The sequence below is a fragment of the Corylus avellana genome, chromosome 7 (assembly GCF_965113065.1).
Source record: "Corylus avellana chromosome 7, dhCorAvel1.hap1.2, whole genome shotgun sequence".
Lineage (NCBI taxonomy): Eukaryota > Viridiplantae > Streptophyta > Magnoliopsida > Fagales > Betulaceae > Corylus > Corylus avellana.
In genome coordinates, this window is record NC_142496.1 from 6705503 (window position 1) to 6777591 (window position 72089).

Genomic DNA, 72089 nt, shown 5'->3' on the forward strand with positions numbered 1-72089 from the left:
TTTTGAGACTACTTGTGTTGTTTAAGTTTTATAAGTATTTAAGAGATCTTTGATATTTGTTTGACAATATTATTGGTGTTGGACTTGTTGGTGGAGTAATTTATTCGTGTTGATGGAGTATATATATGATGCAAAAACTTACCAAAATTGTTTTTAAATTATTGAGTAATTTATTTGATGTTGGTGCAGTAATTTGTGCTTGCTACAAGATTGTTGATTTTGCTGTATATTGTTGGGTTCGATTTGGAAACATATATATTCACTGCAAACTAGTCTCTATTATTTATTTTAGATAAATTTGAAATATGATGTATGTTCTTTATACATGGCATGTTTAATGGTTTAGATGGCCTAGGAATATTACCTTAAAACCTATTATAGGTTACACCATTGCAGTATGATGTATGTTCATTATTTAATAAGTTTTTACGTCATTAAAAAAAATTGAGACTAAGAGGTTTTAGCCTCAATGGACCTAAACGTAGCAAATGTGGTGGGCTAATCTATTGTCAAATTTAAATAAATAAAATGTCCAATAAAAATAGTCTTGGCCTATTGAGGCATAAAAAAGAACCAATTTTGAGCTCATTTTGCCCATAAAAATAATCTTGGCCCAATATAAAAAGCCCACAATTAACCAACTACGTATTTAATTGAGAAAGTCTAAATTTGGTGTTGTTTGTATGAACAACTTTGGTGGTTTGATAGGCAAAAATGCACGTACCATCATCAATTTAATCAATACCAAGCCCTGATCACATCAACATGTAATGATCTTTCTTGATCATATGAAGTAGAGACTTTGAGTTCATATGTTGGTACGAAAGTATAGAGATGCAATGCACTAAACGGGCCATGTAAGTCGTCATTCATTATTAAGACTATTATAAGAATGATATACACTCACAAACTATTAATAACACTTACTCTAAATCTTGAAAAGATTTTAAACTCAGATGTAAAGTGTAAGTCACTTTGATGCATTTAGAAGTGAAACCTTTACTGTGGTCAAAATCTCGATGTGTTGGGTGATTGCATGAAGTATTGTGGGAACACCATTTTTTAAGATGGAATCCAAGATAAGGTTTTATGATAGGAGCACACGATGATTGGAATAAAATGGATTGATAATAAACTCCAATTAGGGTTGGAGATAGTCTATAAGACAAGTTTACTAATTACATTTCTCAATGCCTCTTCCTCTCGTCTAACCTTCTTTAATACTACTCTTGGCTACTAAATGATAACTATGCTTACTCATACGGCAACTATTACGAAGTTAGTGATAAAAATAGATAAATAGAGGTCTCTAGTGAAGATTAAAACACACAACATAAAACCGAGAAGGAAATACTAAAGTCTTTCAATTATTAACGCTTGATAACACATTATTCTTAGAGTTTAAGCTTTTGTTTTTCTCAAGAAATTGAGAAGTGCTTTTTGAGAGCCCATTATCTTGGTCATTTTTAGTCAAAAGGTTCTTCACCCTTCAGCCCAATTGTGTTTTTTATTACCATGGAAGGAGAAGAAAATTAAAATTGCCCAATAAGTTAAGGAGTGGCTGAATATCCATGTATGTGCACTATTTTTGTGTTTTACTTTTGTTTATACGTGTTCTAACTTAATTCTCTTGAACTATAAGATCATATGATTATTTTCTGTTGTGCAATGTTTTTATGTACATTATCACTACAAACTCATCTTCTGGTGTGAGGTTTGACATTTGAACCCCGTTACCAATATTGACTAAGAGAGTTCAAAGAAGTCGCACTTTTGTTTCCATGTTGGGGAATTGGAGGCGTGACACCCCTTTGATGAAAGTATGCAGTTGCTACTCATGCAAAAACTTAACTTGAAATGCTCAAATTATCTTTGCCTCAAAACAAAACTAAAAACAATAAGAAGATAAAGGTGATAGACGAATAATTTAAATATTTTAAATAAAAAAATTCTCCCATATGAATAATATTCAAACCATTTAATCAACTTAAATTCAAATTTAACAGACTATGTAAATTGCAATTAAATACTATTTTGAAGGAACTAAGTGTCACAAATGATAATTTAGTCTTTTTGCGAAAAAAAAAAAGAAAAAAAAAGTGTCAGTTTTAGTTGATTAAGTATCATTTTCTGAAGAAAAAAAAAAAGAAACAAAAAACTAATAATGAACCTTCTATTGCCATCCTAAGAATGTATATATATAATTTAAAGCGTTCTACTACAACATAAGAGAAAATTTATTCATATATATTGTGGAACAATATCTTCTTCATAAGTGTGTGCATTCTTATCCGTGAAAAGAAAGCTAGAGAAATAGTTAGGTACCTTTTACCAGACATAGAGCTTAATGATCTTCAATACAAACATTTAATCATTCTTAACAAGCTTATCATAGCAATCTAGTAAACATGGAATTACATAAAAGCCACGATATTTTGACTTCTTAATATAAAAGGTTACGCACACTTTCTTAATAGCTACAAGTTTGCTATGAGTATCTTTAAAGTGAGTTGAGTTTATAAAAAGGCAGTCAAAAAGGTATTGAGCAATACACATGTGCATAGGATCTTTTCCTTCACATTTTTCAAGTGTGCTTTCAATGCAGAGATGTATATAAGCCTTCATCTCACGATCAACTTCAAAGCGATGACGGCTAGTTGGTAGTGGAGTGAAAGCAAAAGAGAAAGAGGTAGGATCATTAGTATGCACTTTGAGTATCATGAGAATAATCAATTCCATCATCACCAACATAAGTTTTATCAGACCTTTACTGAACATCATATTTGTCACACTTTAGAAACTCTTAGTAAGACATCAATACATAATTTATTTATTGAGATTAAATCCTTGAAACATTATAACAACTAAATAGGTTGAGACCCTTGAGGAAAAAAAAAAAAAAAACTCCTTATTCAAAAATGGAGGTTATTTTTTATAAGAATTGTGGTTCTTTGAAATATGAAAATATTCTAGTAAAATAACTCTGGGTTCAAGTAATGTCTTTGGCTAGGATGATAAGGTTTTACAAGAGTTTTTTATACAATTAATATGTAACTCTTGGTAAAAGTCAACTATATTAAAAAAATTACGTAAAATAACATGTGAAGAGGTATTATTGTTTCTTTATTTTTTTGACATTGTGAAGAGGTATTATCATCCAAGCTGAGAAATTAAAAAATTAAAAATTAAAATAAGAGGTGTCATCCAATATTCACAACACATTAGGTCAAAGATTCCAGTTAAAAAGCATTTTGAAAGAAATGGTTGGTTTAAAAGAAGTGGCAATTATGTAATATTGGAATGCGTAGAGTAATCATACTATTCATTTATGCAAAGCAATTATAAATAGTGAATATTACAAATTGTAGTGACTTGTAAAAATGTCGCATCTATAATAAATGAGAACTAATAAAACAACAAACAAATTAATAATTACAATTATGAAGAGACATTTGGAAGGGATGAATGCCACTTGGTAGTGGAGTGGGAGTAGAAGAGAGAGTGGTAGGACTTCGAGTATCATGAGGATAATCAACTCCATCATCACCAACATAAGTTTATCATACTTTTGTCCACAAGGAGTAGCTCAATCGGCTAGGGACCACACCTCATAAAGTGAAAGTTACTAGTTCGAATCTCATTCCCTTCTTTTCCTTCCTCTTGTGCAAATATGTAAAAAAAAAAAAAATCCACTTTACCCCCTGAAGTTTTAGGAGTTTTTCAATTTGAACCCCAAAGTTTAAAATTTGGCAATGTATCTCCCTAATGTTTCAAAGATTTTCAATTTAAACCTTCCGTTACTAATTTCCGTCAAATTGGATGAAAATCTATGAAATTACGTAATTACCCTCAGGCTTTTTTATTTTTATTTTTTTAATTTTCGTCCAATTTAACGGAAATTAGTAACGGAAGGTTTAAATTGAAAATTTTTGAAACATTAGGGGAGTATATTGCCAATTTTTAAACTTTGGGGTTCAAATTGAAAAACCCCTAAAACTTCAGGGGGTAAAGTGAATTTTTCCAAAAAAAAAAAAAAAAAGAATTAAGGAGAAAATGCACTTTAGCCCCCCTGAAGTTTAAGGTCTTTTTCAATTTGAACTCTAATGTTTAAAAATTTGTAATGTACCCCACTAATATTTCAAAAATTTGCAATTAACACCCTCCATTACTAATTGCCGTCTAAGTAGACGGAAAAGACATCACGTGCATCTGACGTGAGATTTTTATGCTGAGCCCCATTTTGCACCCAACCCACTGTGTGAAATTACCACAGTGCCCCTCATTAAACCCAACGCTTGTTTTTATGTTTTTCTCGTCAATTCTATTGTTTTTCAAACCCACCCACACGAAAGCACTCTCGTTCTCCTTTTGCAGAACTTGTCTCATCCATGACCTTTTTCGTGAGATAATCATTTGGAAGTCAAGAGACCAAAATTTTGTAACCATAGCTCGAGGACAGAACACGATGTGGTCGGAAAAAGTTTGTCACTTGTTGATACATAAAACCACGCAGGATGTGCGAGAAACCAAGAGCACCTCTCGGCTTCGTTCTTTGCTCATGTTTCGAAGGGTAGAATCATCACTGTCTGAGTCTTCAAACTCCCTTTTGCTTCTTCTTGATTTTAGGTTACTTAATTTGTTAGATTTGCAAGGTGCACCTCTAGAGATATTTCCAAATGAGATCACCAAGCTGTTCCATTTGAAATATCTAAGCTTGAGAGGGACGAAGATAGAAATTATTCTAAGCTCAATTGGGAATCTGTAGAACCTGGAGACGTTTGATCTTAAACACACATGGGTGACTGCATTGCCTGCTGAGATCTCGTGGCTTCAGAAACTTCGTCACTTATTGGTGTATCGGTATGAGATTCACTCCTATGCACACTTCAATTCCAAATATGGTTTGACATGGTGCCACAAATCGAACATCTCTGATTCTTACAAAAGCTCGACGTCATTGAGGGCGATGATCTAGGTGGCGATGATATAATGAAAGAGCTTGGAAGGCTGAATCAACTGCGGAGGCTTGTTATTGTAAAGCTCAGAAGAGAAAATGGGGCTTCTCTGTTCTCCTCCATTAACATGCTAACAAACCTTTGCGCTTTGTCGATAGCATCAATGGAAGAGAACGAGATCATCGAGCTTGAAAGCCTATCTTTCCCTCCTCCATTTCTGTAGCGGCTTGACAGAATGTTTAGAGAAGTTACCACACTGGATATCTTCTCTCCATAGTTTGGCAAATGTATCTTTGAAGTGGAGTCAATTGAGGGTGATTTGCTTAAGTCACTCCAAGGTCTGCCAAATCTTGTACATCTTGAATTTCTGCAGGTTTATGAGGGAGAGATATTGCAGTTTAAGGCTAGAGGATTTCAGAGGCTGAAGGTTTTAGGCCTTGATAAGTTGGATGCACTGAAGACAATTATAGTAGAAATGGGAGCAATGCCTTTCCTTGAAAAGCTAATCCTGTAGCGCTATAAATCCTTGCACAAGCTGCCATCAGGTATCAAACACCTTAGCAAGCTTAAACTAGTTGAATTTTTTGACATGCCTGATGAGTTGATCATGACAATACGCCTAGACATCGAAGGTGGAGATTATTGGAAGGTTACACATGTCCCTAAAATCAACTCTACCTACTGGAAAGATGGTGCTTGGGATGTCTACTCCTTAAATAGATCAAGCGAGAGAGAGGGATCATCTCCCACCAAGAGCCATGAACTTCCTCCATATTGGAAATAGTATTGATAAAGATTGCTTCCCAAAAGGAGCACGAGAGTGCTATCGGGTTTGTTTGGCAAATGACAGCACACATCCCCATACCCACGGCACTGTAGCTTGACTGAAGGAGTTTGACTAATGCTTCTGTTGCACACCTGCAGCATGAATTTATGGGAGAACCCATTTGAGGGTAAAAGACAAGTATGCCCAGCAGAGAAGGGACAAAATTGTTTTGAATTGTTTTTGTGTGGGTCTTTTGAAGGGACAAAATAAGAATTGTCTACCAGCAAAAATGGGAATTGATGACAATATTAAGTTGAAACCCCACCTTGTCAGCCAGCAGCAGAGATCTTTTTATCAGATTGTCTTCGGCATACTTTCCAAGCTACAGTGTCGTGGGCTGGTGAACAGTATTGAGGGGTTTGCCAAACACCCTCATCGTGTGGGTGGGTTTGAAAAATAAAAGAGTTGACAAGAAAAACATAAAAACAAGCGTTGGGTTTATGAGGGGCACTGTGGTAATTTCACACAGTGGGTGTAGTGACCCAAATAATCAATTAGGCTTAAGACAGCTTAATTAGAGGATTAATTGGGCTTTGGGTCATTAGGGAGACTTGGAGGGGCATTTTTGAAATTTTGGATCTCAGAGCTACCGTAGACGAACGCTCGTGTGGGGAACTAGGTCAAATGCTCGTTGCCCTTTTGTTGATCGTTGGTTTTTATCTGTGCGTGTCACCTGCCACCTGACCCCTCTGAGCAACAGTATACGAGCGCTCGCTCCCTATTGTACCACGAACGCTCGCCCCTTTCTTGTTATTTACCATTTTGCCATCAGCCTCTTCCGCTATAAATAGAACCCAACCCAATTCGATTTTTCCCACCCTAGAAGCTTAGAGAAACTCTGTCATTTTGGTTTTGTGAGAGTGGTGAGATTTTGTGAGCGTTTGGAGGAGTTTACTTGGAGGACTTACTTGGTCGAGGTAATCATTTTCATTTTCCTTGAGTTTTTTTCTAATACCTTAATTGTTGTAAGCTTTAATATTGGTTAGCGTTTCCTCTTGCGTAGATTTAATCATACAGTTTAGAGACATTGTTATGCTTAGAATAGTGTTAGAAAACCTTTTGATAGCATAAGAGACCATTAGAAAGCTCAGGAAACAAGTGGGTCAAATGAGGTTCCCACCTGAACCTCGCTGGACGAATGCTCGTCCCTAGGTCGAGCGCTCACCCAGGGCCGGTTCAGGGAATGGCCTTTTGGCCGAGCATCCAACGACCCCTATTTTCGAGCCTAGGGCTTATTTTAGTGGACTTAGGAGTAATAGATGGTTTTCCACAAATTTGGAAAGCTCGGAACCCTTGGAAGTGTACTTAAAGAATCTAATCGATCTAGGTGAGTTTTAACTCACATAATGCTTGCCATTATTTTTTCACATTTGCACGTCTATTTTGTGTATCAAAACATGCATATTTGCAACTCTCATGGAGATATATTTTCTGCTGCACATGAACTCTAACTCTTGTGAAAAACGTTGTACTTAACATGTTAACGAAAGTGAGACTTGTAAAAGCATGCATTGAAAATACGGACAAGATAAATTACATCGTATGATATAGTACACCGGTACGTGCGGGATAGCGGCCATGAACTTACTATATATTTTAACTTTATGGTCAAATGTGTGTATGTTATATGGGCCTTCTATCCAATGGTTGTTTTGTGACCAACTCAGCCTTAACAAGCGGTAAAAACAGGATGTACATCATTAGTGGTGTGAGCTGCCCAAGGTCGGACTTGATCGTGCCACTAGTGTTATGGATATTAGCGTATAATATTTAGGGCACCGGTGTTGTATTACAGGTCCTTCGGGACAGCGCCAACCCTGCTGAGAAAGAAAAATATCTCGGGTATACCATACTGTTGAATTATCACTGTTACTCATGATTATAAGCATGTATCATATATCTATATCATGCCTATGGAAAATTGTCATGGTTAAACTGTTGCATACTTTATCAAATAGAATCCATCACTAAACTGGCATGGGTAATATGTGCATTAATATTTACTAAGTCTTTAGACTTACCCCTTTGTTTTATGTTTTCCCTCTTCATTTACAAATAATTGCACGGTTTAGCTAGCTTAGACGAGGATGCCTTTGGATCTGACATGGGTGATTCTGCAGGACCTAATCTGAGCAATTTTTGAGGATATGGACTCTGAATGGTTGAAGTCCATGTGGGATGATGAAGTAACCACCTGAGCAGATATGATCGAGATTATTATCTATTTAGCCTTGATTAAGCTTAGGATTTGATCTATTGATCTTTTGTAAGACAATTATGTTATGTGGTATAATCTTTTATTCTGATGATGGTCTGATGACCGATATATTTGGTGACTATCTTTATATTATGAGGTATTATGTTTACTCTAATGTATGAATGTGTGGATGTTTTGTTACTACTCTCTGTTCCTATAATTTGAAGTCTTCTGTTGAGGTCTCTCGTTTAGGAGAGATTATGATCCCGGAGTCTTTTTCTGTGAGGGATAGGGCTGGGAGACAAATCATGAGATCAATTACTAGTTAATTGATTTGCCCATCAGGGTAGTTACAGTGGGTTGGGTGTAAAATAGGAAGACTCAGCATAAAAATCTCACATGAGACGCACGTGATGTCCTTTTCGTCTACTTAGATGGCAATTAGTAACGGAGGGTGTTAATTACAAATTTTTGAAACATTAAGGAGTACATTGTTAATTTTTAAACATTGGGGTTTAAATTGAAAAAGACCTCAAACTTCAAGGGGGTAAATTGTATTTTTCCCAAAAGTTTATCATACTTTTACTAGACATCACATTTCTCACTTTATAAATTCTCCTAATAGAACGTTAATATGAAAGCACTTTATTGAGATTAAATTCTTGAAACATTATAAAAATAAAATAGACCTTTGATGATTTTACATGTGTTAAGAAATGATGTAGAAGATTGCATGGTCATGAATCTAAAAGGATTGACAGCTTTTATGTATGCATCATGATAGTGAAATAAGATTAATGTACTAGGACAAGTCGTCGATGTCTTTAACCCAATGATGATAGGTGAGACAAGTCTCCCAGAATGATGATTGAGCAAGCTCTCAATGCTGAAGGGACAAGTCCCTGGAGAAAAGCATGAATGTTAAGCGAAGTTTGTGGTTATGTAAATGTTTAACAATGTAGATGTATATTTTGTCATCTTTGTGTGTTATGTGAAGTTTTTGGTTTAGAAGTTGAACAAAAATATGTGATGTTTTTGCTGTGAGATTCATGATCTCTAATATTATGTATGTTGAGGATATTGTAATAACTTGTATTCTTGCTTTTGTAATGTCAGGGCAGTTGCAGGTCATCACAAATGTGGTTTTACAGAGAAATGCATTTAACCCAACCACTTTCATGGTGAAATTTTTTTTTCACTTAGCCTTTATACTCACTACTTTTTGTTTTGTTTTCAAGTTATAAGTGTGAATTCATAGGAGGTCAGGATGAGACATAGGAGTTTTAAAACTATTTATGACCAAGCATTTTTGCTTTAAATGACATTTCTCAAATGATGTTATTTTCTTATAATGCATTTATTTTCGCATTTAGTTAATTGTGCTTGTTAATACAATTGACTACACCATTGGAACTCATCCTAGGGTACCAACAAGGACAACAAGAATAGACACGAATGACTCGCCGAAGGAAGTTGGCAGTAAAATCTTTGATACCTAAGTGAGTAAGACGATTTTGTGAAGGGTAATAGGTTAAGAGAGAGAATGATGAATTGTAAACATACCTTAAACTTAGGGTTTCGATCTTCTTTTATAGAACTACCATAAATAAGACAAGTCATATGTGAAAAGTATTGGAGCTCAATGGGTCCAATATAGAAGGTGGTGGGTCATCATGACGATCTTCCCTTCTAGGTTCCCCTTGTTGATCTTGTAACACCATAGGAAAATCAATTAACTAGTAATTTACCCCATGATTTGCCTCTCAACCTTGTTCTTCTAGGAACAAGATTCAAGGATCTCATCATCTTTAAAGATAAACTGTAGAGGGAAGACTTTAGCTAAGGGACAAAGATAACAATAATTTAAACCACAATCATAATAATAAGAGTGAAACTCAAAGCATCATAACATAGATAGATCTTCGTATGTATCGGTTACAGACCGGTCATCGAAATAATAATACAGACTATTAATGATTGTTCTGGAATAGCATCAACGCATAACCTTAACCAAAGATAACAAAAATACAATCTCGATCAATTCCTAACGAGTGGTTCCTCCAACATTCCACATAGATCTGGGCTATACCGAGTCCAACCCCTCAAAAATGTCTTGAATCAAGTCCTTCACCACCACTAGTTGGCTCCCCGAATCCATCTTCTGTTAAACTAGCTAACATCACATATCACATATATTCATAATGGAGGGAAAAATAATATAAGGGTAAGTCCGACGAATTAGTGAGTAAAAATATACACGATGTACATGTCATTTGAATGATGAACTCAATTGTTAATAAATCATATACAGTATTGTGATATGACAATTATTCATTGATGCAATATAGATATAATATATGTTGTAATTGTAAGAATCAAGTGATAGTTCAAACTGTGTGGTCTATCCAAGATATTACCCATTCTCAGTAGGGTTGGCATTGTCCCGAGGGACCTATAATACAATGTCGGTGTCCCGACCATTATATGCTACCGTTTATAGCACTAGCAGCCCGACTGAGTCCGACCTCTAGTGGCCCATGCTACTAATGATATACAAGAGTAGTGACCCGCCCATCAAGCATGGTTGCGCCGGTCATGATACAACTATTGGATCCAAGACCCATATAACACACACACTTTTGACTATAGAGTTAACATGTATAGTAAGCCTATGACCGTTGTCCCGCACATAACGGTGTACCATGCCATACGATACTATTAGTCTTATCCGTCTTTTACATGCATACTCTTACAAATCTCACAATGTTCATTATCTTGTTTAAGCAACATATGTTTTCACTAAATAAAGTTTATAGTAGATCAAAAATGTATTTCATGAAAGTTGTAAAGATACATGTTTGGTACACATAAAATAGTCATGCAATGCGAAAAAATAATGACAAGTATTCATGTGAGTTTGTACTCACTCGGGTTGTATTGTTCCTCCAAATATTCTTTCAAGTGTTCCACACTCGCCAAATCTGTGGAAAAGACCTCATTAGTCTTAAATCTAAGCTACAACGAATAGTCTTAAAATAACCAAAACAGAGGTTTTGCTTGGCCAGTGAACGTTCTATCAAACTGGGCGAACGTTTGGGCTCGAGGCCGAAAGTTCAGCCAAAAAGGTGTGAACATTCTTTGCTGGGCATAACACTCTTCTCGAACCAAACAAGCTTCTAATAATTTCTAAACAAGTTCTAAGACTACAAAAAGGATTCCTAACATACTCTTAGTCCAAAATAACATCTCCATGCAGAACAAAACACGTAAATAAATATCGAAATGCTAACTCATGCTTAACCGAGATTAAAATCTAAAATGATAACATAAGTCCAAAACTACAACCAAGCTATGGAAAGAATGTTTAACCAGAGTAAAAATTAAGTAAAACACAAGATAAATCAAGAAAGTTAGAGCAAAAACCTCCATGAAAGCCTTCCTTCTTCTCTCACAACTCACCAAACACTCAAGTAGAGTTTCTTTAGGGCTTAGAGGGTAGAATGAGACTTAGAAGGGCATGGTAGGGGGTATTTATAGGATTAGAAAGGTTGATGGCGCTATTGTGACCATCATGCAAAGCATCGAACATTCAGTGTACTGTTCGCACAGTGTTTCAAAGTTGCAGGTGTATGTTTGGTCATTACTCAGTAGGTCAAAATTGGTCAATGAACGTTCGGTGTGGTCCTCTATCAAACGTTCAGTGTACTCTTTTACCCAACGGTTTCTTGGTTTAGGGCCGAACGTTCCGTGGTCTTTCTGCCAAAGGTCAGGTCAGAATCGAAATACCCCAAAAACTCCTCCCAGCGACTCTTAATGAATCAAGAAATCGTGCTAACCTTCCGACTAAGCTATGCACAACCTAGTAATTACCTAGGCACTACCGATCTCCTTCCTTATAGGGTTGATCTTCCGTCCGAAGATCTCGGGTCTAGAATAGGCAAAGTTATTAAAATGGAATAATGTCTTTTCTTATATAGCAGAATCTCCTTACTTGTACTCAGTTGGTTATGAAACTCCTCGATTGGAGGGCCTTTGGGTAAGCCCTCGATTACCTGGGGGGGGGGGGGAGGGGGGGAAGGGTGGTGGGAAATCCCATTAGCCATCTGAGGGGATACGTTCCCCGTCGATTGGCCATCGGCATAAGACCATTGGCACATCGAATCCTTAAGGGCCCTTCATCCATCAAAACCCCAAGGTCCATCGATCCAACAGATCACTCGGAGGCCCCTCATTCATATTCTAGTTCTTAGTAAATGAGTGGGACTTGATGGGCCCTTAATGGGCCTAGGGTCAAAGCCTCGACGAGCCCCTTGTGGGCCCTCAAAGTGGAGGGTATTTCACACCACCAGCTCTAGTAGACCTTGTATTGCTTTGCACTTCTAGAAGACTAAGATGATGAACCTAGCCCTAATAGGTCGGGGTGTTACACCAAACATTATTTTAGTTTTTTTAAAAAGAAATATGAGAATCACATATTATAAGTATAAATGTCATTTTAATAAATTGAATTGAATGATTTTTTTTTTTAATTCAATTTGGAGAGATTTTTAATTTAATTAATTTATTTACAAGTAATCGAGATATTATTAATTTATCCTATTTATATTTTATCTTCAAAATAATTTAAAAAATTGGATGGATCAAATTATTACGATCATAACAAGTATGATTACAAACGGCCAACAAGTAGAGTGTCTTCTGCAGATAATTTAAGAGGTTGAAGATGAAAAATTAACGCAGTAGAAGTTGAATCCTTCGAAGTGCCCATTATCTTCCTCACGCATGTAGAAAGTAGAAACACAAACGAATAAACGAGGTAGTTGGGAACAGTTGTTTTTTTTGGGGAGGGGGGGTAACCATCGATAAACTTTGTCTGTTCATTTATCTTCGGAAAGAAAAGGGTTAGGTTCGGTCCCAAAATTCATTAAGGTTTAGCACACCCAACCCCTTTTCCTTCTCAAGCTTCCTTTCTCCGGAATCTAAACCCTCGAGATAAGAGGCTCCCTGTAGGCTCGTACTCTCTCTCTCTCTCACTCTCTGGTGTATTTAGTTGTAGTATAGGCGGGTTTTCCCAAGACTGCTTATCATTCCAAACGAGAAACCGCTTTGTTCATTCTATCATCTTTCCCTTTGAGCCAAAAATTCTTTATCATCTCCTCTTTTTACCTTGTAACCATCTTTTCCCTCCATAAGGAAAATTGTGTTCTATTTGTTTTCTTCTGTTGTATAGAATCCAAATGGGTTCCCAAAAGGCCAAGGCATAGCAATGGATATTTGTGTTTCATAGCAGCAAAATGCTTTCTTTAAGGTCAGTTTTTACTCTTATGTTGCATATTTTCTTCTGGGTATCTGTCAAATTGCTCTATTATTGCTTTAGTATTCTCTTTTCTTCTGCTAGGTTCTGTATTTGTCATTTTTATAGTTGAATTACGAATATTTGCTTACTTTCTTTTTGTTTCAATCAGCTGTATATTCATCAAGTTTCTTTGCATTTGTTAATTTTATATATGGGTTCTGTAAGAAATGAATTTTTGTGTGCTTCTAAGCTTGCTTTTTTTTTGGGGTATGATTGGGTTTGTCAGAAATAACTGTATCTGTGCTCCAATTGCTTGTCACTGATTTTGGTACGTGCTTGTGAAAATAGGGATTTTTGGAGAAGGCACAGGAGGAAGCTTTTTGTTACAGTTGGAGTTTTAGGAAGTGGGTATCTTCTATATAAGCTTTATGATGCTAACAGGCGTAGGGACGCTGATCTGGAGAGATATCTTGCTGAGCGGGAAAAATTCATTAAGGCCCAGTTAATAGAAATCCGAATCTCATGTTTTTGTTTCTTGAGTATCATGAATGTTGTTTTTCAGAAGTATGCATCTTTTGGGTTCTAATATTGCTGTGTCCTTTGTCGATATTAACAGAATGCAAGCCCATTTTGAAAATATTCAGAAAATAGCTGATACGACAACCTTGCCTCATGCGATGAATTATTTAAGTAGTCAAATTGCAGAAGAATTGGACCATTCTCAGCTTACAGAGAGGCTCCAGAAAGCGAAGGGTCAACCAAACAGTTTGACACCTTCAGAGAAACTTGAATTATGGGATAGACTCAAAATTCTAAGTATGAATCTATTATCGTTTTGTGTTGATGCTTTTTTTGTGCTTGCAATATGCGAGCTTATAGTAGGTTTTATTTTATCTCTCTGTAACAAAGATATTAAAATTGACCTAGCTTGTACTGGGATTGTGTTTTCTTAGGTTTCACAAGAATGGTGTTGTCGCTATGGGCGATGACAATGCTGAGCTTATACATTAGAGTTCAGGTCAACATATTGGGGAGATATTTATATATTGATACTGCACATATTCTTGGAAGCTCTTATGCACTTGTAAGGGCCTGCTGCCTTTTCTCTTTTTATGTTAAAATATTGTCTAAACTCATATTTTGTTCATCAGAGCTTCTTGGATTAATAATTTTGTGTACTATGATTCCAGCCATACACATTTTACAAATGCTGACAGCATTATTCTCATCTTAAGTAGGCTAATGGAGCTGATTTCTTTGCTTGTGGAGAAATGGAGTTTTCTCATATTGAATTTTATCATTCTTTCTACTTTGTTATTAAGTTAGAAGAAATGTTTTTAGATTATCATGTTGGTCAGGCAGTTAATTAAGATACAATTAATAGGTGGATTATGGACTTGAACTTTCACAAATATACTACTGCCAGTAGCAGGGTCCATGGAGGCTGCACATATGTATTGAAAATAGTGTCACTTTTTGCAGGCTTATAGGTAAACTTCTCTTGATACCCATCCATCATACACTTAAGGACTTGTCTATTCAGTATAAACCTATGAGGATTAACTTAAATTGGTAAAGTTGGCAGAAGTGCTAGACAATTTATGGAATATGCTAGATTATTCACTAAAAGTTGAATGCAGTACAACTTATCCCAAAAAAAAAAAAGGTTGAAAATAGTACAAGTTTTTGCTTTTCTTTAAAAAGGTAATGCTGTTGAATGTGTTCTGGTTGAAGATATGAAATGCAGATCAGCATTGAGGCAATTCTTTTGCCAGGTGAAGGAGTACATTATCACCCGATGGATAGAAGCCAAAATGTCCTCCTGAAGGAAAAAGTGTTTTAGGATTCTGTAACTGTGCCTCATAACTAAACTTTATGAGGAAAGCTTTTGATATTTTACTTGGAAAAAGAGGCAATGAGGAGAACAGTTTTACGTGGAAATAAGGGTGCCCTAAAACTGATTGTTAAAGAGGCGGGGGGTTAGCTAGTGGGAAATGGGTGTTGCTTTGAAAATATATTACTACAATGTGTGGAGGCAGCTTGATGCTGGCAGCAAAAAGCTCATGAAGTAAGATAAATGATTAATATTCTTCAAGAATACGATCTAATTTTGATGTGTGGCCCAACAGGCATCCTTTGTATGCTACATTAATATCTCTTCAGTTTTATCTTCATGTTTCTTTACATGAGAAAATTGTTGATTTAGTTTATTTCAGTTCTATTTAATTTAAGGAGTCTAAGGAATTTTATAATTTTTAAATTTCTAAATGGGTTGTAGTTCTGGTATATTGGGTCTTATGGGCCTTGTTATGTTAGTAGGCCTTATCTGAGGGTCTTCTTTTTTTTTTTGATAAGTAAAAATGATATATATAAAAAGCGCAGAGGGGCGCAACCCATATACATGGGAAGTATAAATAGAGAGCGTCTAAGAGGGAAAAAAATGAAAAAGGAAGTCAGAAAAACTAATTACTAAAGGAGCTAGCCAAGCGGCCGTCCAAGAGTAAAGAGTAAAGAAGAAAAGATGAGTCAGTTCCTCTATAGTCCTAGTAGAGTCCTCAAAACATCTAGCATTTCTTTCAATCCATATACACCACATAAGACATAGAGGGATCATCTCAAAACATCTAGCATTTCTTTCAATCCTTATCTGAGGGTCTTAGTAGTAACTAGTGTGGGTTTAGTAGTCAAAGCTCATGAAGTTCAAGGAGCTAGCCAAGCGGCCGTCCAAGAGTAAAGAGTAAAGAAGAAAAGATGAGTCAGTTCCTCTATAGTCCTAGTAGAGTCCTCAAAACATCTAGCATTTCTTTCAATCCATATACACCACATAAGACATAGAGGGATCATCTCAAAACATCTAGCATTTCTTTCAATCCTTATCTGAGGGTCTTAGTAGTAACTAGTGTGGGTTTAGTAGTCAAAGCTCATGAAGTTCAAGGAGCTAGCCAAGCGGCCGTCCAAGAGTAAAGAGTAAAGAAGAAAAGATGAGTCAGTTCCTCTATAGTCCTAGTAGAGTCCTCAAAACATCTAGCATTTCTTTCAATCCATATACACCACATAAGACATAGAGGGATCATCTCAAAACATCTAGCATTTCTTTCAATCCTTATCTGAGGGTCTTAGTAGTAACTAGTGTGGGTTTAGTAGTCAAAGCTCATGAAGTTCAAGTTTTATTAGAGTTATGCTTTATTTTTTGAATAAATAATGATGTAATGCTTTAACTCAATAGAGTATAATTTGATGAGAATTTTATAGTAATTATGCTCTTAAAGTTGTGTAATGTCCTCCTCCGAGGTGTGATCAGTGATGCTGAGAAAATGTTAGTTGAGATGGTTAGATAAAACTAGGTGTGATGCCTAGATCCATCTTCTTTTTCTTATTATTTATCTTTTAATTTTCACCAAGTTAATGTAATTTTAGGAAACCCAGATATGAAGTGTGTTCCCATCTTTCTGTAAAAATCCAAAACCACCCATTTTGATCTCCGAAACCTGTGAAGAAACGAAAGGCCTACCTCTGATTTGTCTTACATCACCCCTTATTGGAGTCTTACCATTGTTCAATTTTACATCGGTTGGGAAATGAGTGAATTTTAGAGTCTTAAGAAAAGTTGTATTGGGGTGCATTTTGCTTGATTTGATGATGGTGATAGAATTCTAGAGACCTACACATTTTGGTGAAGTACTGGTGTGCCTTCATGATGAGGGCAGTTTTGACAATGTGTCCCATTTTCATTTTGTATAGTCCCTGTTTACATGGGTTATGCTCCCTTTGTAGTGCTATCTAATATTATTTTTCTTACTAACTGGAAGAAAAAAGTGTAGCCATGTCAAGGCAGACTTGGAGTTTAATCCTAAAAAGAAATTTGTCATTGTGTCCCTTGACTAATTGGACCCCATTGATCACCTTCGTATTTATAGATTTTTACCACAAAGTGTTCGCAAGTACCCTTTCTCTTTGTTGTGTTTGGCCTTGCCTACTTTTCTCACGGGCCTTCTCTTGAGGTTTTTTTTTTTCTTCTAATTTTTATTTTTATTTTCAAGGTGGGTAGGCAAAATCTTTTTGAGAGGAAACAACTTCTCTGGATTTTCTGATGCTTGAAAAGGAATAGGAGGTTTTCTAGTAAAACATCTAGTGAGTAGATTGAAATATATAGAGCAACCCCAAAGCTAGGGCTGATTAGAATCAAGTATAACTAGGTCAGGGGTTGGATTTTAAGAACTTATGGAGTGGAAGGTGGAAACAGTATATGTGCAAGGATCATGTTGGCTATGGTTTTAGGTTATATCTAAGGGCTGAATTCAAGGGGAAAATCTTGCCTTATTTTGATCTCTCAAAGATAGGGCAGTATGTAAAAGTAGCATTAGGTTTATGTTCAAAGGAGCAGGCTTTAGCGCTGAAATTGGGTTCAAGAGAGGCTGTTGTTGGTTAAGGGTGTGCACGGAAGTTTGAAAAAAATAGAAGGAGAAGAAAGATAATATAAAGAGAAAACCGTAAGGGTTCAATATAATCTTTAAGAGTTTACCTAGAACGTTTGCCGTTAATCTTTGAGGAGTCTCATTTAGAAGATTCATTTTGGACTTAACAAAAAAGAAAAAACAGAAGATTCATTTTCGTTTCACCACCAATTTAGAATCCATATTTTTCATGGAGAATAAATTTCTCCTCATGGCATATATGTACTTGCTCAGTCCCCCCTACTTTTGTTATCACTGTGGTATCCATGTGATGGAACCTTGCAGTGGTACATTTTTCTAAGAGAAGGAAATTAGAGGAGACTATTAAAGGGAAGCATGAAGAGGGAAGATAACAACCCAACAACTAGGGCTAAGGAAGAGACAGAGGGAGAAGGGAAAGAGAAAAAGAAAAGGGGCTGGAAAACAAAGCAAACAGGCTCTTCAATTTTTTCTTAACATTTGCGGAAATTTTACACGAATTTCCATAAAAAATAGCAAAACTTAAAATAAAAAAATCTAATTAAAATCATAACAGATATGCTAAAATCAATTCTTAATGTAAAATATTCAGTAAAATTCCTAGATATAATTTTGACAGAAATATTTGGGTTTCACATTATATCACCTAGGGTAAGTTCTTGTTTTCAGCTTGGAGGAGGTCATGGGGATGGACCACATGTCTTCCACAAAATTGCAGTCTTTATATAAGCTATTCCCTCGGTTTATGGTTCTGATTAAGCTGCCTTTTCTTTGTGGCCATAAATTACCTGTCGGCCTGCAGTGGCATGTTGTTAGTGGTTGCTGCCGATTGTCACTTGGTACTTTGGTTTGTTTTATCTGGTAAGCCACTTGGGTTCCTTTGTGATTCTGCCTATCAATGGCATTTTTACATTTGCCTTAATAGGCCTTGATAGGCCTATTAGGCAGCATTTGCAGAATCAGTAAACCTTAGTTCTGATTCTTGGTAAGTGCTTCTGAGTTTAGGATGGACATCAGTGGATCCTGCCTGAATGCTGCCATATGCTCATGGTATTGCTTTTCTGAAGCTTGGAGTCTGCAATGCTGTAGACAGGATACTTACATCGCCCAGATGTATCATCATTATGTGCCTCATCTAAGGGCATTTAAACCTGAGAAATGAGCAACAAACCAGAGACATAAAATTAGAGTTGAAATAATGATATACTTAGTCATTGTTTTTGCGGGCATCTAATCAGGTATACCGGTGGGTACTAATATCAGGAGCCCCCTCTTTCCAGAGTCTTGACTTGGTTACAAGACCTTGGACCTGGGCAGAGGGCCCTTTTAAAGTAATGATTTTGCATGTGGTTAGTGGTCGATTTGACTTCCTTTCTGAGTAACAACTTACTTAGGTTGAAGAGATGCTTGTAAAGGGTATTAGACATACAGTGGAAACTGACGAAGCAGCACATTTCTATCAAGTGTGCAAATATGCGTTTAAAAATCTTCATTCATGGTGTTAAACTTTGTTTCTTGATTGAGCATTCATTGTTCTGGACTTTTGCAGGATTTTATGATTTTTCACGTTCTCCATTACCATTCTCAGTAATTATCTCCCACCACGGATGTTTAATTGGTTTTATGGCTAACTAATAATATGCTCGGATTATAGACATTAACTTTGGATGTGTTACTTGTTCATTCTTGTAAATACTTCTGTAACCTGAAGTGTTTTTTTCCCCCTTCTCTTCTCTGAAAGTGTTCATCTTTGTCCTTTTATACAGGAGAATGATGATGTCATTGACAGGGAGGACGAGCAGAAGTTTCTGGCTAGTGCTGATTTTCTCTCAAATCATGCTATGCCCACCTTGATTTCTGACATGCAAGCAGCAGCAACAGAAGTTCTCAAGGGGTAAGGTACCATTTACCATCTTAAAATTTTATGGCAGAGAATTTTTCTGTCAATTCAATCATTTGGTTTATGGAAATTTTACATGATGAACTTCTTTCATAAATGAGATGAGACAAAGTAATTAGGCATGCTTTCTGAGTGAAAAAGGGATGAATGTGTGTGCATACATGCATGTCTATTCTTTGTGGTACCATTTAATAATGCATAATGTGTATACATTGTGTATTTTGCTGACTTTTAATCTTGTCAGCTGGTTTTCTGAATTCAGAACTCCATTTTGTTATCCATTGCCAGTGACAGACAGAAGTAATTCTAGAAGTTCCTCTTGTGTCCTTCTAAAAATGAGGTGGTTTTTAAAATTATTATTTGATGAAAATTCAATAATGATCAATCACAAGTGCAATGGTAATTTTAAGAGTCATATCATTTTTTAAGGGACATGAGAGACACAAGAGTGACTTCTAACATTACTCGACAGACAGTCTAGGCTTATTCTGGGCTTCCTTTTAATTCTTTAAAACTTTATCAAACATGTGGAGACCCCTGGGCCTCCTATGTCTAAGTCATATTGGACTGACCTTCAAGTAAGCTCCCTTGAAAATGTGCCATATACTTGCTAACCAAAGAAGTTACTGAAACTTAAGCTTCGTAAGCTTTTAGCAACTCATATTAGAAAGGCGATATGTTGACTTAATTCTCCCTAAAAAGACTCAAAAATGTAGTAGAAAACAATATGCGGATATCAGTTAATATCTTAATTGTCAAGGAAACCTTATATAATCATATGTTGAGATCTTCAATAATTTGGAAACTTATTATGTGCAGAAAGCAGGTTGGGTTGGATTTCTTCAACACTACAGTACTTCATGAAACTACCATGCAGATACTTGACAGGTTCAAGAGCATCGGAAGCCCTCATAACTGGGTAAACTACATTATGCCTGAGGATGCTAGATTCTACCCCAGCAGTGACAACAAAATTCCTTCTGAAGTGACCAAATTTGACCAACTTATGGTGGAGACACGCTCAGTCTTGGCAAGGTATTTTTATTATGTCTGACATTGTTTGCATACTGTTATGAAACTTATTGAAAGGGTGGGTGGCAAACATTTGCCTGATTCCATTGCATGGAGTTGCAAATCAAGTATGGCTTTATGGGTACTCCCCAAGATTAAATTCTTAACTTCGTTCCTGAGAGTATGCCCTGAAAAAATTATTGACAAGGCACCATATAAGCAAGTTTTAAACGATACATTAATCATTAGATGGGGGGTGATCTCCTACAATGCTCTTAATCATGTATTTGGGAAAAACCATATTGGAAGAGTTGGTTAATAACCTCTGGCTGACATCTTTCATAACCCGCCTCTCCTTCTTCAAAGTAAATATATGAAGTATTTCAATTGAATACTTCCTCTTCCAAAATTCTTTCGTGGGTTCTGGATCTGCTAGGAAACATGGTTAAGCTGGGGTAGAAATTATCATAGGTTAGGGAAACTTCACTTTAGACCCCTAAACTACTGCGCATTTTGAGAAGACCCTTCAAAATTCAAAAATTCTCAATTTACACCCCTAAACTTTTAATTTCAATCAATTTACCTCATCTGTTAGTTTTAACCGTTAACTTATAACGGAAATGCTTAAAAAGACCAAATTACCTTTCGATTTTTGTTTTTTTTTTTTTTGTTTTTTAAAGAAGAAAGAAATTAAGGGTAAATTTGGAATTTTATAAAAAAGTCAAGGGTATAAATGTTATTTTATTACTTTTAACGTTTAAAATCTGACGAAGAGGGTAAATTGATTGAAATTGAAAGCTTAGGAGTGTAAATTGAGAGTTTTTGAATTTTGAGGGGTCTTTTGACTCTTTTCAAAATGTGCGGTAGTTCAAGGGTCTAAAGTAAAGTTTTCGCTAAACCTATGCTTGGTCCTTCCCTCATTTTCTTCTGTCTTCTGTTTGGAACACTAAAGGTTCAAATGAGCTTAGTGCATGTCTTTCTTTTCTTTCTCTCCCTCTCTTCTCTCCCCCCTCCCAAAAAAAACCCCTTTTAAGTTTGATTTTTTGTTGTTGATGTTTTTAGTCCTTGAAGAACCTTCTGTTAAATTTATGTTTTGGTTTTTATTTCAGCAGTAAAGGACTGAAGTGAAGGATGACAAAACAAAATTTGGTGATTGTACTAACTTTTTGCTATGTTTTTTCTTCTTCTTTTCATTCAGTGCTGAATTTGGTAGTGTTGTGGAGAAATCATTGAAGGCAGTGCTGGATGCACTGGTGGAAGATATGGCTGCTCAGTCTGGAGGCAGTCTAACATCAGGGATGCTACTGGCCAAACTTCTGCCACGTGTTGCACAGATGGGCCCCATACTCCTAAACGACCCTAGTGAAAACCGTTTCATCCAAATTATTCAAAGCAGTCCAGAAGTTGAACTCTTTTTCACTCTTATCTATACAAATATGCCTACCTCATAGACTAGTGTGTGAGCACAATTGTGTCTTAATGGACATCTAGATTTCATTACAAGAAAACCATCAATGTAAAAAATTTGAGTGAGGCTGTGTTTGGGTTTTCAAAATTTTCTACAATTTGAGAGGAATGAAAGAGAAAGATAGGGTTTTAGCACATTTGTTTGTTATTCTTCTTCTCTTTGGTATATTGATGATACTATTAGGTCTTCCTCTTATGTCCTCCATACTCCCTGAATTTATGATTACATGAAGCTTCATTTTCATGGTGAATTATATAGTTTGTTCCAAAATTGTTTGTTAATGCTTTGTGGAGGGTTTTTTTTTTTTTTTTTTTTGGAAAAAAAATTTGGGTTAAATACCTTTTGCCCTCGTGGTTTAATATTTTTACTCACCCGAGTTTCAATTCGCATCACAAATGATACTCTACTTATTTTTTTAAAACGGAGTTAGCACTCCCGTCCAACTTTCTTTCAAAAAACTGATGGAAGTACACGTTAGCCCGATAAAAAGATGACACATGGCAATGAGTAGTATTAAAAATTAAAAGAATAATTAAAAATAAAGTCGTTCAACCACATGGGGACATAAGGTATTTAACCCAAAATATTTTGACATTTGTAGGGAGCAGTAGAGTGGGCAAATCAGAGGTATTTATGCTACTTGTAGACAAGAGTCACTAGACTCGATAAAACAATCTTCTAGAAAAAGTGAGACTATTATTTTTTGTCGCACCAAACACTTAAAAATATGAAAGCATTTTCTGAAAATCATTTTATTCCGAAACAAACGGAGCCTAGTTCATGAACAAAAATTAACCCCTACTCTTCCATTTGCTTAAATTAAATACCACTGAAATTGTATCTCATACCCAATCCAAATCAATAATCTCTCCCTAAATCTGACAGTACCACTAGTATGCCCTACACTTAAAAGGATACCAAATTGCTCATAATATAATCTGAGCTAATTAAACCATGAATTTAATTAGATGTCACCAAAATACACTTTTACATTTTTATCTTGTCCAAATACTTTTTCAAGTTATATATATATATATTTCGTGTTATTCTTATAATTAAAGTTAAGAATCTTTATTTTATGAGCATTAAAGTTGATAATCTTATTAGAATATTTGTTGTACTTAAAAAACAATTAGTCCTTAAGAGGTAGCTTAATCGTCTGGGATCACGCCTAATGAAGCGAAGGTCACTAGTTTGAATTCCCACTCCATTTTGTGTGGACATGTCAAAAAAAAAAAAAAAAAAAAAGAATTTCGGAAGAAAAATATTCAAATAAAATATTATATACCACACTTTTATTTCACTTTATTAATATGATACGGTTAATTAATCATTAAGCAAAAAATTTAAGGTAAAATAAAAGTGTAATGTTACTAATGTCTAGCATTACTAAGTGATAATAACAATAATAATAATAATAATAATTAAATTAGGCAAAAATTAGAGCTAAAAATTAAGATAAAATATAAATGGTCCGAATTACTACTATACCCTCAAAACTATCACACATTCACTCATATTCCAAGGCTTTTATCAATCTGTATAAGCAAGGTTGGAAGTTGGAGAGCTTTGGGTGAGCAACAATGGCGAGCCACGACACCAACGGGGACCTGCTAATGCTCGAGGCTCCGCCGCAGCCCTCAGGCCCGACATGGCCCGGATTGTCGAGCGCAGAAGTCATCGACGCCTTGCCGTACATCGACGAAGACTACAGCGACTCCAGAGTCAAGGAAGAGGTGGACCGCTTGGTCGAGGACGAGATGCGCCGAAGCTCCAAGAAGCCCGCCGACTTTCTTAAAGACCTGCCTCCTCTGCCCAAGTTCAACTTCGAGGTAACCCTCGGCTTCTCTTATTCTAGGGTTTGTGTTTTATTTCTTTGTTTTGAGAGTGTTTGGGGCTGAGAAAGTTGAGGAAGAGAAATGAATGTACAGAGAGTTTTTGAGTGATATACGAGAAGGAATGATTTTAACTAAGCTAATTATATTTTTCCTTTATAATGAAAAATATAAATTTTCCATTTTTTTTTTGTTCTCGGTGATTGAGTGGGACATTTTTTTTTTTGCATATGCGTACTGTTTGGATGCTGAGGAAAAGAGGAAAAGAAGAGATATTTTGAGTGTAATTTTAAAATTTGGCTTCTTAGAAGTTCTTCGGAGTTTTCAGTAGGTTATTTACTGTTTGGTTTATAAGAAAATTGAGGTAAAGAGAGGAGAGTCGCGGAAACCAGATTACGAAAATGCCTGTTTATATTCTATATAGAATAACTCGGCTAACTATTTGATTTTCTGTTGTATATGGATTTCTTCAGTGGAGATCTTTGTTTATTGAGACTATATGTAATCAAAACGTGAAACTTGAGTGAACTAATGGAACATTTTGGGTTTCCATTATTCGATTTCTTATCCAATCATTAAGTGGTGCTTTTGGTTGTGGTTTGTGAATTTTGTTCATAGAAAAGCAGGTGTCCAAACATGTTGACGTTTCCTAGAAATTGTAGTATTATGTTTTTAGCCATTGTCTAACCTCATTTTGATCAGAGTCTAACTAAATAGCACAAGCCCATATGTGAGGAGTTGGTGAGGATGTACAAAAAGAGGCAGTAGTGTTGATTTCTTATTACCTTCTGATGCAAGCCTTGGGCCCAATACATTTTGGTTTCTTGTCAGTATTTTAGCTTTTGTTATTTGTTTCCAGTTTTGTTTTCTTGTCAGCATTGTAGATGAATCCTCATGGCCCCTTTAAAACAAAATTTGATGTGAGTAATGGGATGTAGCATGTCTGATTTTTGAGTTTTGAATTTCAGAATCATCCAATGATTGCTAGAGAGTATGAGCGTGTGAGAGCTGGGAAGCCTCCAGTGGCTCTTGACAGGTCACGATATAATTTAGAACCACCACCAGTGAATAAAAGGAATGATGAAACAGCTTGGAAGCAGACACTTCAGAGAGCTCAATGCTTGCTACAGTATCAAATGATCAGGTGATGTAGTTATATAGTAGTAGTTACAAACTAGTTTGATAATTCTAGAAAATTTTAAGATTCAGCTAATGGAACATATCTTTTGTTGAGTGCGGAAATAGTTGGTATTTTATTGTTATTGTGTGATGTGATGTTGTCATGTGGACAAGGAAAGGTGCAAGCACATAGTGTGAAATAAAGAACTTCTAAAAACATAAGGTGTAAAATTACCCCTTGAAGATAACAAATATGCTTTGATGTTATTACAAATCTCTCTCTCTCTCTCTCTCTCTCTCTCTCTCTCTCTCTCAGATAACAAATATGCTTTGATGTTATTACAAATATCTCTCTCTCTCTCTCTCTCTCTCTCTCTCTCTCTCTTGCGTTTGTTGGCACTTGCTGGCAGTTTATTTTCTTATATGAGGCTGTTAGGGGGTGTCGCATTGAGTCCAAATTGTTTGAGTTGGTTGTGGAGGGTAGGTCTTCAGTTTGTAGGATTTTTAAGAGGAGTAGGGGTAGTGTATATTCCCTGTGTACTTGGGGGTGCCTTACGCTTTTAATAACATCTCGATTATTTAACCAAAAAAATTGGTAGTGTGGTCATTGTTAGCAAAGTTGCCTGTGTACCCCAAGCTCAAAGAGTTGAAATAGGGTTTAGGCTCTTGTTTGTTGTAGGATTTTCTAAGTAATTAATATTACTTGGTTCCTTGAGATTTTCTAGCTATGATATTTTGAATTCAAGGAACTTACAGAGTTCATATTTTTTTTTTTCTACCTAATCTATGTATCATTGATTTCTTTACTAAGATCGCAGCAAGAAGCAAGATCCCAACCATCAAACAGTTGTATGCATTTGATACTTGTTTTAACATGCATGCAAGCAGAATTGACGTTCTTGTACTTATTATGAATCAATCGGTTGCTTTGCAGTCTTGAAAATTTGGATCTGATGGTAAAATATGGTCCAGATCTCTGGAAGCAGTTCATCCAACGATTTGAAGCATTCCTATCAAGGTTTGTCTGTAAGATTTGACATGCAGTTTAATAATTTTTTGCTCTCATTATAAAACGGATTCTCTGCTTCAGTTGATTATGTTAACTTATTCACTCACACTTTTAAATATTATAGTAGCTCATGTGCCTGGTATTCTAAACCAGGATATCAAAATTCTATAATTGAGCGAGTTAAGTGTTTTAAAATGTGTTTCACGCTCACCTTGGCATTTTGGTTAGGTTAGGCTTGTGATAGTGTCTTAACTTCATCTAACTGCATGCTTCAGTTGAACTTTTGCACATGTAGCCAGACAGGTGCCTTTGGATCATATCATGAGCACCTTGGTGCATTTTCTTATGTTCTCTACTGTGCTTGATATCTAATCTTAGCATTTTGGGGAACTGAGGCTTATGGCTTATGATAGTGCCCCACTTCATCTTGGTTTCTGCATGTTAAGCTAATAGGTGTCTCATTTGTGGATGCCTCTTAAGTTGATACATGTTTTAATTCCATCTTTTATGACATACATAAATTGGTACTTAAAAGAAAAAAAAGGTGTATTTGGGATGCACTGATTCATTTTTTTTTCTCAATGCACGTGAATATGCTTAAAGAGAAAAATCCGGTCTTTACTCTCAAAGAAATACGAAGGCAATATTACCTTCTTTCAATCAACAAGTTAAACTTTAATAAGTGCAGGAGCTGTTGGCTTTATGAGAGATGAATATCATAACACTTGATCCGTGTTCATGTTTTGCGTGTTGTTATTTTTCACTTGCGTTTTCATTTTTCAGAATGCAAAAATTAGATCAGGAACAAAATGAAAAGATCGAGGCAGTTAACCGTGAAAGGAAATATCATCAGGTGATTTAATATTCTTGTGTCACATCACATGTTGTATTTCAGTACTGTGCTGCATTTTGATCAAGATAATATGCTTCTTCTTTGGATCATCAGCAAAATACTGCGTATGAGCTTAGTGCTTTGTCCTTACAATGGAAGGAACTTTGTGAAAAAAATTTGGAAATTCAAACTGCATGTAGTAAAATTGAAAATCAAATAGAAGAACTGAAGAAAGAAGCATCAGAGAGGTAATATGCATTTTCTTTGGGTTGTCTTCTCTCTAATTTGTGTTTTACTAGTTTTGGGGCTTATTTTTATTATTTTATTTTATTTCTCTTTAGAGGCTGGAACTTAGAAGCTGATATTCAGAATGGTACTGTTTTGCATTCGGAATGATTAGGTATGCCTTTTTTGCCGATATCATATTTTTATTGTATTTGATGCTATAGCTCATTATTTGTTTCTAAGATTTTCCCATAGATACAAAAATTTATTTTGTATTCCTTGATTGTCCTTTATAAATGTTGTCTGGAATCATGATTAGGGGTATATTAATGTCCCCAACCCCACCCCCCCCCCCCCCCCCCCCTCCAAAAAAAAAAAGAAAAAAAGAAAAATTTAATTCTGAAATAATTTTATAGTTCTTTTTGCTGCTGAAAAATTTTGATACTTTAGCCCCTAAGAACTCAATATTACATATCAAAAAAATAAAGAAAAAAAAGCACTTATGAACTCGATATAGGAATTGGTGTGACGCCCTAGCAAGTCGGTCTCATGTTGAGTGGGCGGATTTAAAGGTCTTACATGGTACTAAGTCTCAAATTGATTCTTTACTACATGAGGCTGAGATTTACAAGTGTAACTTTGACTCGTTCTCATGGAGTAATAATATAAACGTAGTTAACGCTTTTCCTAGGTTGCAATAAATGGTATCAGACCAGCATAAATGGTATCAAAGCAACCCAGTAACACCATGTGGTGTTGAAATATTGCGGCATGACATGAGCCTTGAGGATGTTAGGGATTTGAGTGGGAGAGGTTATAACACCCAAGAAAGTTCCATATTGTGTGGGTGGATTGTAGGTGCTACATGAGGGTTTAGTCCCATATTAGTTTCTTACTAAGTAAGATTGTTTTCTATAAGCGATTTCAAAAAACTTTAATTGTAACTTTGACTAGTTCTCTTGTAGTAATAGTATAGATATGGCTAGGTAGTGCTTTCTCTAAGTCACGACCGTGGGGTTGAAGCATTGTAGTATGGTGTGAGCCCTGATGAGGACATTAGGATTTGAGTGGGGAGATTGTGACACCACAGAAAGTCCCACATTAGGTGGATTGATTGTAAAGGTATTAAATACGTGCTACGTCCTATATAAGTTTCTTGCTAGATGAGATTGTTTTTTATAAGTGATTTCAAGAAGCTTCAATTGTACATTTGATTAGTTCTCTTGGAATAATAGAACATATATAACTAGTAGGTCTCCTTCTGGTTTCTTCAATAACTCTTGTGGCTTGGTCTGTGTCAGGGGATCCTTTATCACCTCTGTTGTTTATGGTTATCATGGAAGCTAAGTAACAATGGACATGGGGCTCTTATTAGGTTTTTTGGTGAGGTTGAGGAATAATGACGAGCTGCTAGTGTCTCATCTCGTTTGTGTATGATATATTGATCTTTTGTGAGGCAAATCTAAATCATCTCCGTCATTTGCTTTGCCTATTATGATATGAAGTTGTCTCGAAGTTGAAAATTAACTTATCTAAATTAGAGTTAGTCCTTGTTGATGGTGTGGACAGTGTTGTAGGTTTGGCTCATATCCTTGGTTGTATGGTGTCCTCTTTACCTTTGAAGTATTTGGGTCTTCCTTTTGGGGATGACATTGTTGAAAAATGGAATGTCCTTTGGCTAGTTGGAAGAGGCTTTATTTTTCTAAGGATGGTAGGCTGACTTGATTAAAAGCACTCTTTTCAATTCTCCTACTTATTATTTGTCCTTCTTTTGCATCCCTGTAGGTGTTGCTAATCGGATGGAGAAACTTTAGAGGGATTTTTTGTGCGGTGCAATTGGTGTCGAGTTCAAAATCCATTTAGTCAGTTAGTCTAAGATTTGTTCTATGATTTGTTCTGGTGGTTTATGGGTTAGAAATATGATTCAGTTTAACTGATCTATATTGAAGAAATGGTTATGGCGTTATGACCACGTTGAGAGAGGCTGTGGAGATCGGTGGTGGTTACCAAATATGATAGCATGAGGGGAGGATGGTGTTCCAATAAGGTTGTTGGGCCCTTTCCCGAGAGAGAGGAAAGGAAGGGGGGGCGGGGGGTCCTCCTTAGATTTGTTATATTTGAGGCGGGAGATGGGTCTAAGATCAGGTTTTGGCATGAGTTGTGGTGTGGGGATCATATACTTTTGTTTGATAAGTAATAAACCAATCTCATTGAAAGCGTAAGGCATCCCTAAGTACACAAACTATACAAAAGGACCCCCCCTAACTAGAAATATCAAAAGGAACAAGAAAGTCACTATAGCTAATCAACAGAGAAGACACAAACGTCTCCGTCTAAAGATACAATGTTTTGTAAAATAAAGATAAAATTTCCCCTAGCGTCCTCTCACTGTCATCATAGTTTCTATCATTCCTTTCCTTTCATAAACACCAAAAGAGGAACGTAGGCACCATTTTTCACGTCGTGACGCTCCTTGGCTTGCCAGAAGACTACTAATAGTCTAACAAATCAACATGTCTAGGCATAATCTAGGATAACCTAAAACGACTGAAAAGAGAACTCCAAATGGCAGAAGCCACATCGTAGTGAAGAAAAAAGTGGTCCAATTCCCCATCCCTCTTGTATATGCAATATTTTTCTATCACGATGATGTGCCGCCTCTTGAGATTATCGAAAGTGAGAATATTGCCTAGTATTGCTTGCTGGAAGGAGGCACTGGTGGTAAGATCATATCCATTTTTCTAATGCCTAACAGCAATCTTTAGTGGAATATTTCTTTTACCAGATCAATGCATGATTGTGAGGTGGATTTACTTCGTTCTTTGATCTCTTGTGTTCTCTTAAGTTGAGACAAGGTGGTGGGGAGAAATCCGTTGGGTCCCTTATGAAAGGTGGACGTTCGAGGTCAAGTCCTTTTATCATGCTCTTTGCACTCCTTCTGGCTCCCCATTTCCTTAGAAGAGCATTTAGAGAAATAAGGCTCCTTCAAAAGTGGTATTGTTTGTGTGGACCGCAGCGCTAGGGAAGATTTTAACTTTGGATATCCTGAGAAAGATCTATATCATAGTGGTGGATTGGTGTTGGATGGCAAGAGGAGTGAGGAGGCCGTAGATCTTCTTCTCCATTGTGACGTGGCTAGAGAATTGTGGGATTCAATCTTTCGTCTTTTTGGTGTAGAGTAGATCATGCCTACCTGTTAGGGTGTAGTTTAGTGGTCAAAGGGCGGGCTTGGGATGAGCCGTAGGCTTGGACATCTTGGGTTCAATTCAGCACTAGGGGCACGTTTGGTATGCAGAATTGTCATTTCTTTAGGAATAAGAATTACTATTACTAGGAATATGAGGAGTTGGAATGGAATGACCATTCCTAGTCTTTAGTTTAGTGACAACACATTTTGTTACTAGAATTGAATCAAAAAATTTCAAATACCAAAGATTTATATAAATATATATAAAAAAACTTTCCAAACATTGTTGTTTTTATTTTTATTTTTTATTTTTTATGTTGGGGAACCTCTTCAAAGCAGGGCCCTTCGGATCCACCCCTGCAGAGTAAACCCCAGTTCCGTGCACTATTTCTCAAACACAATTCCAAATAGGCTCTTAATAAGTTCAGCTTGCGGTAAATGCTGGATATATAATTTGTGGTAAATGCTGGACATATAATGTGTACTTCATCCTTGTGCTAGTTCGACGAAAGGCTTTGTTTCTGTCTGATTGTAATGGGCACAGAGGACTGGGCAAATTCTGTTTTGAAGACTGGATATGCTGTTGTTCCTCGTCATTCTTGTAGCCAATACTCGAGCCATGGGGTGGTCGATCATCAATGTTCTAATTTTTTTTTAATATAAATTTTAGGTTAAAAATAATAAAAATTAATGGATTTTTGAAAAACTCATTCTATTTCTCGCTATTGCTCTAATTTGAATAGCTATTCCCATGTGAATGGTTATTCCTTGGAATAGTGTCAAACCAAATAAAGTAATGACTATTCCATTCCATATGCCTATTCCACGTACCAAATGTGTCATAGGAGTTATCTTGGATTTCTTGATACATAGTTCTGGCGGGTGAGATCGTTTATCTGGGGTTTTACTTCTCAAAGGTGGGTCCGAAAGGCCTTGTCTTGATGAAGTTCCACATTAACAAGAGTGGATCTTGTCTTGGTGATGTTCCACATTAACAAAAGAGTGGATCATGCGTAGAAGGTGGTGAAGTTGTTGGCTGTGAAAAGCCTTTGCATTTTAGGAGTTTGGAGGATGACTTCTCTATATTTAATATATAATATGATACATTTGGAGTGAGAGGAATGCGAGGAGCTTTGAAGATTGTGTGAGACCGGTGTTAAGTTATATGTTCAAATTTCTTTATGTTAATGTGTGAGAGAGAGAGATCCTTGAGTTTGGATTTAGGGTTTGGGTTTGCTTATCCTGTAAAAGTTGTGTTTTCATAATATTCCTTTATTTATTTATTCTTGTGATATGGAAAATTTTGTTTGTAATTAAGCTATTAAACGCCTTAAATCACTGTAGCTTATGTCTCCATAATTAACTGTCTAATTAAAGCTGGGCCAGAGCCTTTAATCTCAATTACATTGATTACCAACATTGGTTGTGTTGCAGGCTCCTCAAAATGGTGGTATGGACTTAATGGGATCTTGAGACTTTGGGATGATCTGTATGGTATAGCGGCTCTAATTTCATTATGCTGCTGGATGTGACTGGCCATTAGATGGATCATATGGTCATCCCAGTTGTGTGGATGAGATCCATTCCACGTGGGGCTTAAAGATTCTCCTTGTATCTTGTATCAATTTTTAAGTGAAGGGATTTCTTCCCATGTAGCTGTAGTGATTGTCAAGAGTTTACTTGTGACTGATAATTTTTCAAAAAAAAAAAGATTAAGTTCAGATTTCTAATGACTTAATCAAAAAAGAAAAAAAGAAAAAAGAGAAGTAAAGATTTCTGTTTTTAAGTCATCTTTATGCTATTAATATTGCAATCTTTTAGGTATTTTGGCTTTATCTGTTTGATTTTATGCTGAATTTTTTATAAGATGGTCGACTTTGCAAACTTTTGAAAGATGACCCTAAATTAACGCATTTTAAAGTTTAATAATGATCAAACCCAACATCATAATCTTCTAATTATAATTGATTCTCTTTTTGAGCTGAGTTATTTTTGTTTTCTTTTGCATGGTTTTGATGTGCTCTTTTTGGGGGCGGTTAATATTGATATTTAATTGGGTACATGAGTAATGCTATATATATCTCAAGCTTATATAGTATGGTCACCTTTACCAAAAAATTAATTTTCATGCACTAAATGCTAAGGGACCATATCACATAGGCTTTGGGAGGTAGAGGTTAATGTATTTTATAGGGGTGTACAAGCGGTTAACGGTTATTGCCTATAACCCGCCAACCGTAATTGCCTTAGACAGTTATTGAATTTTGGTAACCGCTTCGCCTTAGATGGTTATGAAAACATAATTTATCTATTATGTAGGAATTGCACGAAAAATCTCTAATAGTTTGTCTATTATGTTAGAACAACTCAAATAAACACCAACATTAAAAATTCACATCCAAGTTGCAGGAACATTGCAAATAATAATAATACATTGTATATTATTATTATTATTATTATTATTATTATTATTATAAAAGGGTTTATTAACCACCTCTGCCTATCCTTAAAACCACTAATCACCCGTCATAAGCGGTTAGCGATTTTTTCCAACCACTTGGAAAAATAATTATGCAGTTCACGATTTTTAGCTGGTTAATAACCGTCTATTTGTACACTCCTAATGTATAGCATTACTCTTGAATATATTACTATATGAGTAATTCTATACACTATCATTTTATCCCTCCAAAACTTCATCAAAAAAAAAAAACCCATTTCATGCATCACATCCTATGGGGGATCACGCCACTAGTAATTACATTCATCACCCCTCCAATCCCCTTCTCATCCCCTAAAGCTTATGTGGCATGATCTCTCCAACCAAAAAATCAATTTTCATGCACCAAATAGTATGGTGGACCACGCTACATAAGCTTTGAGGGTTGAGGGGGAGGGAGGTTGGATAGCATTACTCATTAATTTGTTTGGGCCGGAAAAATGGTTGCTAGACCATTTTATTTATTGTTGGGTGACCTTTATAAAGATTGTGAATGTAATAAAATGTGAGTAATGCTAAAATGCATATTTTTATCTCATAATGCTAACGTGATAGTCTCAATTAATTTCTATATAATTTTTTTAAAGAGAACAATGACAGTTTTTTATGATAACTCATCAACTGTTTTGGATATGGAAGAGCAGCAAATATATCCAAAATATTTAGTTTATTTTTCTCCTGAGTAAATACAAATAAAGGGACGGTTATATAATAGAAGATTCTGACTTACTATTTTTAAAAAGTTAAAAATGAACAATTTCCAATCCATGTTGTTTTCAACTTCTAACCAAATTTTAAGTTCATCCAATAAATTTTACACGAATCGAATTAATGGTTGTTTTACGTTTATCGAATTCACTAAATTGATTGAGTTAGTAGTTATATATTTATTTATTATTATTATTATTATGAGGTAAAATTTCAAAACTAGGAACATATATTCAACAAAATAACTCTCTCAATTGCCATCCATTCCCAGATTTTAACTCGAATTAGTGTCCACCAACTGACCCAAATTTAACTTCTTTAGAAAATCATCCATTTTCACCATTTTTATGCCAATTGATTTGGAATTAGTCGCCAGTAGTCGGAGTTCACCACTAGTTGCCAAAATCTGTCTGTTGGAGATCGCAAGTATTTGTCATCAGTCGCCGCCACCGGAGTTTGCCGGAGGCTGTCAAAATTCGTCGTTGATTTTTTGTACTAGCCAAATGTCAAAAAATATTTTCAGAAAAAAAAAAATGATTTCACTAAAAATATTTTCTAACAAGATACATTTTACATCAAAATAAACTGAGCTAAAAACTATAGAAAACTTCCAAATTACCCATCTGATGTCAAAAGTAAACTAAAGCTCCTAGTGATATTGGCCAACTTTCAACAATTGAACTAATAGTGTTGATAGAATGAATCTATCCACCAAAAGCAAGTTGTATGAAGGAAAGTTATGGCTGAGAAGTATAGTATATAGCTTATTAATGTATTATCATGCTTTATAATTTTAAATATTGACAACTGTTGACTAAGATTATGCTTTATTATTCTTTTCTAAGCTCACCTTATCTCTTTCCCTTGGTGTAATAGTACAGACAACATATTATTCTAAATGTATTGTAAAATAAATGACATTGAAAGTTGACAATTGTTTTATTGTTTTATTGTATTAAAAGTTGGGCTCATTGTGACAACCCGCTTGATTAAACAATGATTATTAAACAGAGTTGGAGGCTATGGCATCAACCGAATAGTTTGATTGCACAAATTATGAAGGCAAAATATTATCCGGGTAGTTCTATTTTGGAGGCTTGTGTTGGAAGGCGGCCTTCTTTTGCATGGAGAAGCATACAAAGTTCTTGTGATTTACTTAGTGAATGGTTGATTTGGAGGGTGGGTAATGGTTGTAAAATAAGAATTTGGAAGGATAGGTGGGTCCCAATCCCAACTACTTTCAAAGTCATCTCCCCACCGGCTTTATTAAGCCCGAATGCTACCGCTAGTGAACTTATTGATGCAAACACTAAATGGTGGAACTGTCCTCTATTAGAAGTGTTATTTTCCGAAGAGGAGATAGCAAAGATACAAAAGATCCCGATTAGATGCACCAACCAAGCGGATACTCTTATATGGAGGGGTACCAAGAATGGGGTTTTCTCGGTTAGGAGTGCCTATTACTTGCAAAAGGAAAGGGAAACTTGTGCCATGGCCTCAGGTTCTAATACTAAGATGGGAGGTGCAGTGTGGAAGAGGTTATGAGCTTTGCCCGTGCCTAATGTTGAAAAAAAAAAATTTATGGAGGGCATGTCACAATATTCTCCCGACTAGGGAAAATCTCTATAAACGGAAGATTATCTCGGATCCTCTCTATCCGGTGTGTGGTCTAGAAGTTGAGACGGGGTTCCTTATTTTGTGGCAGTGTACGTTGGCTATGGATGTGTGGTCTATGGGACACGTAATATTTCAAAAAAGATCTTTCACTGGTCCTGATTTTTTGCAAGTGGTGTGCTTTCTGTTTGAAAGGTGTACTCAGGAGGAACTTCGTCAATTTGTTGGTTTGGCACGACGCATTTGGATGAGGAGGAATGACTTTGCTCATGGGGGCACTTTCTCACATCCAAAGTTACTCGTGGAACAACTCATACTTCTATGCAGGAGTTCAGCTTGGCCCAGGATCGAGGTGGGCAGTGTGTGCCTTCTCGTGAGGCACTGCATGCTGTTTGTTGGAAAGCTCCTTCGCCGAGTTGAGTAAAAGCAAATTGGGACGCTGCTTTGGACAAGAAATTGGGCCGCATGGGGCTGGGCGTGGTAATCCGAGATCCTCATGGCAATATGTTGGTGCTGAGGTGTGCTGTACAGAGGGGTTGTTTTGCCCAGGCGGCGGCTGAGGCAAAGGCAATCCTTTTTGCGGTCCAGCTCTGTAGAGAGATGGGTCTAACTACTGTCCACTTCGAAGGGGATGCAAAATCAGTCATTGATTCTATTAACTCGGCGAATGCAGATAGTAGTTGGATGGGGCATGTGATAGAGGATAAAAAAGTGGAGATCCAATCCATCAGTGGCAAATTTCTTTTGTTAGAAGGGAAGGGAACAACGTGGCTCATCTACTTGCTAAGTATGCTGTGAAACATGTTGAGAATAATTCATGGGAATGTATCGCCTTCTGATTGTATTCGTGATGCTTTGTTATTGGAGCAATTTGCTCCGGTTGCTAGATTTCTTAATGAGAAGCTTATATTTCTTCCAAAAAAAAAAAACAATGATTATATATATATATATATTAAAACACATTATGGAAGGAGCAAATCATCGTAATGGCATGGTAATTCCACAGTATTCTATGAACCCATGTATTATCCTGATTGACATTATAAGCAAGTCTCACATTGTAGCGGAAACTAATCAATAGAAGATATATCATGGAAATTTTGATAGGATTTAACAAAAAATCCTAACCGCACGCCGGGGGGGGGGGGGGGGGAAGGGGGGTGGTTGTAAAATTGAAAGATTGATAGTTTTTGAGGATAATTGTAAAAGTGACGACAATTAGGGGGGTTTAAGCGAAGTTTTCCCTACTTATTAAGTAGTGGACTTACCATGTTGTTTTCTTTCCACCCGTGGGACATTTACTTGTTTTGCAGATTTAGCATGTTTGTGCAGAGTGGGTCAATTAGAATCTTTCGTCAGGCTTGAGAACGAGCAAGGAGTCTTATTAGAGATGATTAAGTTTATTTCGGATTGATGTATTTTGTAAGGTTATTTTGATTAATGAGGTTTTGTTGTAATTATGCTCAGAGATGTATTGAAGATTTTTAATGTAGCTCAAATCAGTGTATTTCATTTCCTATTTCGCGTTTCTTTTACTCTAATAGGTGTTTAGGGTAGTTTTTTCCGGTTAACTCCATGTTAGTTACTATGGGAAATTCTGCTTTTAACTCCTAGATTAATTATTTCTATTAATGAATTCTGGTCAGTTATCACTTGAGACTTATTCACGTGGTAAATGAGTTCGTGGGAGGCACACAAAATTTAGTTAAATTCCTGGGACAATTTTTTTCGAGTTTGTTCATGATTTTAGGAAATATACTTTTAAGAATTCAAATCTAACCTTGTCTTGTGATTTGTTAGGTTTAGATTGAGTCTTGGGGTAAATCTTGTAATCTTGTTCATTTTATTTGATTGTAATTGGTTTTGTCACCGAATGACCAAAGTGGAAATTTGTTAGGTTTTTGATTGGCCGATTCGGTGCTCAAAACAAGTGCCTAAATGCAATTTGTGGTTGGGTGGATTTGTAGTTTGAAGTTGAGTTGAAAAATGTTCAAGAAAATCAACAAGCTTCATTTGCAACTTAGTTTGTAGGTGTGTTCGACAAAATGTGAAGGTAGTGTGTATAGTCTATTGGTTCACTCGCAGATGTGTGGAAAAATTGCTATAAAAAAAATGTCTCTTCTTGTTGTTCCTTCACACTTGTTCGAACAGCTTGAAGAAACAGAATGTTTTGTTTGCTAGGATGTTCTTGCATGTCTGGACGGTTTTAAGAAACAATAAGTTTCAAATGGTTTTCAGTTTGGCTGCTTTAGAGTGTAATTTTACAATATTTGATATATCAGTATTCAAATGGTTTAAACTTCATCAACAAAATTATGTGTTGATGTGTGCTTGATTGATATTATATTGTGGTTTGATATCTGATTATTTACAGCTGCATGAACATTGGTTGATTGCACTGGTTCTAAACACCCATTATTCATGGAGGATTTTCCTAGTTGTATTGGTGAGATAGTATTATTTGAACAAAATGTTTGCCATTTATTTTTTATTAAAAAAAGGAAAATGATAAAGGCACAACTTTTCCCTTATGTGGTCATTTTAAAAAAAAAAAAATGCAATAACACCCTATGTGGTCCTTTTTTTATTTGGTATTTTTTTTTTTTAAAAAAAAAATATGGTCTTTTTCTTCATAATAATGACTATTTTTTTTTTTTTTAAAAAAAAATGACTATTTTTATGAAGAAAAATACCATTTTTTATTAAAAAAAATACCAAATAATAATAATAATAATAAAAAAAAACCACATTTGATGATATTGCTTGAAAAGAAAATTTTATTTTTTATTTTGTTTTTTAAAAAAATAAAAAATAAGAAAAAAGTTGGGTTCTGCAGGCTATAAATGAACAAAGCTACCAGTGACCTCGCTCGGGATCGGCTCGATAAAGCTCGGCTCGTGCCCGACTCGATTATTAAATGAGCTGTTCGTGGACACGAAACTATATTCGATTATTAAACGATATATACTCGTATAAAACTCGGCTCGCTCATTTAAAGTTCGTGAACATACTCGTATATGGACTCGACTTGCTTATTAGCACGACTCATATATGTATATATATAACTCATTAAATTGTTTATATATTATAAATAGTATTTATGCTTATATAGTATGTAGCATAAATTCTAAATATATATAGTTAAAATATTAATAATGTAATCTATAACTATTTATAGTTAACTAGTGTATTGTGTGTATTAAACCAAGTTAAGTAATTAGTTAATTGGTTTAGTTATATATAGAGAGAGTTACTTGGTTAATATAAAAAGTTGTCCTCAATTTGTTGGTTTGGAAGTAAAACGTTTTTACTAATATATTATTATTATTATTAAATTTAATTTAATTTGTCTCATTAAGAAGATGAGTCATTTAAGTTTGTCATTTTTTTTAAAAAAAATTTGAATTAATTGATGAGTCATTTAAGTTTGTCATTTTTTTTTAAAAAAATTTGAATTAGTTGAGCCGGCTCGACTCGGCAGGCCTAGTTCACCTACTAGGCGAGCTCGAGCTCAGCTTGCACAAGGAATTTTCCTTGGCGAGCCAAGCCAAGCTTAAATTTTGAAGCTCGAATCTAACTCGAACTCGTGAAATTTTTAAATGAGCCAAGTTTAAATAATCCTGACTCCCTCAAGCTCGGCTCGTTTACGGCCATAGAAGGGAGCATTCAATACAAATAGGGAGCTAAAACAATGGTTGATAGGATCTCATATACATCTTTGGCTCTCGCCAACCCTAAAATCAGGATTCTTTCTTATTGGTAAGTGGTTGCTATCATAGTAACTCAAAAAAGTTGCTTTTAATAAAGTATTACCGCGCACCATTTGTGGAAACTAATTGATATTGCAGTCAAAGTTTTGTATTATTATAAAGAGAAATGCTACATTCTTCTATGGTGTTATCCCGATCTTACGGGGATATTATTATCTCAAAAAACCAAAAAAAATTCACCTATTTATTATAGAAAACAATATTTGCGTAAAATTCATAGAATTTCTCATAACATTTCTCTATTACAAAAGCGTCTTGCTCATTAATCAACTTCCATTATGCTTCAACAAGTTTTCTTTTTCTTCACTATAATCCTTCGCATTCTTTTCCCCTAGATTTAACATTTGTAGTTTCATATCTCAACTTAATCATCAAGAAAGGGTGCCTACAGCTAGCAGCTTTTGAAGTTATTGAAATCATGGAAACAAGAGAATTTATGGAGAGAAGACATTAAATTGGCACTACTTCATAATAATAAAAATAAAGATGACAGTCTTTCACCATTCCACTAGAGAATTTTAAAAATTAATATCAATATATTTATATTATACATAATAGCATATCATATATTATCTCACGTTAGAATAATAAAATTTTGCCATAAACCCTAAACAATTGCTTGGATTTTGACAGAGCATGTGAGCTTATATTCCTGTATTGAGTAATACTTGCTTATATTGAGGAGCTAGCCTAGGGATTTTACAGAAAACCTTCCATGTATTTGATGAAGTTCATTTTCCACCCAAAATTTTCTAAACTCAAACTCTTCATTTGCAAACATTTCAGAAAATTAACCAGATTTAAAAAAAAAAAAAAAAAACCATTTCACAAGACTATCTTCAATCTTAGTCTTGGAAAATCAAAGTCTAAATACAACACTAAATATTTTCATAATAATATAATGAACTTTAATGATATTATTATTTTTTTTCTTCATTATAATGAAAAGAATTACTTACCTAAAGGGGAAAGCAGTTCCTGTTTTTAGGGCCTTGGGCAGCTTAAAAAAAATCAGCTGGCAAGTAAATTTCTTTGGTTTTTTTAATGAAAATGATGAGCAACAAAGGACTATAAATTGCTTCACAAAAGAAAATTAAGTACAAGGATCTCAGAATAGATATTCAAGCAAGTAATTAAGAACAAGATTCAGGTTTTACCTCCCTGCATTTAAAGGAAATTCAAGTCTTATTATAATCAGCTACTCCTTTAAATGCAGGATGATAAAATTAACCCAAATAAATTACACTCTTCATCTCCATACAAGTGACAACTTCCACTGAAATTGAAGTACAAGACATCAATTATAGACCCAGAACTATGATTATTGTAACCTCAAAACAAAAACAGACTAGAATCTATACATTTTCAACACCGTACAACAATCTCCAACTATAATATTGAAGAGACCAAAACAGAAAAAAAAAATTTACACATAAATATCATCATTCTAGTTCATGACAGCAGAAATCAACCTTTAACTATTTTTTTTTTCTTTTATTAGTCCTTATTATTCCAATTCAAGAATTAAATTTTGCTGTTAAAGTCACAAACTTGCTCTTCTAATAATAATAGAGTATATATTTCCCTCAAACGTGTGCACAAATACATGTATCCTGGTGGGTTGGCTCCAAGCCTAGAGTGAAAAGAGCTGAGCTGAACAATATACTTCTTCAAGCACTCACTCGGATGCATGGCTTCATAAATACTACTTCAACAATCTGAAATGAACATTAAATAAACCTACCAAAAATTCTAGGTTAATATCAAGAGTAAAACAAGATAAATAAACAAAGCCCAGTTCATATATAACAGACAAGTAAATGAAAATCACAGATATAATTAAAAAAAAAAAAAACAAAAACAGAAAAAAGAAGCAGATCTAAAAGAGTAGAGGGTGTAGAGCTCCCTTCAATCCAAAAAAGGATCAAACTTGAGGCAACGCAGCTCCTGAGGTATGCAAACCGCAAGCCTATCCAAATACCCTTAAAAATGGAGGATAGGGCTGTGGGATCCATAACTCAGCAGCTCAGTCCACCCAGCAAAACCCTCCATTGGACTTCAAGGAGCTCCACTCCATAAATCTCCACAAACCCTAAAACCAAAAAAACAACAACAAAAAAACCCTACCCAAAGAGAGACTGAAAAGAAGTAGAGAAGAAAAAGAAGAGAGAAAAGAAGCTAAAAGATAAATATACAAAGAAAAAGAAGAAGAAGCAGAGCCACAACATTTATGCCGCTCAAAAAAAAGCAAGAAATGCGACCTTTGGCGTAAAGATGAGGATGAAGTTGATAGGAGGAGGGTATTTTTATAGCGTTTATGGAGATGATTAATTAAATAATGGTGGGGGTCGGCAGGCGCTGTTTTCTTTCTTTTTTTTTTTTTCTTTTTTCTTTTTTCCTTTTCACGAAAAAGTCTCGGGAACCGGCAACTGTTTGTAAGATTCGCTTTTATTTATATGATCATTATCACGTGCCTGCTCTGTACCTCCACCATGCTTACTCACAATTTTGAATTTACCGTTGGTTTGACTCCCTACAGTGCTTCTAACAGGCCGGTTTCACAAATTTCCAACTTTTTTTTTTTTTTTTTTTTTTTTTTTTTTTTTTTAATTTACGATTTTTAAATTCATAAATTTCAATAAATAGTTCATTTTATGTAAAATATTTAAAATAAATTATATTTTAGCATTTAATAAAGAAGTTACTTTCATCCTTAAATGCTAAAATATAATTTATTTTAAACGCATAGGTGAAATAAACGATTGACGTCTCCAAGAGGTAGTTCAATCGATTGTGAACCACGCCCCATGAAGCAGAGTCACTAGTTCAAATCTCTCATTCCCTTATATAGACCTGTCAAAAAAAAAAAGATGAGATAAACGATTGAGATTTATAAATTTGAGAATCTTAAATTTAAAAGAAATTTTAGGGGATCTCAATCCGACACAAACTCGTTTAACCTCAATCCTAATTTTAAAACTACGTGTCGGGTTCGCAAGTCGTGAGTTAAATTGTCAACCCTAAATTGAGTTAAACTTAAAATTTACTTAAGAAAAAAAATAAAAATTTTAAAAATAAATAAATTGTATAAACGTGTTAATCTGCGAACCGGGTTAACCCACCAACCCATTTATGTCAAACTCAAATACAACATATTTATTAAACGATTCAACCCTAACCCTAAAATTACGTGTTGAGTTCACAAGTTACTGGTAAAATTGCCAGCCCTATACACACATGAAGACATTATAATTAACAATTTTGGACGTGATTTGTAAATTTGATACGAACTTAACATGAAATTAAATGGTTAAGGTTAATGAGTTTGGTCTATTTAATTAAATGAGTCGAATTAAAATTTACCTATAAAATCTTATACATATAGTTTGACACAACCTAAATTGACATATAATATATAATGGTTGAAAATTTTTGACATAATCTATAAATCCGATACAAAACTTTATATAAAATTAAAAAATTAATGTGAAGAGTTTTCTCTTTTAATTAAATAAATTAAATTAAAATTGACGTATACAATTTTATTATCAAATATCAATATTTTCCTCATGATATCATCAGATTCAGACCAACTTGGGAGTAGGTAGTGGACACGTGTCGGTGAAATGGCATGAAAAGTCTGAGATGAAGGAATGGTAGTTAAAGGAGTTAATTTTTTCCTTGATTAGACTTAAAAAAAAAAAAAAAAAATCAAAAACAAAAACAAAAACAAAAGTTGATGTGACATTACAGGCTGGTCGGGGTCCTCTGTCCCAGTGTGCATGTTATCACTGACCCATTTCCACAGAGTGTGTTTTTCACCTTGTTGGTTTTATTTCCGTATAATGAGTTATACTATAATGCCTTTACATCCTAAGCAGATTTCTGCCACGTGGATTCCATTAAAAAACACCTTTATTTTGAGCCATAAAGTTGAGAATAAGATAGGACATTTTCTTAAATAATATTATTCTTTCTGTATATATTTTATGCTAATTGATGTTGAATATTTTAAGTAATTTTTCATATTAATTATTTTAAATAAATAAATAAAAAATAACTTAAAACGCTTCAAATCATTATAATAAATGATTGTAAAAAATAACAAAATATATATATATATATATATATATATATATATACTAGTTCCACCTTTTGTAGTCCTGATTTCCTAGCAAATATAGCAGCCCACAATGTTGTCGTTGCTTATGCAATAGTCGGATCAATGATGTGTTTTCTAGAGTCTATCAACATTACCAATACCTCCCCCTTCATTACCTCTCACAATCACACTGATGCTCATCCTCTCTTTGACTTTCTTCCATGACTAGATCTCAATTTTGATCTTCTCAAAACCCATGTTTGGCACGAACCACTATTGATTCAAATAATTACTACTTTATCTTTGTTCATGCATCCTTGCATTAGCATTTTTAAAGCCCGATGCTTTCCTCACCAATTGAGTAAGATGATTACATAAACTCCCATAAATCACAGAATTCCTTGCTTTCATACTCTATGCATTTCTTGTCGCTGAGCAACTCCACAAGATATGTCTCGTAGCCTCCGCGTTTAAGCCACATAGAGGGTATTACGAATCCTAAACTATCTTCTTTTTGAACAAATTTGTTTTTGTAAGCAATACATTGTTGTACACCTTCCATAAATCTACTTAAACAAATCACACTTTCATCTCACCATTATTCTACTCATCAACCCTTGACACTGTCACATTTGCTTTGAATTGCTAATCAAATTTCTAATTAACTAATTAATCTATGTTTTAAAATGTCGCAAAAGATTAAACATATAAAGTAAAGTAAGAAATTATTTGTAGTATGATTTTCCTTGTTTTTCTTGGACAACTTAAAAATGGTAATTTATAGAGAAGAAAAGGGTTAGTTGACGTGGCAGTGTGTTGTTTGAGCAGAGGAGTGGAGTGATAAAATCTAGAGGTAGATCTCAATGAGTACGGTCTGACAAATTAATCTTACATGTGCTTTCAATTCTTTCCTTTTGGCCTCTTCCTAACTTTGTCCGCACATCTAGCTTTAGGATACGTGGACGGTGCAGATTATCTCCTTTTTTTTTTTTTTTTAGAGCAATTTTTTGGAGGACAAAATTTTTTTCAAATTGAGTCGGAAGAATTTTTTTCAATTTAATATATAAAAGTGACATGTGAGTTGTACATATTTTTTTAATAGTAAGAACAAACTTAAAATAAATTTTATTAAAAGCTCATGTATATCTCACATATTATTAAAAAAAAGAGACATATGTTATTTTTATAAACTAGGTTAAAAAAAAAATTCCAAGAAAAACTGTCATCTTTTGGGTAATAGCTGTAAAAGTTAATCCAACATATTTATTTATTTATTTTAATGAGTAAATAAGGACCGAGTACAATGGATTAAAAAATTGAAAAATAAATGAGCTGCCCAACCTATATATATATATATATATATTCAATTCTTTAAATCTTGATCAAAAACCAAGATGGGCAGCAAAAGGAGGTAAAAGGCGTACAACCCTCCAAAGGTCCTTGAGCCCAATTTAAACCTTTTTTTTTTTTTTAAGAGTACTGGTAATAGTTTCTCTTTTATTTTTCTTAAATTTAGAGAAAAAAAAACTACATTTTACTTCTCTATCAAAATATATTTCACAATAGCTTTCCTTATCTTTCTCTATACTATTAAAATATTATTTCTTTATAAAATATAAGTTCCATATCTACTCTCACATTTTTTACAAAATTTCAACACAATCCTCAATGAAAAACAAAAAGATGAAAGATGAACGAGAAAAAAAAAATGTTTATATTAAAATAATATATAGGGAACCACTTTTAGTTCTCTATACATTTGGAAGCACCGTAACTACCCAAGGGTATTAGTTAAATTTAAGGAAACTAATATAGGTGAGTTTTTGTGATTTTTTTTAAAAAATAATTTTCTTAAATATAAGGAAAGGAATGGACTATAGGGTATTTATTGCTAGTTCTCTAAGCTATATTACAACTCACGAGAGGAGGTTGTTGAATTGATCATAGCCATCCCTTTTTCCCATGTGTGGGTGTGTGGATTTCCACTTGCAAGCAGGGATGGAGGAAGGGGGGGATTGGCAGGGGTCAGGCCCTCCCAAATGACAAATTTTTTTTTTTTTTTTTAAGGAAAAAATAATTTTTTTATGGTTAATTTTTTTTTTTTTTGCTAATGGGCCCCTGCCCATTAAATTTTTTTAGCCATGGCCCCTGCCCAGTCTCAAGGCTGGCTCCGTCTCTGCTTGCACGTGAAGATTATGTGAATTGTCATGCACGGATGATGGTACATGTTTATATATAGACTTGACCTTATGGTTAAAAAAATTTACTTTATTGCTTGGCCTTGAATCTAAGGATTTTTTATTTTTTATTTTTTGACCAATGTACTATTTACGAATGGATCACCACGAAGATCGACTCTTTTTTTCCGTGAACAAAATTCACTCTTTGTTGATAATAGTATTTTCGTCACCATATTGATCGCATGTAGACATGGTTTTGCATAAAGAGAATCGAGTTATAAGATGGCAAGGAGTCCATTAACTAACAATTTGACATCGTTTCTTAGGGATTTCATCAAGTGGGATTAAACATTTGAAAATGGGAAGCAAACCATAATTTATTTTGCTAAACCAAACCATATACAATCTGCATTCAAGGTCAAGAAATCAGCATTTAGTTGGCATTCACTTGGCAGGATGGTGATATGGATTCAAGACACATTTATTCAAAATCTTTTCCTTGCAACATATTTTTGCATGCTAAAACTTTTGATTCGTGTTTTCTTCCTACTCCGACTGTTTTTGTCCTATCTCTAATTGAATGGTTATGTAATAATTTAAATATAAAAAGCCTCAAATTTAAAAAATACGGAGCATTCTTCGTATAAATAATGGACAAGCAAGTGTAAAATCTCTCTTGCCAAGAAAAGAAGTATAAAAAATTCAATGCAGTCGTGGCACAAAAGTCACCTTTTGTGCCCACCACTCAATGAATGACAAATCAGCATATTACAAGTTACAAAATAGTCTTGACTACACCTTATAATACCAACCGCAACATCAAATCAAAAAAACAAAGACCAAACCTTGATGCTGCAACACGCCGTCACCGCCCAACCTTCGAAATTCCCATGCCCAGCCCACCATTGCTCCGGCCGAGGGAATCAAAAAAACCCATTCCTCTACCAATCTCCCTCTATCAATCTCTTAATGACTTTGCTTCCATTCAATCATTCAAATAAACCGTAATTGTTCCCAATTCCTTTACTACGAATTCTTTCCTTGTATTTGACTAGCTGCTTCCATTCAATCATTCAAATAAACGGTAATTGTTCCCAATTCCCTTGCTACGAATTCTTTCCTTGTATTTGACTAGCCACGTGTGATGTCGGCCATTAACACAGAGATGTTTCCAAATATGTACAGAGTTAAAAAAAATTTGTGCTGAAGTAATTACTCAAAGAAGATGCCAACAGTTTTTCTGAGTCCCTCAGCCAGAGCAGCATATCGGATATAACATTTGCCTGGGTGGAGGCTCAGCGGTGTGGAGCAACTTAGGCGTGTCGGCATGGTCGAATTCTAGGCAGTGGGTTGAGCCAGGTGGGCTTGGCTATGCAAGAAGGGATTGACCCTATCATTTCTCTTTTGTTCCCCCTTCCCTTCTCCTTTAATTTTTCTTTTACTCCCTCTTTCTTTTTGTTCATGTTTTGGAAGCCAAATCACAAATCATCCTCTTCACTACCTCAAAATGCTTGTTTCTAACAGCCCTCTTTTGACCTATGTGCTAAGAAACTGTTGGGTCACACCATTTACTTGGCCAATTCCAAAATCTTTTTATGTTTTTTAGGCCACTACTAAACTGTTCCAGGGTCTTTGGTGGGGCCTCCCCCCTCTTTGTGACTTGTTCTTTTTCAGAAAAAAAAAAAAAAAAGATAAAAAGAAAAAGAAAACGAAAAGTTTTGGAAGCCGAGACAAGCTAAAGGCTTTATCATTGAATTATAATATTCAAGAAGTCCAGTAGCTAATTTGATTCACATACTTTGTTTTTAAGAAAAACAGTCGCTGTTTCTTAAGCACAGTTGTCTCTTCATAATTTTGTAAAAGTTATTAATTCACAATAATCAATTTAGAGGGGCCTTGTCTTTTAAGCGGATCAAAAAGCTCCAAATTTAACTAAAAGATTAATCAGATGAGACTGATTCAAAACCATTATTCATAATCATATGAAGCTAAAATAGGGCAATTGGTGAATCAGGTCGAATATCACCCATAAAAAAACCCCCAAAGCAACAATGGCCCGTAAAGCCCCACCCAGAACACATGGGCGTATAAATTAACTGTTAATAAAAACTACTCGCTGTATAATGCAATACCAGATTTCATAGACATGATGAGTTGCATGTGTTGCTGTAAATTAGGACCCCTTAAGGCTGCCATGAAATGCAGCAACATTTATGTCCCACAGTAAGGTTGCCTGTCAAAATATAATCATATGATATCAGAAAAGACTCATCTTTTCCTAATCAGCGTATCTGAATGCCTAACAATCATAAATACCACGTCAAACTGTCAAACATATAAACCAAATCCAAATAAAGTAATTCCATGATAAAGGGATTGTGATAAGTTGTCTCCTTCGTTTACGTGATCCAAGATTTGTGGAAAGAGTTTCCCTAACATTCATCAAAGTCATACAGGGCAGTCTATTAAGCCATTTGATTTGGTTTCACAAACAAATTTCGGGCAGAGAGATAACAATCACAAATAATCATGCACCTTTGATCAAGAGATGACGAATTGAAGGCAACCCTCCCACAAAACAATTTGACAAATTTGTGAAAGAATGAACTGCATAGAACAGAATGCTGACTTAACAGAGTTGGGGTTTCGGAAAAAGAAAAAACATAAATTTGTATTCACAAGGAAAAACAATCAGGAGAAACACTAGCAGAGAGAGAGGAAGAGAGAGATCATATATGGCAATGAAAATGCAGCCAAAGAAGGATAGATAAACAGATTCAAATCGAGAACGCTGGAACAAGTGACAAGCAACCAAGAGTAAGGGGTCAAAAGAAAGTAAACACAGATTAGAAAAATTGCAAATGAAACTATGGTGATTAACATGCAACAGAAGTTGCGATATAACGCCTGGCTATAGAGTGGAACATGTTATGGAACTAAATTGTGCTAAACGTGTTGGTAGAAGGTTTGGCTATAGAGTGGAGCAACAAAGCACAGATACTCCAAAAGCACAGCTGTGTCAATGTCCAATATGTATCGAACATGATATGACTTGGGCATGGCCAGATATGTATCCAATACATTTCGGATAGTTAAAAAATAAATTTCAAATTTCAGACATGGCCCAGATTGATGACGTGTATCAATTAAACTAAAAAAGAAAAAGATCATAAACTAAGTCAGATCCTAAATCTCTTTCATGCTCTTTGTTCCACTTTCTCATCACAGTTGTGCCACCAATGCTCCCCAACAATCTCTCTCACACTCGATCGTGGCCTTGGCTCGTCATGAGGGGCTTTGTTTGGGGTCAAGCACCATCACGCTTGTACGTCAATCAGTTTCTTATTACTTTGTTGGGGGGTAAGGACTAAGGATCTCTATCAACACAGGACAAAAATGGCTTCAGGTGCATAGATGGGCAGAATTAAAAGAGATTTCCTGAATTCAGATTGTGGACTTGCTTTGGCATCCATATTAGTTGACTGCATAGTGGCTCAGCTCCAAAATATCACGGCCCATACAAGTCTAAAGAGGAGCGAAGGACATGCCAGCCCACGATCTGTTTTAAGTCTGTAAAATACAATATGAGCTTGACAGGCTGGTATATTTGACCCAACTATAGGTAGGGTCCATCCTATTTTTCTGATTTGGGATTGAGATGTTCTCACTCTCCCCACATGTGCTTTCAGCCTTTTTGTTTTTTGGTTAACACCATATGGGATATATTTTTGAACCTCAAGTAAATGCCTTTCTAATTTCCATGGTAATAAAACTTGTTACTAGAAGCATCATAAAGTAAGATTGAAAGTCTTACGAGGTAAATTGAGTTTAGTTTACGTCAACAGAGACTTCTCAATTCTCATCTTATTTTTCTTTCACATGCACTTGGAACTTGGAGATATAAATTAGTGTAATACATGAGTTGAGACTTGTTAATTCCTGTCATTTTACAAAGTTTGAATGTGCTTTTTCGGTATCTGTTATTTCGTTTAGCATGTCTTAAAACAGTCTGATGCTTGTTATCTATTTTCTAATCCTAAAATTAACATTAAATACACCTACAAACATTTATTTATCAATTAATCAATTGATCATGTCCTACTTTCACAAGATTTATACTATACCCATACCCGTTGTGTACTTGTGTCTCAGTATCGGTGCATCCCAGGAGTAGAGTCATGGGTCATAACCAAGTAAAATAAGACTCGACTAAAATCCAAAAAAAATTACAGGGTCAATCCCAGATTCCCAATTTCGAGAAGTCATTTCACCATTTCAAAATTTCAATCTCTTCAGAAACAACAAAGTTCAAAATTTTTTACTTGTAATATGTTCATCTCAAACACGTCAAAATAATGCCAAAATCAAATTTCCAGCCTTCAATTCATTAGGCAGTTGGAAGCCAGAAAATCTTTACAAGGCACACAACATAGAAAACTTTTAGCTTGAAAATACCTCAACCACTAAATTTCATTTTACTGAAAATGATGAATGATGACAAGAGAAAACCAACAATGTAATATGAAAGAAGGATGATGAATGAAAGCACTAAAAAGTTCCTCACCTCTTGTGCCAAAATTGTTTAAATACTTGATAAAAGCTTGGTGACCTTTCCCACTGCAACTGTTTTTCCTGTATAACAGAGTAATATCCACGTGACAACCAATACTAACATCATGAACGCCACATGAATACAAGGGCAATATCAGTTTCTCACCTTCAGTACGAAGAGTGAACCTTCCAAGTTGAGGAAAATCTGTGAACGTCTCGATGCATATTAAATTATTCACCTAAGAACCGCAAGTGCACAAGGGATCAATATCAACAAACTATGACAAAGAATCGGAAATTATTTGGCAGTGACTTCGATCAAGAACTGTATAGCCAAAACTAAAGACACTTTACATATCTGGAAGGAATGATAAGGGGATGAGAACACAAAATTCTAACAGAGCCACAAAACTCTATTTGTAAATTACTAGAAAAAATTGTGATATTTGCCAGAGCATGCAGAAAAAGGTTGCAGTTTTCGATTGGAGAATATTTGTAACATTCGAGATGGTTTCAACATTTTCAAAGGAAAATGTTCTGTGAACTTTATTACTAACAAAGCAGCAAAGCAAACCTGAATGCGGCATACAACAAAGGCACCATTTTTCACAAAGAGAACTTTCTTTTTTATAGGTTTCTTTGTCTTTGGATCAATTTGATGTAACAACTCAACAATCTCACATTCTTCAACAACAGCATGAATGTGCAAGACAGCCTTATAGCCAGCTGTAAAAATTGCCTAGACAGCAGAAACATTCACAGTACTTTAGATATTACATACAAAATTTATCTACAGCAACAAGAGGAAGATACAGATCAAGGAAATGAATGACAACCACTGAGAGAGAATTGAAGTTTAAACACATACATTGTCCACCAACTCAAGGATCTGCAACTGTGCGACAAACTCAGTAACAGCAGGTATTGGTTTAGCTGCATGAAAGAAAAGCAATTTAATACCTCAGAAACTACATAGAAAACTGTGTAATACGGGAAAATAAAACTTACCAATGCCTGACAACACAAAGCCAGATAATATGCCCTCTTCTTCAACCCCAGTTAGTCTAACCCGTACATTTTCACCTGGCCCTGCATATCTGACCTCATCTTCATCACAGTAAATATCAATTACTTTAACATGAGCCTGCAGATTATCATATAAAATCCTCAGTAAAAATGAAAAGAAGCTGGGAAGTTAATCTGTGGGAGAGAAAAAAGAAGCAGAAGGATACCTTATTTGGCATTATCAACAAGGAATCTCCCTCACACACAGTACCAGATTCTACTTTTCCCATAACAACAATTCCCTTCTCTCTGAATTTGTCTATAACAGGCATCCTACAGGGTTACACATTTGACATTTTAACAAATACGATCCACATCAGTAGTCCTTCCAAACGATAGATACAAGATTAAAGCAATCAGGATAGGACCCTATGTCATTTCTGAATCAAATTTGTCATGCAACAAACATTCCCATCAGAACCAGTCAGAATTTGATTCTAAAAAAACCAATTCATATATAAAAAAAACTTGGTGAGAAACTAGATTACATTGAGATCAACCAATTCCAAAACACATTAGAGCCCACTAATACTAAAAAACTAATTGTGAGAGTATTACTTGAAGTACATAAAAAGTGTAGCATTGTTTGAAATGCATACCAAATTGCCTCGTGAAGTATTTGGAGAGAGAGGACCCAGGACTTCTAAAGGTATAGAACCCATTTAAGACCAATTTAATATTGAAAGAGTTTTATCTTATGTCAATTTTGGATTGAATGAGGGCAATTGTGGGGGACTTTATCATCATCTTTCTTGGAGTTATAAGACATTTGTAACTTGTAGAATTTTAGTTTTATTTATTTTTCCTTTCATGTATCTCTTGAAATGAGTTAATTTTTTTTTTTTTTTTTTTTTTTTTTTTTTTCACTTTTATTACTTTTAGGACAACCATTTTGCTTTCTTTTTAATGAAACTTTTAATACTTTTAAAAAATAAAATAACTCTTGAAATAAATAAGGATTTGTGATTTTAATGTACTCTTAAGACACAATTAATGATAAACATAACAACACAGAGGCATGAAAGCAGTTGGCAAAGTAAAGCATTCTCTAATCCAATACACACCATTTGAAATATGTACCAAAAATCAAATTTGTTAACCAAAGAACTGGCTTCCACTCGACCACAAGCAGGATGGGGAGAAAATAGTACTTGAGAGAGAGAGAGAGAGAGAGATGGGGTAAAAAAAGAGAAACATAGAGAGTGAATCACACCTAAATGGACCTTCGGGATCTCGTTGAGGAATGTGAGTGGCATCAAGGGCTTCAAAGAGGCAGGGACCATCCCACCATGGACAAATGTTTTTATCCAATCTTGTTTTCATGTTTGTACCTAGCAGACCAGATATTGGCAGGAACTGGACATCTGCAAGTCAAATAGCAATTAGCGCAGCCGAGAAATCACTTATTTCCCAATGCAACCAGACTACTGCATGTAAAAAACATACAAATAATATCATTTCTGCAGAGAAAAGAAATTCAACTTAAATTTATGATGTGATTTTCTAACAAGTTTAATTCCTATAAACCATTTTCTCTTACAGCCTTCCCATGGCACAATATATACCAATTAACGTACCACACAGACAAAAGCTTTGTACATGGACTTGTCTTGATTAAGATCACCACACTACTATTTTCCCCTTTTCTTACAACAATAAAACTAAAATTACACGTCCTGAAGAGAGGTTTGGATCAAAACTGTGAAGTATGTCCTAGACCCATTTATGATTAGTGCCATACTTAAAAAGTATTAAACTAATACTCAATCAAAACAACAAATCCAACAACATTGAAAACATATCTAGTATTTACATCACCAAGAAATGATCAATTAACAGATAACCAATTAGATTGAATAAAGGTTGGCAGACTCAGAAGCAAATTCAAAAATATGGATCAAGTAAACCAATAGTAAGCTTTGTTCCTGAAACCCATTAATTAAAGTTCAGTCAGGTCAGAGCATACCAGCTCCCCACAATTTTGACTAATTTGTTTAGGAAATGCATTCAAATAAATCAAAAATTGATCTCGAAACTTAGCTGAGTTGAATTTTAAAAAGAAATGCTCTATAATTTTGAAGCATGCATCAGAAACCTTGCCCGAAATTCCTATTACATATATATATATATATATATATATATATATATATATAATGCAAATTCATTCAAAGTACAAAGGGGTGCAACCTTAGTACACAGGAAATATACATAGATAGCCCCTGAAATGTAGAAAAAGAAAAAAATAACTCCAAAAACTAAGAAAAATTAGAAACATGCAAACTATTCCATGACTCTCCAAGTATAAAGGGATCAAAACATCATCTTCTTCATCTCTAACATCACAATCTCATGCTCTTCAAAGGTCCCTGCGTTCTCTCCAAATACCTCACATTAAACACAAAAAGAAGCCAACCTCCATATCTTCAAAACCTCTTTTTCCGACATTAATTTCAATGAACACTGGGAAAAAATGATGATTTTTTTCTTATATATAAATAAATCAATCTTGTTAGAAGGCGCAAAGGGGCACAACCCAAGTACAAAAGGAGCATGCAAGAGAGACACCCACTTAGGGAGAAAAAAGTGAACACAAATCCAATAATTCGAGAAAATTTGAAAAACGAGAACTATTGGTAGCAACCGTCCACCCATAAAGGGTTTTGAACATTATATCTTTTAACTCAACCATTATTCTCTCACAATCTTCAAAATTTCGAAAATTGCTTTCTCTGTAGATACGCCACATCACACAAAGGGGAGCCATTCTCCAGACTTCTAAATTGCAATAACTACCAAACTGGTCTTTCCAACTAGCCAATAACTCCACTACCAGTTGGGCCATTACCCACTCTATCTGGAAAAGATGGAAAACCGATATCCGTAGGTCTCTAGCTACTTTGCAATGGAGCAAAAGATGATCAATGGATTCTCCGTTCTTCTAACACAAGCAACACCAATCCATTACTATAATGTGCATCTAAGCTTAAAATTCTCCTTCACATTGTTTTCAAAACAAAGTCAGTCACTCTCCAAGCCACCTTCTCCAAATGCTCCTCTTGAAGAGAAAGACTACTAAGGGCTAAGCGCAATGGAGCAGAATTATTATCGATGGATTCCCTACTCTTCTCACATAAGCAACACTAGTCCATTACTATGATATGCCTCTTTCTTAAGAGTATCTAAGCTCAAGATTCTCCTTAACGTTGTTATCCAAACAAAGAAAGTCACTCTTCAAGGCACCTTACTTCTTCAAATGCTCTTCCAGAGGAAACAAAGATCAATGGGGGGCTAAGCGCATGACAAAAAGATCTAACCTCGAGTATCTACCTTTTAGAAAGGGGCAAACAAATCATATATCCTAGCCTTCTCGTTTGAACCTAAGAGTACAAGAGGTTGAAGAATGAAGTGAACAACACCGAAAAACTTCCTTCAAGGTCTTTTCCAACCCACATGTCATGCCAAAACAAAATCTTAAGTCCCGTTTCCCACCTTAAATCTCACATATCTAGAGGAATCCCTTCACCCCATCCTAATGTTTTTCCACACCCCCACCCCGTAGAACCCATGCACTGCATTGGTGCACCACCCACCCCATAGATCTCCACAAAGCCTTATCTGTGGTGTAATGCGACAACAACTTCCCCAAGAGGGCATGGTTTAACAAAATCAAGTTCCTAACCCCCGAACCTTCTAAAACAAAGTACAAATCTTGGACCAGCAGACAAGTTGGAATTTCAACTCGTCACTGACTCCACCTCACAAGAAATCCTGTTGAATTTTCTTGATACAGCTACCAACTCCAATTGAGATGGGGAAAAGGGATAGAAAATAGGCAAGCAAATGAAAGAGAGTGCTTTTAATCAAAGTGATCTTGCCAAACGTCGTTCTATCTTTCTAATAATACCATTCCAAATAGATTTTGCCTAAAACAAAGGCTAAAATGAAAAGGCCTAGATACTTCATAGGCAGAGAGGACACCCTACAACAAAGAATTCTGGCCACGCTTCCAACATCAACCACAACACCAAGGAAAACTAACTTTGATTAGACAAAGTTAATTTTCAGCCACAGGACACCAACTTCAAAACATAAGAAGAGACATTGCAAATTACGGAGATGATCAAGAGTAGCCTCACAAAAAATCGAAGTGTCACTCGTGAATAGGAGATGAGACAAAGTAACCAAAATGTTATTCGTAAACCCCAACGAATGCCTGATGATAGTCCCCTTTTTTCTCCCAAGCTCTTCCCAGAAGGAGGAAGAAATGCCTGGGGACTAAAACTTGGGACTACGACTCTCCTCCCATTTCTGAGACTAAAACCCAATCCACTGCCCTTAGGAAAGCCCATGTCACTTGTAAGTCCAAATGGAGGGACGACTAACAAGACATCAGTGGAGGAATTGTTCAAAAGTGAACCCATAAACAACCCATTAGATTGCAGGCTAAAAGCCCTCAGCTCCGGCACTAGAAGCATGGTCAGCATGGGGTGAGACACTTGCAAGAACTACAGAGGAGGATGGCTTCGTTAGAAGAATGAGGGATCCACCGTTGATGGAGAGGCATCGACATAAGTAATAGAACCCTCCCCTCATACCATCATGACACCCCTGTTGGTAGCAACTAGAACGATTGGCAGCGAGGTCTGGAGAAGGCGACGAGGCACTCAACTATCAACAGCCTCAACAGAGGAAGGCTCTAAACTAGCTTTGTTACTCGTGAGGATCCATGGTGCCCGTTTTGATTTTCCACTTTAAGGTGGTCTTGGGATACACCGGCCATGGGTTATAACCCGAGACTTAAGCCGATTTGGACATGGCCCCTTGGGTCGTGCCTTAGCAGGGTTGGAGTTGAGCACACCATGACCTGCAGGCAAATGGGCCCTCCCTTTAGAATTGGGCTTCAACTTGAGTAAAACCGGGCTGACAAGAACTTTGGCCAGCTCCTATGCTCAAACCCACAATAGAGGGCCCCCCTCCCGAATGCTTGGGCTTAGAATAAAATCACCTGAGAATGCATGTGAAATGAGTGGGGCCTTCTCCTTCACCTTAGCTTGAGGCTTAGAGTCCTTCGCAAGGCACCCATCTACCATGGGCCCATTGTATGCTTACACACCTCCAAGGCTATCTCCAAATTTGTTTGTTTGCATTATCACCCTCAACATCATTTGTGTCCTCCGCACTAACAGAAACAACGAAAACATTATGGTTGCCAAACATTCCCTACCACTACCACCCCTGTCCCTCATGTCTCTATCCATCAGGTTACCCACTTTTCCCTAGTTGACGTGGCAAAATCTGAAGCTTTCCCACCCCTACCACTACCATCACCCTCCACCGGAGCCTTAGACACAGGCAAAGAGGAAGGGCCATCCAAAGCGAGTGACTATGGAGCATCGAGGGCACTTACGAGACTGTGACCTTCCTTCTTCGAATGACAACTAGAGAATAGTTGCCACCTTTTGCAACTCAGCGATGCAACTTTTCCATCCCCTCCCTTCAAGACCCGCCAGGATGGCAATGAAACTCCTACAGCCACGATCCCTGTACTCTGCCAACGCTAGGAACCGAGCCATGACTGTGTGAGCACCTTTGTGCAAGAAAAGCTTTACTACCGACCCCTAGAAGATTTGAAAAACTGCTTCAACCCCTCCCCCTTGGACCAGTGCCTCCACCTCCACAGTAGCCAACAACCACTCCATGCTAACCTTGCCCCTGACCCACTATTCAGGAAGCTCCTATGCTTTTTTCGTAGACAATACGAAACACAAAACGCCCCTTTCAACCGAAAGCTTAAAAGCATTAGCTTCAAAATAAAACCAACTTAGAAAACCTATTCTGAATACCACTAATGATATTTAGCTCAAATACTCCTTAAAGATAAAATTTAAAACTTGGGGAAGATTTCCATGATCTCACTATGTATAGAAGTATCCAATCATAAACTTCAATAGGAATCCAAATAATTTACTTCATCAATAGCACACAAATCATTGTCGAACAAACTTTCATAGCAAACTCAAAAGCCATACAATCTTCTTTAAGGAATTGAAACACAGTGTAGCAAACATAGCATCAAAAGAGGCAAGGTGGAGTCGAGCCGTCATATCTTATAGACAATTACAGTAAAGGATCCCACAATGGATGAATTCTCATTACCAATCTACAAATGCCATAAAAAATATGTTCCAATATCAAATTGAATGATCACCATTGAAAGGATACCAGGAGGCAAGCTCTTGGAGAAGTGTAAGACAATCTTATTTGTTGTTTCAGTCGACCTCCATCAAGAGTTATTTTATCTACTAAATTAAATCTTTACACTCCAGGGGAAAAAACTCTATCAATAGATGTTAATACCCCTAGAAAAATCACATACATATATGATATATCTAGAAGCTAACACAAAATGAAAGAGAATAATTTTTTTTATTAGTATAAATGAAAGATAATAATAAGATTTGTGAAAGCCAAAAACCATGTAAGGCATAAAAAAATGTCTTCCAATACCTTTCTTGACATTGTATCCTGAAGACTTTAAAAATGGTATCATCTTTGACTCAATTTCATCGTACCTGGGAGAAATGCAACATGAAGATACTACTGGAGAAGACAAGCGTAGAGCAGAAACCACAAGAGAGAGAGAGAGAGAGAGAGAGGAAAAGTACCTTTCCTTTGTCCAATTGACCGTAGGATCATCCATCTTATTCACAACTACAAGCAGCTTAGACACACCAAGGGTTTTTGCAAGCTGAACATGCTCACGGGTCTGTCCACCTCTCTCGTATCCAGTTTCGAATTCTCCTTTTCGTGCAGAAATTACCTAGAGAGAGAGAGAGAGAGAGAGTAATAATATCCATAACGTAGGACCCATCAAAGACAATGCAGAAATGAATAGATATCCAAAATTCAGGATCATTGAGTATCAAGAATGAAATTTATAACAAAGCTTACCAGTACGCCTACATCAGCTTGAGATGCACCGCTGATCATATTTGGGACATAACTTTTGTGACCCTGAAAAACCAAACAAAGAAACTCAATTTAAACAGTATTTCAAAGCTTTGAGATATCAAAGCCCAGTAATTGATCACAGGACTAACGATCTTAAAGACAAAAAAAATATTAAAACAAGCATATGGTAATTTTAAAAGAACTGTAATCTGGAGTTTGTGACTAAGAACATGAGGTGCAAACATCTTACATGAACAAACTGCACAAACTACAAACTATTACCTAAAAGCATCCATCTAGCAAACCAAATTTCCCTATGTGGAAATCCAACTAAGCTAACAAAATTAAGGACAGACCAAAAAAGTCTCCAATAAACACACAAAATATCAAACATCATATGAAAGTTTTAAAAACTGTAATATGCCATGTGTGATTAAGACTATGTGGTGCAAACATCTTTGATAATGTGATCAAAGCTATAAAGCTTATTAAGCTTTTTCTCTAGCTTCTCAACCCATCCTTAAGTGTATAATTATTCTAGTAGATGCATTTGATTTAAAAATAAAAGGAAAAACAGTGTCTGGAAACAGTATTGTTGATGCTAATTTCACTCACCGGGGCATCCAAAATTGTAAATCTTGTTGTCTCTGTTTCAAAATGACCTCTTCCAACTTCAACTGTCTTACCCTGCAATCAGCAATACAAATTAGTTAAATAATGGTATATACAGAGTGGAGACAATAAATTAAAAAGCATTCCAACCAGAAATATTTTCCCCCCTCTCGTATAAGACTCTTAATACTTGTCAAAAGACACTATCTATAAAATAAAAATGCTTTACAAACCAAACATAACAATATGGCCTGGCTAGTTATGCAAATTCTATTAGCATAATATTTGAATCATACCTTGATTCTCTCCTCTTCATTAGTGTCCATAATATACGCCATATACCTAGCACAATAACAGTAGTTGTGGTCATCCAAAGAAAATAAACTAACAGGCAATTACCATATGTGCTATGGATTCAGATTATATAATTACACGCAACTTCAACCAAAAGGATTATTTATCACACTTCAAAGATATTCATGCATCAGGGGGAAAGGAGGTCAAAGGTGAAAAGAGGGGAGGAAGGATGACTAAAACCAAATAAGGCAAAAATAAATCACAACTAAATTTCCACCAATTCCTGGTGATGTTTGGAATTCATATTCAAGAATACATTACTATCATAATGAACAAAAAACATAATCTGGAATATAGAAGTTGTGCCAGACACTGAAAAAAGGAAAAAGTTGGGGGGGGGGGGGGGGGGGTGCGCTGGTTGTGTGCAATTTTCATATGCTTGCCAGGTAAAATGACAAAAGTGGGGAGTTTTTGTCGGGACCATGGTACCCTTAAGGAATATGTGTGCATGTGGTATCTTTCCAAACAAGCTGAAGTATGCTTATTACTCTAGATATGCAGGAAGATTAATAAAAACAGTGGATTCAAGGTGCAGTATGCTTGTTTTCGACGTAAAATTATTTTTGACATAATTTCTTTCTCCGCACTTTTTGATAGATAAGGTTGAGTAAATAGACTAGCCACCATTCACCTCCCAGCTCTGGGTGTTCCTCGAGGGAAAAGAAAAAAGGCATAGTATATTAAGAAAACAATTATTTTATCACTGGTTCATATTAGTTTAATTCCGCCCCTACAACCTTACATTTCTGTCTTTGCCATTGCCACCCACTGAGCTAATAGGTCGAAACTCTTTGATATCAACAGCCCCTGATTTCTTTGGGATAAGAGAAATGAAGGTAGCATTGAATCATTTTTCAAACGCACCTCTACTATGAAAATCAGATTAGACATTCATGATGTCTGCTTTAAGCACCTCCCCACAAGGTTGGAAAAAAAACCCATAGTAAAACCATCCCGAGGCCTTGTCACCTCGAAAGACCTCATCATCCTCAAAAGGGTTTCTCCAACCAATTGGCCTCCTCCCCCAGTGGAGTCAAGCGAGAGACCGTCCAATCTGGGGCACCAACTAAACCACTCGGTGAATATGCTATCATAGAATTGCACAATGTGATCTCTGGTCACTGCCTAAACTGAACAAACAAAGTCATTAATCACTAGGTGCTCAATGAAATTGTTACTTCTATTAGAATTAGCCACTTCGATGGAAGAACTATGTGGCACTTGTCTCTCTCTCTTAACCATAGTGCCCTGGATTTATGCTTCCAACTCAGCTCCTCCAAAAGCGTAGTCCTCTCCAAATCATTCAACCAAAAGGAACTTTTTTCTCTATATTGCCAAACTCAACTTCATTCCATGCTTTAAGTCAAATTTAAGAGCCTTAAGTTTGCATGCAAGTCGTGGCCATTTTTTATTCTCAACATTTTTGAGATGGTGAACTTATGGAAGATTGGCATTACAATTTTTCTTAAGGAAAAAAGCTTATTAGGACCTCTTTAATAAGTAGCTGTGTGTCTTATTAAGCTAATAACAAGGAAAAGCATTAGCTCAAGCATCCTGCAATGTATATACAGAACGTCCTACTCAAACATAAGTTCTCAAGAGAGTTTAGATTTTCACCATTGAGCTCTAGTTCATGGCACTCCATGTCATTGAAGTCCATTACATGGTTGTGAGTGTTTAATAAATTGCATCAAGTCACCTAACATGTCCCACCTTTTCCATTCGATAAATGTATAGCCATACTAGGGCACTGAAATTCTATACACAAAACTAACAGTAAAATAACAACCAAATCTGCCTTCTTGAATGTTCTAACGCACATTGTCAGCCTTAATTAACAGCAGCTATTAAATGAAGCAAGGTCTCACCAGCTTTCTCTACTTTTGTCCTTTGCTTCTTTTTCATATTTTTGGATTGTACGATCATCCACCTGACCACTGAGAAAAAGTATCTGGCCTCCAATAGTGGACTTACCAGCATCTGCAACCAAAACAAAAATGGATCAACCACATCTAAATACACTACAACAAAATAAAATAACGCAAAAAGCAATGTATAAACAAGATACCTCAAAACCAATAATTCCCCTTGTTCCTATTTCGGTCACCAACTGTCCAAAACATCAAATGAATTATGCGACTTAATGAAAGTCGCAGCTACCAGATCTAGCTACAGATTTGAGCAAATTTCGGGTATGATGGAGCAAGTCATTATTACCAAAAGGGGGAGACAGTGAATCCCATTGTCCTAGACAGACTCCTATGGTTGTGAGCATGGACTATTACTTAGTGTGATTTCAGTGGTCAAACACTTGCTGTCTTACAATTGCTTGTATACAGGGGTCGTTTTGGAATGTTTTCAATTTAGTAAATTTGGCTGAAGCAAACTTTGTAATAATATGTATAGGTAAATTAAGTTCACCCATGCACCAAGTACTAATTTGGTGAATCACATAAATCATCTTGTTTTATTTTTGGAGTAATCTCCGTCCTTCAATTTACTCTCATTTTAATTTTTTGTGAAAATTACAGTTTACCCCATCAAAGTTGACAGCGTTTTTCAATTCGAACATCAAAGTTTCAATTTTTGCAATCCACCCCCACAAAGTTTCAATTTTTTTCAATTCAACCAATATTATCCCAAAATTCCCATATTGCCCCTAATTTTTATTTTTATTTATTTTTATTTTTTATGAAAAAAAATAAATTTGGAGTTGCAAAAATGGCCAGATGGCCATAGGGGTGGTTACGGCCACCCCGAATTTTATTTTTTATTTTTTATAAAAATAAATAAATAAATAAATAAAAATTAGGAGCAATATGGGAAGTTTTGGATATAATTGGTCAAATTACAAAAAAATTGGAACTTTGGGGGGTGGCTTGCAAAAATTGAAACTTTGGTGTTTGAATTGAAAAACGCTGTCAACTTTGGGGGGGTAATCTGTAATTTTCCCTAATTTTTTACACTTCATTTGGCACAAGAACAAGAAATAGAATGCCACACAATCCTCTTAAGTTAAATCCTAACAAAACCTGATTCACTACTACGCTTCCTGGAAAGAGTACATTTATACAATATAGAACACTGTCAAAGCATGCCTTTCCTCTCATAAAGGTCCTTTGAGAGAATATAAGAATCCCAAACAGCACCATCTTTTAACTGCTTGTAAACACATCAACAATAATTTGATACCTACAACTAAGCAAGCCGATATGCCAGAAATTTGACATAGAGCATGTCCACTTTTTTTCTTTTTTTCTGGATCAGAGAAAGAATTGAGACATTCATGCAGACCCCCATTTATGTACTGCCAAAGTAAACCAGTGGAAGCCTGGAAACCAGTTCCATAATATTCTTTCAGAAGGCCCCACTTTCCACCAATATCCTCATTCCTGACTCAGCAGCTCTTTGACAAAACTGACCTGTGATCATTTTCCTCGTTAAACACAACACCCAAGACTTTTATTGCAGATAACACTCTCCTAACCTAGTAATACTCTAATTTGACCAAGACTACTATTTATTTATTTATTTTTTTTTTTTTTTATTATTATTATTATTTTTTTTTTTTTTATAAGTAATGTTGTATATATTAAAAAAAAAATGCAATGCGCCTCTAAGTACACAAAAAGTATACATACGAAAACCAGCGTTATCCCACAAAAGAAAACCCAAATAAGGACCCTAACACTCAAAAGAAGCCTCAACAAACCTTGATGCCCAACACCCAAAACAGCCCTAAGCTCACAAGGCAAGCCTAAACCACCCAGCCTTTTACCCTACTAGTGCCACAATCCCAAATTAGGAGCGAGTTCCATCGCATCGAGCACCCCCTCGGAATAGCCCTCCACAGTGTCGGCCAGCAACTTCTTATTCTTATTCAGCTGCTTACCTATCTTCTTCTTCACTCTCCAAGAATACCCCAGCTGAGACTTGGAAACAGAAGAATAAGTAGGCGTTCCACTCTCCGTCATTCCAGGATGAGAGAGGCGAAGTCTCATACCCAGCTCAGTCGCCCCCGAGGAAGAACCATCAGAAAGCCCTTTGTGAGCAACCTTCGAGACTATATGACTAGCCTATGACTCTGTTATCAGAGGACCCATCTTATGAGAAAAAAGTAAAAGAGTCTTCCTTAGCAGTCCAAGTTACAAGGACACCTCCTTCACTTCAAGTGAAGATGGAGAAACAGTTCTCGACCCAAGAAATCCCCTCCGAAGCAAACCTTTTGCTGGAGAAGGTTTCCGATCAATCTTAGCGGGGGCTCCCTCCACTGCCGGAAAAACCAATGCAGCCGCAGAAGGTTCCACACTCACCATGCTCCAGCTCGTCGCCGGAGCAGGCTTACGATTAGTCTTGCCGAAAGCTTTTCCCACCGCCGGAGATACATAAGCCACTGCAGCCTCCATCTTCTCTGGATCCGAACTCACCAAAGGCTGAAGACTCGACGAACACTCCACTGCAAAGGCAATAATGTCACTAGGTTCGTCGGAGAAGCCATCGGATACCTCTAAGGTCTTCGAAGCTGGCGCCGGCAGCTCAGTTCAGGCTCCACTCCACCGCAAAGATGAGGCCGCTCCGTCGAAACATCCTCGTGACCCGCTCCAAACCCGAGAGCCAACTCCTCTCCTAAGATAGGACTAAGGCCCAGCAATGACCCAGAAACAGGTTTTGGATCCGGACCTAGGATAAGAGGCCTTACCTACTTTAGTGAGACCTTAAGCCCAGCCCTCATTCTTAAACCACGACGTGTTTTGGGCTTTAGGCCCAACCCGGTAGAGAACCTGATCCACGTCAGCCCTAAAGGATTCGAGGGTCCACTGCAGAGAATGTAGAAACCTCATCATCTGCCTCACATGAGCGCCGCCTCCCTATAGAGATCTCCTACCCAGCCTCGGTCCTGCCTTCTCCTCCAGAGACGACGCACCAAACTCAAACTCGAAGCAATTAAGTGGCGATCTCGTCTCCTCACTCCCATTCACCAACTCATTACAACCCACCATCGGAACTAGATCTACATGATTTATGGACCACGTCTTCAGACCACCAGGTGCCGCAAAAAGCACTGCCGCATAGGAATGAGGAGACGAGACACCACCACCGCCAAAAATAACTCTGGAAGCCAGCTGTTGTTCCTTTGCGACAATGAGCGCTAGCAAATGCTGTAGCTCACCCACGAAACAACACCAACCCCATCCTCCTCAACCCTTGGTTAGCCAAATAACCCCTTTCCAGCCCCCCTTAGCAAATACAGTCACCTGAAGGAAGCAACCTGCCTTATTGCTGCCCTTGCAAACCATCAGAACCTCCACCTCCATATGAAAGGATTTCACAAACTCCTCCTTCCCCTGAGACATTATTGCCTCCTCCACCATGTTCGCCAACCAATCGGAGCACCGAATCCTCAGAGAAATAGATCCACTGAATCTTTTTCTCCTTTCCTCCAAACATATCTCTGACTTGCCTTTTGTCGCCGAGAGAGAAAAAGATTTAGCTTCCACCACAAAACGACGTTCCATCTCACCCTCATCGAACGCATCTCACGAACTAGAAACTGAAACTCTAGCAGGACACACCTGCACACGCCTCTAACCAAGACTACTATTACAAATTGCTTTCTTTAAAATGAGTAAAAAGCCAAATTCACCACTTCCTTAAATTGTGAAACCATCTCAATTGCTGCTGACGAAAGTATCTCCTTCCGTGAAATCTCATTTCTAGTTGAAAAGGCTTTCATGTAAGCACTAACCCTTCTAAGTTCCTTCATCCTCCCACAATACTTAAAAACATTGGTTTCCAACGCACGCACCGGAGAGGCTCTGTAGAGGAATCCACCAATCTCACACTTACCAAAACTTTTAAACCTCCAAAATACATCATGATGGGCTTAGGCTTAACTCCCTCTCTATGTACATTTCCCACTTAAAAATTAGGGCAGCTATTGGAAATTGGATTTGGAGCATGAGCCCAATTCACACCAACTACACGTTCTCACAGCAAACATGATAAAGAAAAAACCATTGAATCTAGAGAGAGCTGATGTTACTACCAAAACCTCACATTTAAGAAGCCTAAGATATTAGCAATTCCAAGATCCCTTTCTGTTCTCACCCAACAACCGGATAATTAAAAAGTTGAATCCACCATATCATTTCACTTTCAACTGCCACCTTGTTACATGTAATAGATATTTGTAATGAGGAGTTACATCACCATAACATTTGTGATAGCAGCATAGAAGCCTGTTAAAAACATAGAAAATCCATCCAAAGAATATGTGAATAAAATAAAGCAAAATCTAGGACCACTCAAAGAGAATCACATGCCAGAGAATTCTCCCCATTTAGTATATACTATATAGTCCTGCTCAATCGAATTTATCAGAGCGTCTTAACCATCTTTGACACTATGATCTCTTGCAAAGTAATTACATTTAACCTTACCAAGCTAAGCAAGTTCCAAATGGACAATCAACCCTGTAGTAACATCCACTTTATTTCCAGAAAACATAATTGAACTTCATAAGAAACCTAGAGATCCCCCTTCGCCGTATATGCCCCCTACAGCTTAAATTCTTCCGCGCACCCTAAAATTTGCATTAGATTTCTAGCATTGCAGATACATTCCCATATTTTTATGTAATTTTGCTATTTCATTCTCAACCTGACCAAGACATTACAGCCAAAATATTTTTCATTTCCAGACATAAGAGAACAAAAGAACTTCATTAGTACAAGTTTGGTCAGGGTATGAGGGCTACGAAGCATTACTCTCCTCCCCTCAAAAAACAATTAAGAAAAAGAAAAGAAAAGTAACAGTCATAACCACTCATCTAGACTACTGCTATGTCAATCTGTATTGCAGACAACACACCAGCCTATATTATCTATGACAACATCGATGGTCACTCAAAGATAAACATCACAAAAGATAGACAGAATATATCCTGAACCCAGCAGATTTAAATAAAGAAAAACCATGAAATTGATCAACCTACCAACATGGCCAATAAAGACAACATTCAAGTGCCTCTTCTTGGGTAATTCCTTCTCAACCACTGGCTTAACTGAGGCAGAGATTTCCTTATCTTTCACTATGATTCCAAGCCAAGAAGTCAGCACAAGAAAATTATAATTGGAGTAAATATTAACAACAAAAACCCCTAGATATAGAACAATAAGCTAAATTGCACATAATTATAACCAAAAAGTCAGAATAAAAAAATACTTCTGCAAACACCTTTTTGTTCAACCTGCACTGCCTCTTTATGGACAGCTTCCTTCGAATCTGAAACCAGCCAAAGAAAAAAAAAATATCTTCAGGTGAAGTTTTATGTACTAAAATCATATCACTCAAGCAAATATTTCTTGTCTCAAATAACACTTCCACCCACCACAAGAATAGGGTGGACAATGGCATTATGGATTCAAAACCCACTAGGTCCATGTTCAACTTACCAATTAAATAAAATGGCACAAAAAAAAAAAAAAAAAAACATGCAGGCATCTTGAATCAGTGAACACATGATCAACATCTAATAAATATTCCATTTTATTTTCTGTGTGGCAAAGCAAAGGGCTGGTTTTGCTCCAAACAAGAGCAGACAACCATCTTCTGATACGGCCCCTAATGTTTACAACTACAAATGACCCATAAAATATACCTAAAAAAAATAAAAAAAGGTTACACAATTACACCATTGAGTAATTGTCAGGGCTTGACGCCTTCTCACCATTCATAGCTTTCACTACCTCTAACACCTCATTTTCCTCAAAATCTCTCTCCAACCAACTAGCCCCAGCCTCATCAATAGAATCAAAGGAAAGATCATCCAACAAGGGCCTTCAATTGAATTGCTCGGTGTATAACTTTTTATAAAAACTTGATTATATGCTCGCTAAGCTCCAACCGGTTGATAGAAGTTGTACCATTGATTAACGAGCCTATGGAATTCTTCCTTCTGTTAAAGTTGGCCATTTTGTGAAAAACATTTGTGCAGCACCTGTCACCCTCCTTAACCACAAGACCCTAGAATTTTGCCTCCAATTCACCTCCTCCATGAGAATGTATCTTTCTAACTCCCTGACAAGTTTTACCTTCTTCAGTCTCTCCTCGACACCAACGCCCCTCTCTTCTTCAATGATATCAAAAACACGTAGCTCTTCCACAAGGATCTTCTTCTTCCTCTCTACATTGACAAACACCTCATCATTCTATCTTTTTAAATCAACTTTCAAAGCATTAAGCTTACTCGCTAAAATGAAGCTCGGAGAACCTTCCAAATGGTAAGCGTCCTACCACTATTTCACCCTATCCACAAAACCTTCAACTTAAGCCACATGTTTTCAAATTCAAACCCACTACTCCTTAGAATGTCACCACAGTCAAGGAGAATTGGGAAATGATCCGAGCAAAGTCTAGGGGTCCGCTTGGTAAAGGGTTTTGGGGTTTTAGTGGTTTGATACTATAGCAAAATTGATTGATGTAAAAAAAAGTAAGAATTTTTTTTTAAAAAAAAAAAGTGAAAAAGTAAGAATGTTTGGTATGAAAAAATGAAAATTTTTTGTTTTCTAGTGATTTTTTTATTTGAATAGTAATAAAAAGTGATTGATATGATGTAAAAAGTAAGAGAATGTTGTAAAAATGAAAAAGTGAGATGAATGGTATTGAAACGAAATCGTTTACCAAACACAGCCTAGTAAGTCTCCTCTAAGGCACACCAGAAAATCAGGCTTCCCACACTGAAGAGACAAGGAATCTATCAATTCTAGACCAAAAGGTTAAGTCTTGATTATTCGACCAAGTAAGAGTTCTACCAAAAAGAGAGAGGTCCATCAGGCCTGATAAAAAATAAAGCCAGAGTCCATAGGTGAGCATAAACAAGCTTCTCCCAATCTCTCACTAGGGAATCAAGTTACATTAAAATCACCCCTAATGCACCAAGGCACATTTCACCAACTGAGCAAGCCAGCCAACTCATCCCAGCGAAGCCTTCTGAGTTCTATCCCTATAAGAATTAGGTCCATAAATACCCGCAAAACCCCAAGTGAAATGATGCTCAACGATTTTGAAAGTGACAACCAAGATTAATTCCCCCACACTCGTTGATCTTCTCCACCACCTTACTATCCCATGTATTCGATTTAGGCTTCATTAAGAACCAATAACCCCCTTTCCTTTCTTTTGCCACGGCTTGAGCTCCCACCTTTTGAATAATAATTGATGGAGCACTCCAACCGTCTTAATTCTGAACTACCTTTGTTCCTTGGCTTAGAATTGGATGCTAAAACCTTCTTAGTACAGCTAGCTAACTATCAGAATTGCCATAAACTGCTTCTCAAAACCCACACATGAGACCCCCAAAACCCGATGAATCGCCTTCACTATTTGCACCACCCAATTTGAATACTCTAAATCTAAGTAGCTAGAATTTCCCAACACCGGTCTAAGAGGAGTTCAAAGAGAGGCTTCCTCCCTAGTTTAGAGATCCACGTCCCCACAAAGAAACGGATTATACACAAGCTGCCAATTACCTCTACCACAACCCAAATCCATCCTAGCCAAGGCAAACATAGCCAAACCTTTCCCCATATCTCCAATAACATTAGCCTCCCCCACAACACCCGCAGAAAAATTTCAAAGAGAGGGAACAAAGAACAATGAAGAGCCTCTCCAACCTCAACATCTCTAGGAAGGCAATCCCCAACAAGCCATGAGGCACAATTACCTGTAACTAGGCTCTCAAACCAATAACCAGGTTGGGATTCGGGCAAACAAACACCCAAAGGCCTTGATTTGTTAAAACATTACCTAGGCCACCAAAAGCCTCCACGCCACCACCAGGAGCCTCCAGACTGCGCACAGAACCGCTATAAGCCTCCACACCACATGGGCCACAACATTGATCAACCAGCGAAGACACCAAAGGTTGAGCAAGTGGTTGCAAAAGCACTTGCATGTGCGACTCCTTCAACCCATCACTGTCAACAACATCTAAATGACCCAAATGCTCCGCAGCATCTTTGGCAAGATTTGCAGATCTCGCCTTACTCCCCTCCAGGTGAAACGGCAACTGCGAGACCTCACTAGAAGGATCAAAGGCTAACCCAAAAACAATCCCAGAGATGCTGGCACTAACCTCCCTCGGAGGTAGTGGGGAACCATTGGCCTCAACGGCTGGATCGCAAAACAACAATTCCTTTGGGTTGACACAAAACAGCAGCCAACATGCCCAAGTCCAACTCCAATGGAGGTCTAATGAACTCTTGTAAGACACGCAATGTAATTGTATTACCATGCAATTTTTTTCCCCTAGGCAAGTGTTTCCCATGCCCATTCATGTATCCACTTTAAGACTTATCATATTTGAACTAAATCTTGAAATATCTTTCAAATTCAACATCTTCATTTTCATTTAAACCATTCAATAGTTTCCCCATTTCAATACCATTTAAACTCAGCCTGAAACCACATGCATTTGAAGAGAAGCAGACAACATATTCGTGACCTACAAATCACACGATGATATACAAAGCCAAAACAAAATAAAAAATCTTTCACACTAATATACAATAACAATGGACTAAGAAAACCTTTAATGGGACTACCAACCTTCCTCCATCTTATCCACTTCCTCAACTTCTTCTGCCTTTGCATCCTCGGGATTAACAACCCCATTATTTTCTTCTTCTAAGTTCCAATCACAACACAGACAAAAATATTCAAATGAAGAAGAATAATCAGCCATCATATTATTTATTGAAAACCAGTCTATGTGCCATCTCAATAGTACCTGCCGAGTCAAGCTGCAAAGAACGTATCTCCTCCTCAATATCTATCATTTTCTTCTCATCAGCATCTACCATTTAAAAAAGTTTAAACAAGTCATATCCATTAATTTTTTTAATTCACCACAACATCAACATTAATACCCTGAGAGAAAAAGAAACTCCAATAATCCAAGCTCGTTCAACTACTTATAATTTTTTTAATGTACATAACATAAGAAAGGTACAAAATTTCGAATTAATTCAATCTTTTTTTCTTTCTATTTTCTCATCAACCAAACGGAGGATATTGGAATCCCCTGAAAAAATAAAAATAAAAAATAAGCGAGAAACAAAAATTGACAAAATTTACGGAGAAATTCAAATAACACTAGGATAATTCAGATCAGAGCTCAGATAAATCACAAAGATCAATCACAAAATTACCACAAAATTTGCATGTACGAGTGAAAGTTAAAAACACAAATTCAGATAGATAATTGAAAATAAAATAGAGTCAAGAGAGAAAGGGTTGGCGACGTACCCATGGTGAAGTCGGCGACAAGATTCGGTACGGACACTAGGGTTTTTGTAAAAATGAGAACCAGACAGAGAAAAGCAGGGTTCTACTGTGAAGGAAGCGTGTGAGGTCGGAGGGGGTCTGGAACATACGATTAGCGTGCAACGGGTGGGGTGGCGTTCGCTTATAATATATGTCTATGCTGATAATCGGTAAATTGCGGTTGGGCCTCCAGTCCAGTAGTCGACCCGACCGATGTCTGCATATATATATATATATATATATATACATATTTTGAAGTAATGCTATATGTCTTGTCATGGATTTGCGCTCTGTATTATAAAACAGAGTAACTAATGTTAGGAGAAGATTCATGTCTTTCTTTTGTTCTTTCAAAATTTATGTAGCATACGATACTATGATTTTATCAAAATTCATTAATTATCTATAACAAATTCAATAGTAATTTTAAAAGTTATATTAATTTTGAGATAACACAGCTAACACATATAAGTCTTAAGGGTGAAAAGGTAAGTAGTTATTAACTGCCAACTAACTACTAACCGCTTATGAAGGCAATTAAGAAAAACCACTAATCACCTAAGCGGTTATGGTTAACAGTTTTCGCTAACCCCTATATATTTTATATACAAATAATGAAATGAGGTCATTTTTGTATTCAAATATATATATAAAAATGTATAAAAATCTAAAAATGATGTCGTATATAGTAGGGTATTATCGTATTATTATAGAAATGACATCATTTTTTTAAAAAAAAAAAAAACAGTTAGCGATTATTATGGTTATTAACTGCCGATTAACGGCCTAGGCGGTTACGGTTAGCGGTTTTAAACAATAACCGCTAATCGTAACCGCATTTTCACTCCTAATAGGTCTTCTTTCTAGCATTACTTTATAAAATAAAAGAACAGAATATCTGTTATTAAAAATCAATCGTCTTCTTTTAAAGAAACTAACAATTTTGTTTAAGAGAAATGTTAGGGGTACTAACGTTTTTACTAACAAATGGGTACTAACATGATGTGGAGCTTATTTATTGGTGAGGATCAAAACAATTAATAAAGAAAAATGCTATGAATACTAATAAATAAGCTCCACATCATGTTAGTACCCATTTATTAGTAAAAAAGTTAGTACAATTAGCATTTCTCTTTGTTTAAATGGTACCAACGTCTAATTCTAATGATGATTCTGTAGACTTGCTACCACTTAGATAGTTGTTCAAATACCAAGCAAAAAAATAGACTCAGTGAAGCCAAATTACATGGCGCAGGATAGAATAATCCTATTCCCAACTTAAGGCATTAGCCACAATGTCCATGGTTGAGATTGGCAAGCTCATCCTCCACCACTACGGGCTCGAACTCTCCATTACCATCCTCTTCACCACATGCTCCATTTTAGACAGCTCAACTATCACCTCCTACATCCACCGTATCTCCCAATCCAACCGCTCCATCTCCCTTCATTGCTGCTTACCCTTTGTTTCTATTGACACCACCCTCCATTGGATATGGTGTCCAAAACTCTAATTGGTTGGATGGTGTTTTGATGAATATTGTTTATTTTTTGAATATTATTATAGAACAATAGACATATACATTTGTATTCTTACATGCCTCATTCGTTTATAAATGTTGTCATACAAAATGATGTATGTACACGACGACTTATAACATTTACTCTAAATCCTGAGGAGTTCGTGAACTTAGATGTGAAGTGTATGTTACTTTGATATATCAAAGAGTGAGACCTATTAGCGGTCGAAATAATCTTGATACATTACATAATCGTATGTAGTATTGTAGAAACACTCACTTCAAGAAGGAATCCAAATCATTTGTCAGAGAACAAAGCGATAAGGAATATTCCCATTATTTTAGATTTAATGGAAAAAATTATCCTAAAACTCGGGTCTGAGTGTTTTCAATAGGTATACTGAAAACTTATACATGTACAAGATAAAATGTATTCTCATAAGGTACATAGGAATAATTATAAATTTAAATTAGTGACTTGAAGAAAATAGGTAGTGAACAAAGTGATAGTACAAAGACTTTGGTTCGAATATGGAATAAT

General features: G+C 36.1%; 3 protein-coding genes across 5 annotated transcripts; 2 read left to right on the forward strand and 1 right to left on the reverse strand.

The window, feature by feature from the left end:
• The first annotated feature begins 12715 nt into the window (after positions 1-12715).
• LOC132184274 (peroxisome biogenesis protein 3-2) lies at positions 12716-22336 on the forward strand. The gene is made up of 7 exons (XM_059597840.2): positions 12716-13286; positions 13623-13775; positions 13891-14090; positions 14228-14358; positions 19474-19601; positions 20427-20642; positions 21817-22336. The coding sequence occupies exons 1-7, from the start codon at positions 13273-13275 to the stop codon at positions 22067-22069; spliced, it is 1095 nt and encodes a 364-aa protein (XP_059453823.2). The 5' UTR covers positions 12716-13272; the 3' UTR covers positions 22070-22336.
• A 1278-nt stretch (positions 22337-23614) lies between these two features.
• Positions 23615-32014, forward strand: MOS4 (modifier of snc1,4). The gene is made up of 7 exons (XM_059598303.2): positions 23615-23918; positions 24890-25065; positions 25975-26058; positions 26833-26902; positions 26996-27129; positions 27223-27281; positions 31728-32014. The coding sequence occupies exons 1-6, from the start codon at positions 23670-23672 to the stop codon at positions 27275-27277; spliced, it is 768 nt and encodes a 255-aa protein (XP_059454286.1). The 5' UTR covers positions 23615-23669; the 3' UTR covers positions 27278-27281; positions 31728-32014.
• A 15108-nt stretch (positions 32015-47122) lies between these two features.
• LOC132183941 (Translation elongation factor EF1A/initiation factor IF2gamma family protein) lies at positions 47123-70207 on the reverse strand. Of its 3 annotated transcripts, XR_015912831.1 has the most exons (20): positions 70011-70207; positions 69493-69558; positions 69312-69389; positions 65940-65987; positions 65698-65793; positions 60572-60683; positions 58643-58688; positions 58350-58421; positions 57735-57797; positions 57449-57603; positions 57291-57355; positions 51997-52147; positions 50951-51056; positions 50727-50862; positions 50587-50651; positions 50293-50457; positions 49885-49957; positions 49732-49799; positions 47703-47774; positions 47123-47400 (listed from the first exon to the last, which is right to left on the reverse strand). XR_015912831.1 is itself a non-coding variant. In XM_059597412.2 (19 exons), the coding sequence occupies exons 1-18, from the start codon at positions 70012-70014 to the stop codon at positions 49750-49752; spliced, it is 1548 nt and encodes a 515-aa protein (XP_059453395.1). In that variant the 5' UTR covers positions 70015-70206; the 3' UTR covers positions 47123-47400; positions 49732-49749. The 3 variants fall into 3 exon arrangements, 2 of the variants coding, with proteins under 2 accessions (XP_059453395.1, XP_059453393.1); XM_059597412.2 differs by lacking the exon at positions 47703-47774 and having other exon boundaries at positions 69312-69386; positions 70011-70206; XM_059597410.2 differs by lacking the exon at positions 47703-47774 and having other exon boundaries at positions 70011-70205.
• Between the last annotated feature and the right edge of the window lie 1882 nt (positions 70208-72089).

What these genes read in the sequence shown, in the direction of transcription:
- LOC132184274 (XM_059597840.2), top strand. An exon ending in GCAACAGAAGTTCTCAAGGG is followed by an intron (nt 19,602 to 20,426) that starts GTAAGGTACCAT and finishes TATTATGTGCAG; the next exon opens with AAAGCAGGTTGGGTTGGATT. An exon ending in ACACGCTCAGTCTTGGCAAG is followed by an intron (nt 20,643 to 21,816) that starts GTATTTTTATTA and finishes CTTTTCATTCAG; the next exon opens with TGCTGAATTTGGTAGTGTTG.
- MOS4 (XM_059598303.2), top strand. Translation starts at nt 23,670, where the DNA reads ATGGCGAGCCACGACACCAACGGGGACCTGCTAATGCTCGAGGCTCCG. An exon ending in TGCCCAAGTTCAACTTCGAG is followed by an intron (nt 23,919 to 24,889) that starts GTAACCCTCGGC and finishes TTTGAATTTCAG; the next exon opens with AATCATCCAATGATTGCTAG. An exon ending in CTACAGTATCAAATGATCAG is followed by an intron (nt 25,066 to 25,974) that starts GTGATGTAGTTA and finishes GTTGCTTTGCAG; the next exon opens with TCTTGAAAATTTGGATCTGA.
- LOC132183941 (XM_059597410.2), bottom strand. An exon ending in AGTGCAGGTTGAACAAAAAG is followed by an intron (nt 65,794 to 65,939) that starts GTGTTTGCAGAA and finishes TTGGAATCATAG; the next exon opens with TGAAAGATAAGGAAATCTCT. An exon ending in GACAAAAGTAGAGAAAGCTG is followed by an intron (nt 58,689 to 60,571) that starts GTGAGACCTTGC and finishes TTATTGTGCTAG; the next exon opens with GTATATGGCGTATATTATGG.